The sequence below is a fragment of the Rutilus rutilus genome (assembly GCF_951802725.1).
Source record: "Rutilus rutilus genome assembly, chromosome: 8".
Lineage (NCBI taxonomy): Eukaryota > Metazoa > Chordata > Actinopteri > Cypriniformes > Leuciscidae > Rutilus > Rutilus rutilus.
This window is the reverse complement of record NC_140222.1, coordinates 13,561,968-13,626,801: the sequence shown is the minus strand read 5'-3', so window position 1 is coordinate 13,626,801 and position 64,834 is coordinate 13,561,968. Positions and strand designations below refer to the sequence as shown.

The 64,834-nt window shown below is 38.8% G+C and overlaps 1 protein-coding gene and 2 long non-coding RNA genes across 4 annotated transcripts; 2 read left to right on the top strand and 1 right to left on the bottom strand.

Moving 5' to 3' along the window:
• Positions 1–7,767: 7,767 nt before the first annotated feature.
• On the top strand, positions 7,768–21,286 carry LOC311296098 (pregnancy-specific glycoprotein 22-like). 2 transcript variants are annotated; one of them, XM_084417741.1, is made up of 8 exons: positions 7,768–7,868; positions 8,353–8,536; positions 8,734–9,069; positions 9,597–9,938; positions 12,463–12,599; positions 19,786–19,880; positions 20,355–20,427; positions 20,537–21,286. In XM_084417741.1, the coding sequence occupies exons 2-8, from the start codon at positions 8,485–8,487 to the stop codon at positions 20,552–20,554; spliced, it is 1,053 nt and encodes a 350-aa protein (XP_084273867.1). In that variant the 5' UTR covers positions 7,768–7,868; positions 8,353–8,484; the 3' UTR covers positions 20,555–21,286. The 2 variants fall into 2 exon arrangements, with proteins under 2 accessions (XP_084273867.1, XP_084273868.1); XM_084417742.1 differs by lacking the exon at positions 8,353–8,536.
• Positions 21,287–37,615: 16,329 nt separating this feature from the next.
• LOC311296080 lies at positions 37,616–40,016 on the top strand. Its single transcript, XR_014628486.1, has 5 exons — positions 37,616–37,834; positions 37,938–38,011; positions 38,115–38,191; positions 38,748–38,857; positions 39,703–40,016. It is a non-coding gene; the product is annotated as an uncharacterized lncRNA (long non-coding RNA).
• A 15,081-nt stretch (positions 40,017–55,097) lies between these two features.
• On the bottom strand, positions 55,098–59,156 carry LOC311294601. Its single transcript, XR_014628088.1, has 3 exons — positions 59,101–59,156; positions 58,935–58,996; positions 55,098–55,160 (listed from the first exon to the last, which is right to left on the bottom strand). It is a non-coding gene; the product is annotated as an uncharacterized lncRNA (long non-coding RNA).
• Between the last annotated feature and the right edge of the window lie 5,678 nt (positions 59,157–64,834).

The window sequence follows — 64,834 nt, the reverse complement described above, 5'->3', positions numbered from 1 at the left end:
CTCTGAGCTGGGCGGGACCAGCGGCGAAGGAGACTCTGGGCTGGCGTGAAGTGCAGGCTTAGCTGGACTGGCGTGAAGCTCTGGATCAGCAGAAGCGACGTGAACCGTCTCTGGATCAGCAGAAGCGACGTGAACCGTCTCTGGATCAGCAGAAGCGACGTGAACCGTCTCTGGATCAGCAGAAGCGACGTGAACAGTCTCTGGATCAGCCGAAGCGACGTGAACCGTCTCTGGATCAGCAGAAGTGACGTGAACAGTCTCTGGAGCAGCAGAAGTGACGTGAACAGTCTCTGGAGCAGCAGAAGCGACGTGAACAGTCTCTGGAGCAGCAGAAGTGCGCTCTGAGCTTGACGGAACCAGTGGCGGCGAAGATGCGGCTGAACTGGACGGGACGTGAAGATCAGGTGTTGACCTTGTGTGCCACGGGAGGAAGCTCTTCAGACATCTGGAGAGTGCCTCTCTCCAATCCAGACCGGAGAGATTGGGAAGCTCCCTTGGGTCAACCTCCCTAGCCCCCAGCCGGTAACACACTTTAATTGCCTCGTCACCCAGAGAGCAAGAGGCAGCTAGAGGAATAAATCCCCAGGTGTACTGGATCAGATCGAGGCTATCCAGGGCCAAGGCCGCGATCTGTCCAGCAAACTCCCGGGTCAGGCTGTGAAAATCAGGCATGACGTGAAGAGACTCAGGCTTTGCAGGCATGACACGAAGAGACTCATTTAATGCTGCTGGATTCATCGTTTGGTCGGTCGTTCTGTCACGCTGAGGCAAGGATGAAGCAGAGAGAGAATCCAAGTGCAAGCATACATTTAATAAAACAAACAGGTAATCCAGGCGGAACACGGAACTCAGGACAAGAACAGGTAACAGTACATTAAACAACGACCGACAACCAACAACTGAAGCACAGAGGTTTAAATACACAGACAAACAAGCTAAACAAGATAACAAGGGGGTGTGGCTAATTAGAAACACCTGGGAGAACTAATAAGCAAGAAAAACTACAAAAGACTACAAAAACATGACACAGAACAGGAAATAACAAAAGTGCACACAAGACAAGGGAAACACAGGACAGGAAACATTACAAAAGTTGTTATTCTTTAACCTCTTATTCTTTAAAGGTAAGAGTCTTCCTTAGAACTGATAGGAAAATGTAGGATATAACCTGAATGTTTAGATAACTAAAGTTATAATCACTTTAGCTTTCAACATAATCAGTAATAAAAGGAAAGATTCTCAAAGCCTCTAAAACAGGCAAAGTTATTTATTCATCATCATCATATTCTTTATTCAGGACATGCATAAAAAATGGTCCATAGCACTATACAAACACATAGTAATAATAATAAAAATAAAAAATAAAAATAAAAAACTACAACAGTCAACAGTCACAAACACAAAGAGAGTGTTCAAATATTAGCATATAGACTAAAACGCCAATGGTTCCACAATCTCGAAGTGAACCTAACTGCACTCAATGCAGGGTTCACTAGTGTTGCGATGATGCTGTTATATGACTCTGGTAGTCTACACATACATCTGTACATGAGATTCCTGAGTACAGCAGGACACGTAAATACATTAACACTTACACACATTTGGCTCGCACTGCCCCATCGTGGTAATTTAAGCAGCAGCCTCAAACCATCATTGTATGCCACATTGAGTTTCTGCATACTGCTTTTTTTATAGTGCCGCCACAAGTGGGCAGTATACATCGGAGTGCAAAAAGCTTTAAAGTAACAACATGTAGTTTTTCAACCTTCATAATATATTTCCAAGACCCTTGTGATGGTACATCGACTTACAATAGGTTGAATGACACGTCTGCCAGAGCCTGACGGGGTCTGTATCGCTTTTACTGGCACTATGTAACTTCGGGGTGCGGGTAGTAACCAGAGCTAAAAAAAAACTACAAAATTCGACTGCTTTACGGCATACGTCACTTCGCCAACCACTTCCTCAAATTCGGCCGTGACAGGCCAACCAGCGCGTTTGTTTTCGTCATGGCTGAAGCAGCAGCGAAACGTAAGAAGTCCAAGGTTTTGTCGGAGTAGAGTCGGAAGAGGAAAAGGGAGAGTGATAAACTGAAAGGCAGGACGAGGATCAATATTGGTCGAGCGTTTGCTCGCTGGCGTGAGCTTATCTTCAGACCGATGCTGACTTGGCCGTCATGCTGTTGAACTAGTAAGTAAATTGCTTGCATACTATCTTTAGTTTTTCTAATCTGTTGTCTGCCTGGCTACGTTACGGAAACTATCTGGTCCTCCATTTATCTTCATGAATCAGCTAACGTTAGTAGATGAGCGAATTATCAATCTGGTAGCTAGTAAACACTAACATGCTAGTTTTAGATGGTTAGGATGCTATCGCTAACATTCTCGTTCAGATTTGAGCATTGCAATCGACATGCAAATCGCAAATGTTTGAGTTAAAATGTTTAGTCTACTAAACATGTATAAATTATGAAAGGAGGAAGATTAATAATATTATCATTGCCCATATGAAAAAAACCTGCATGCTTCATATACAGTAACAGCCCGTTCTCATCCCAAGTCGTCATACTGACGCTTTCAAAATTTCTTCAATATCTGACGCACAAAGCACCCTTTAGCGTCCATATGAGACGCATAACCCTACCACAGACCTAAACCTACCCATAACCGAAGCGTCTCATATTGACGCTAAGTGTGCTTTGTGCGTCGGATATTGAAGAATGTTTGAAAGTGACGATTTGGGGATGAGAATGCGTTGACAGTAACCGTAAATCATTTTACGACAGCGGTAATGGACAATTCCGCTTCCAACCTGTAGGGCGACCGCAGAGGAAAAGTTACATGTTGTTGCTTTAAAAAGTGTAGTCTTCACAGATAGTGAACACATACTAAATTTGCGATTCAGCATATTAGCTTGTGCATACAACATACAATACTGTCTATGAATGTCCCTATCATCAGACAGGTCATCAGTTATATAATGTCCTAAATATTTGACCTCATCACACACTTTAAGTAAAATACCCGACAGATAAAAGGCAGGAAATGAGAGTTTATTGTCCTCCCTGCTTCTAGCAATCATTATATTACTCTTCTTAGAATTGAACGTAATATCAAAGTCTGAGCCATATTGAGAACATACCCTTAGTAGCTGTTGAAGGCCAGCACTATATGGACAAAGAATGACCAGGTCATCCGCGTACATGAGGTGGTTAATAATGGTGTCCCCAACCATACAGCCTGTTCCACATTTGTTTAACAACTTTGATAGATCATCCATATAAATATTAAAGAGAAAGGGAGATAAGATGCTTCCCTGCCTAACTCTGTTAAGTTACATGTTTAAATATACAGACAGTAGAGTGGAACAACATATTGTATAGAAAACTTAGTCGTATAACAAATAAAGCACTGTTGTGCAGAAGAGGCCGTAAAAGCCTTTCTTGTAGTATGAGATTACGCACCGGTGTGCGGGAGTGACAGAGTTAAAGCCTTTCTCCTAGATCAGCAGTTACCTTTCCTTCTTATACCCTGGTCTTATCGATGCCAGTCTTATAAATGTGAGACACTAGCAGCTCAACTGAGTGAAACTGAAACCTGATGCAATCTGATTTCTAGAAACATGTTTTTATCTTTTGAGTAGACAGATACATATCTTGGCTATTCAGTGCATGTGTGTTTAGTTTATAAGCCAAATGTTTCTTCCTGTCCTGCTGTTTATGAAACTTACAGTTGATACCCTCAAATAACAGCTTTACAGCCTAATAATGTTTCAAAAACAGTCAAATCAGAGTTACAGGTCAAACTGCACTCTTACCCATCATGCATCTTTGATAACGTACACATGTTGACAGCTAAACAAAACACTAAATAATACACCAGACCTAAACATTTTCCTGACTGGTACTGTTAGCTGTTTGCAGTAAATGACAAAAAAGCAGTACATCTGTGGTTTGTATAGTCCTCTGTGTCGTCTTTTAATAAAACATTGCATTTAAATCCAATACACAATATGAAAGTATAAAATACAAAGTTGAAATAAATATGTAGTGGGTGTAGGCCAGTATGAGCTGTGCGTGTAAACCTCACTCCCCTTCATGTTAGCGTGCCCGCCTCCCATGACGGAGACCCAGGTTTGAGTCCTGCTCGGAGCGGGTAGGGCCGTTTGCATTTAGTGCCGCGACCCGGGTGGAGGCGAGGTTTAGGGGGGTGGGTGTAACGGATGTAGGCCAATAATAGTGTGTAAACCTCACTCCCCTGATCTCAAGAGACGCTCTAGCGACAAGAGCTAGCGACTGCAGTCTTTAGCGTCCTTATTATGCAACTTTTTTGAGAAGTCATATTTCTATCCCAGACATCATGATTAGAGATGCTCATTGCAGTGAGTGTAGTTATGACATCTACCAGCAGGTGCCAATGGGATAAAAATAATTAAAGAGGACTGTATTCTGAGCTCTGTCTGGTTAAAGGCCATTAGGTCAAACCATAGACTGTAAAAAAAATGGACGTAGTGTCCGTGACGTCACCCGTAGGTTTCTGAAGAGCATTTTTGAAGCCTAAAGTGGGCGAAGCCGGCCGTCGCCATCTTGGCCTTGCGTCACTCCCGGATTACAGAAAATGGGCAGAGGCGGGGCGTGAGTGGAGCTGGAGCCTGGCTTTTGCCCTTCTAAATATTATAATAGTAATAATAGTTAAAAGACATGCTACATGTGAGACTGTATCGTGATTCTGTACTATTTTGCTAGTTGAAAATGTATAATGCAGGAACTCTTAATATTACTCTGAGAGAGTGTGTGTGACAGTGATTTAGGTGCATAACGTTACATGTCAGTCACTCTTTTTTTATAGTCTATGGTCCGTCAGCGCGGCATCGCTCGTCAAGTTCGTAGAGAGCTTATTCAGTCCATTTTAAATTCTGATTTTGGCCGCCTCTCAAATGGGTTAAACCACCCGTTCAGACCTGAATTATGTTTTAGGTTTCTGAAAAATATAAAAGTACATTTTCCCAGCTCATGAGGCTTCTATAAATGAGACCAAATAAAAAATTTTAAAAAAATGTTTTGCTTTAATTGTAATTTTTTTTGTCCATTTCAATGGACGTCACGTCAAAACAGGTGTACTTCACAAAAATGTACCAACATAAAATTAAATAATAAACATAAAAATTGTTAGTATATACTTAAAGCTTTTTCTCAAGGTCAAAAACTTTTCAACAGTATACCATTTCAACTTTAATTTTGAGGTTTTTGTTTTACAGATTGCACATTGTTTGTAATAAACTAAATATCTTAGAATCAATCAATATGGTCATGTTAGAGTCATTTTCTTTGCGAATCTTTCTTTTTTAGATCAAAAACTTGAACATTACAACATTTCAACTTTAATTGTAAGGTTTTTGCTTTATAGATCGCACATTTGTTTATTCATAACAAAATAAACCTAGGAATCAATCAACGAATTCACGTTAGAGTAATTTCCTGTGTGCATCCTTGAAACAATTTCTCTGTTAGCGATTTTCTTGTATTTCTACAGTACATTACTGGCAGCACGGTTGCCATGCATGATGCATGTATTTCGATTTCCAGTAACTGTACTGTAATTCACTTTACAGTACACAAGATCAGTACTGTAAACTACCAAATAGTACTTTACTGTATTTGTACTGTATTTCGTAATTTGATCTGCTTTTGCTGTAATTAATTATACGGTGTTGTAATATCTATATTGGGAAATTACTGATAAATGTTATTATAATTTTCAAAATAATTACTAATAATGATAATATTATATCACAATAATATAATATGTAGTTATTGGAAATATAGGCTATAGTAGGAAAAAATATGGAAATCAATGGCTATACTGTCAACTGTCTAGTTACCAACATTCTTCAAAATATCTTCTTTTGTGTTCAGCCGAATAAAGAAACTCATACAGATTTGGAACAACATGAGGATGAGTAAGTGATGACAAATATAATTTTTGGGTGTACTATACCTATAAAGGGATAGTTCACCCAAAAATTTAAATTGGCCCATGATTTACTCACCCTCAAGTCATTCTAGGTGTATATGACATCGTTCTTCTTTCAGACGAATACAATTGTAGTTATATTAAAAAATGTCCTGGCTTCCAAGCTTTATAATGGCAGTGAATGGTTGTTTCTGTTTTGAAAGTCCATAAAAGTGCATCCATCCATGATAAAAGTGCTCCATGGCTCTTGGGGGTTAATAAAGGCCTATTGAAGCGAAGCGATGCGTTCGTGTAAGAAAAAATAATTCATTTTCAAGTTACGCTTTCGATTTATGTCAAATCCTATGTTTCGTTTGGCCGGAAGCTAGTCATTTTACTTTATAAAGTTTTAAATACGGATATTTTTCTTACATCTCCATCTTCCTCATTCACTCCACATAAAGTCAACATCTGAGATACTTCCATCAGCTATATGTTCAAGCACTTCAAGAACTATATATTCTGCATATGAAAAAGTAAAAAAAAAAAAAATGTATCGGTACTGTGATATAGATTTTTATATAAGAAATTTCAATCAGCATTACTGGACTTCAATTACTGGAATGTGATTTCAGTAACAGGCTTTTGAACCCACTGTCCATTCTAATGGACAGACACATTTGAAAAAATCCTGATTTAAAATGTGAAATTCTACAATCGATTTTTAACTTTAATTAATAAGTTCAATCTTTCTATTTTACATACAAACTATGAAATACTGACAAACATAACAAAAAATGTAAATAAAACCACAGAAAATGTTGCTTGCTTCTGTGTTTGGAGTGAAGTGCTGACATGCTTCTCTTCAAAGTAGTGTTTTTTTCTATAATTACTACATGCAAAGCTTTACTACCATTTGATTGGATGACAAGCGTCCAATCTAATGGACTGCAGGCTTTAAACTAGGTGAAATGCTCCAGAAGTAAAAAAAAGGGGGGTTGACATGTGATGTCCATTGTAATGGACGCAGGGTCTGAATGGGTTAAACCATAGATACAACGTTATTGCCTATGAAGTTCAAGTAAATGCGCTAGAAAATCCGCTCATTCAAGGATGTGCATTTATTGCATGAACGGAGAAAGCTCCGACGCCTGCATGATTTCATCTGACGGTACATAAGCATATTATAATCTATCTGTTCCGTGAGAGCAGAACGAACGAGCCTTTATTGACGTTTTTAAATCTGAAAACTCCAAAAAGCAACGAAATTGTCAGACATCATTAGTGCATGTTCACAGAGGAAAACTGAAATACAGCGCTGCTTGTTCTCTCGAACGATACTCAACGACAACAACCGAATCCTTAGCCGTGGGTGAAGTAACTAATGGGTGTATTAAATTGTATGAAATAATCCCGAAAAAAGCACAAAACACGGCAGAGATGGCAAGTTCAGCAGCTCTTGCTGAGGTGAAGTGACGGCTAGTAACAACAGACAAACGGCTAGCATTGACATCAGCAAACACGGCAGAGATGGCAAGTTCAGCAGCTCTTGCTGAGGTGAAGTGACGGCTAGTAACAACAGACAAACGGCTAGCATTGACATCAGCAGCAATCCACCTGTCACTCAAGTGGCCACACCCTTAATTATGCAAAACTTTAAATATTAATCAACTAAACAGATGAGTTATAAAAAAAATCACCCCCCTCACAGTTGTCATGAAGGGCAAAATTAGCTGTATAGACCAAAGCCACATACAGACACCAGGCTGTAAACACGTTTTTTTCTGCTGTAAAATTTGGCATTTTAACATGGGGGAGATACAGATTTGACTCACTTTTGACATCAGCCTCAAGCGGACAGTCAACGAATTGCAGTTTAACTCACTTCCGTGTTGGTTTCAAGAGAGAGACGGGGAGGTACGCAATCTTAAGATAAACTTTTTTCTTATGTTTTACCCTTGTATTAATTTATTAAGCAATGGCAGATGAACATAGGCTATGTTCATCTGCCATTGCTTAATAAATTAATACAAGGGTAAAACATAATAGGCTACCACAAGGTTTTTTTGTTGTTGCTGCATGTAGGTTACTTTAGGCTACACTCGATACGTGTGCATATCCTAACTAAGGGGACATTGTATACTTTTATTTTTTTGAATAGGTACAGTTAGTTAAAAATACTATAACCTAACCCTTAATCTTGTGATATGTTTAGTAGTTCAAGGGATTATTGCAGATTTGATTTTGTTCTTTGTTTATTAAAATAAAATAATAATGTAGTGTTTAAAACTCTTTATCTGACAGTATGCCTACTCTTTTATTATTCTTTAAAATAATAAAATCCACCTTCGAATAAGCAATTTGTACTAATTAAATACAATTAACGATGTTTTACAAACAGAAAACGACACACCCCCTTCTCCTCCTCGTCATCACGCACTCCTTTATGGAAGTTCTTTCTACTTTCACTTTAAACAACTCCCCTTTATGGATCGGAATTTGCCGTCATTTTTCAGCGTGAAAAGTGGTGAAAATGAAGCTTTTCATTCATTTGTTCTCAATGATTTTGTTTTTTCTCGACCATGGTAAGACTTTGATTTGTTACAATCTCTCTTCCTGGTCAACGATAAAAAAACGATTTATGGTCAATATTCGTCATGAGATATGAAAATACTTGATTGCATAAGTGAACAAATGTATATCTATAGGGAAAGGGGGCATTGTTGAAATCACAACACTTTTATATGTTTTTGTTTGACTTATTTTACTGTTTCTTCTGCAGGTGTTGTCGGTGTTGGATCGGATAAAGTGTCAGTGTCAGTGATGGAGGGAGATTCAGTCACTATAAACACTGATGTTAAAACAAACCAACAAGAAGATATTAAATGGTATTTTAATGACATTCGCATCGCTCAAATCAGTGGAGATCTCAGTTTTATCTGTACAGATGTTCAGTGTAATGAAGATACTGAGAGATTCAGAGACAGACTGAAGCTGGATCATCAGACTGGATCTCTGACCATCACAAACACCACAAACACAGATTCTGGAGAATATAAACTACTGATCATCAGCAGCAGCAGGAACAGGGATAAGATCTTCAATGTTACTGTTCATGGTGAGTCATTAATGTTTATTATTTTAGTTTATATATAAACTAAACTGTAGTATATGTGCATAAATCACATTGTTAATATGTTTATTTATTTATTTTTTACAATGAAATTAAGAGTTATTTTATTGACCTGTCTATTAATTTGCATAGTATACAAATTATCTCTTTACAAACTTGCTGTTTAATGGCAGTTTATAGAATTATCTCACTCTACATAATTAAATAGTTTGTTTTTATATAAAACTAAATCATTTCCATTTGAAATCTATTAGTTTTAAGAGTTTTTTTTTTTTTTAAGGAAGCTGCAGTTGAGTTCAGGTGACAGTGTCTAATCACACCAATCTCTGATCTGCTGATTGTTATCTGTTTTAATGAGAATACAAATATTTAAATTGTGTTTATAAGCACAAACCAGGCATAAATGGTGCCTGTATCAATAGTTAAGAAGGGGCTTGTGCAATCGCATTCATATGTAGTTCTTTTGTAGTTTATTTGTTTCCCCCAAAAAGATCTGTTGGTCTGTGTTTCAGGTGTTTCTGTTGCTGAACGAGATGAAGTGAAGAGAAAGTCAGTAATGGAGGGAGAATCTGTTACTTTATATCCTGGTGAAATAAGAAAAACAAATTATGTTATGGCATGGCATTTTAATGACACTCCTATAGCTGAAATCACTGGAGATCCAAATAAAACCTGTACAAATGTTCATAGAGATGGGAGATTCAGAGACAGACTGAAGCTGGATCATCAGACTGGATCTCTGATCATCAGAAACATCACAAACACAGACTCTGGACTCTATAAACTACAGATCAACAACAACAACAGCAGCTTCAGCATCACTAGAGTGAAGAGATTCAATCTTACTGTCAATGGTGAGTGTATAATTCAATTATTTAATGCATTTCCTTTGAGCAATTGAAAAAACAGTTCAATTCAACAGTTCCAAAATCAACCCTATAAATGTTGGGTAGTGGACTGTTCAAAAATGAAAAAGCTTTCACTTAATAACATGTTGACTAATGTTAGCATGAAAAAATGCATAGTGATAGTTCTCGTAAGTTTAGCTTACGCTATGGGAAAACTCCTTTGTTTTTCAAAGGTTTTTTCCTTTGTGCTGCAGCAAACGCCTTTGCTGCAGCAGGCAGAGAGAGAAGCAACGCCGTGGAACAGCATCTCAGCGGGATGAGCTCGGGTCAAGGACACCGGCTGGATATTCGCCGCCTTCGCTTGCCATACCTGCTGCGCTATCCGACGCTCATATCCTTTCACTGCTCCGTGTGTGTTCGCCGCTGAGACACACACGTTCTCTCACCTAAAAGTACCAAAGAAGGATGGCGGGCTCCGCCTATACTAGATCTCAGATGCTTGAACAAAGTGCTGATGACGCGCTCGTTCAAAATGATCACAACCAGACAAATCCTCGCTCGAATTCGACCGGGGGACTGGTTTATATCAGTGGATCTCAAGGATGGCTATTTTCAGATCCAAATAGCAGGCCGTTCTTGAGATTTGCCTTTGAGGGCCAGGCTTATCAGTGCACTGTTCTCCCCTTCGGCCTGTCTTTAGCACCTCGTACATTTACGAAATGCATGGACTCAGACGAAGGGGCGTGAGAGTCCTGAACTATCTGGACGACTGGCTAATTATAGCACAGTAAAAGGAGGAATTTGTGCTACACAAAGCATTACTGCTGACCCATCTCGAACAGTTGGGTCTCAGAATCAACTGGGCCAAAAGTATTCTATCCCCCAGCCAGGAAATATCTTTTCTGGGGATAGAGTTGGACTCCAGCTCTATGGTGGCGCGCCTGACACGAGAACGCGCAGCAGCGATCCAGCGCCTAGCAGTGACATTCATTGTAGGGAAGAATCTCCCCCTCAGAGTGTTTCAGAGGATGATGGGTCTCATGGCCTCAGCCTCGACGGTGCTGCAGCTGGGTCTGCTGCACATGCGCCCTTTTCAGCTGTGGCTGAGACGGCGGGTGCCAGCGCAAGCATGGACATGAGGTCTGCTTTGTCTCATGGTGAATCAGGTGCGTAGCAGCTCTGAAACCGTGGATGTAAGCCAGCTGGTACCTGTCCGGCGTGAACCTGGGCATCGCTTCACGAATCAAAGTAATCTCGACAGATGCTTCCAACACGGGTTGGGGCGCCCTATACGAAGGGAGACCTTCAATGGGCTTGTGGTCAGACACGGAGAAGCTTCTACACATAAACTGTCTAGAGATGTAAGGGGTCGAAAACGCCCTTCAGTTCTTCCTCCCCACATTGAGGAACCACCACGTTCTGATCAGAACAGACAACACGTCGGTGGTGTTCTACATAAGAACCATGGCGGCCTCAGGTCCCGGAGTCTTCTTGCAATAGCAAAACGCCTCCTCATTTGGGGCCAGCACAATCTATGCTTGCTGAGAGCAGCGCATGTGCCGGGCGTCTTGAACGTGGGCCCAGATATGCTATCCAGGGCAAAACTCTCCCCAGGGGAGTGGTCCCTGCACCCCCTGACGGTGCGAAACATCTGGGACATTTTCGGCAGAGCAGAGGTAGACCTGTTCGTGTCGCAAACCAACGCTCACTGCCCAATGTTCTTTTAAAAAGAAAGAGATGCGTTGGCCCTAAACTGGCCCAGGCGCCCTCTCTATGCGTTTCCTCTGGTCGCCTTCTTACCACAGGTAATCATGCGAGTCAGGGAGAGAAAATGCTTGATACTCCTGGTAGCTCCGCTATGGGAGAATCAAGTCTGGTTCCCAGAACTGAAGGAACTGGGGAATATAGCTCCATGGTCGATTCCGCTGAGGAAGGACCTGTTGTCCCAGGCCCAAGGTGCAATTTGGCACCCATACCCCGAGCTGTGGGCCCTACATGTGTGGGCGATCAACTATCACTGATGTATTTACATCCTGTTTTTGGTTGAAGTCCACAGTAGTCGATTGTCGAGTTCACGCGCATAGGTTTAGTACCTATGATCACGCGCGTGAACTCGACAGTCGACTACTGTGGACCGAAAACAGGATGTAAATACAGGTATGAGCGCTGGCTGAATAAACATAATTTTTTATATATTTCTTTCACATCTACTGCAGTCAGATTCACCCGTGTTCACTCTGAAGGAATCACTCACATGGCTGTGCACTTGTAATGACATATCAAGGATGTTAAGAGGCTATAAGCAGGTTTAAAACTTGCCCCATTGAAGTCAACAGGGTGCAACTTTTAAAAAGAGGATAACACAGTGTAGGCAACACTGATTTTTGTCGTTGTTCTCTGTACTGACAGCACTCCAAATTTACAAAAAAATGAGCTCAATGTTAAAATTGACCGGAGTTCTCCTTTAAGTACTGGATGCATTATCAGTTGCTCTCTCGTAATGATGACTGTTTGTCTTCATCTGTTCCAGATTCAGGTCTGTCTATAACTGCTATAGCAGGAATATGTGCTGCTGCTGTTATCCTGGTGGCTGTAGCTGTAACTGCTGGTGTGGTGTGGTGGAAAAAGAGAAACAATTACTGCAAAAATAAGAAAGCAGAAGAGAATGTAAGTATTACATACAGCTGATTTAACAAGATATATGAGATTTACTGTGTACCAATCCTTTAAAATAACAGTTATATGAATAATTATTTTTTATATTATTAAATAATTAAAATTATTTTTTAATGTATAGGGTTGTAAAGGTTATGTTCTGTTCTGTTGTTTTATTATCATGGTTTTGGTTTCTTGTTTGCCTATCTGCTTGCCTGTGTTCTCTGTGCTTATTAGGCTATGTTCAGACTGTCAGTCTAAATCAAATTGTTGTGCATATCCGATTGAAATCAGATCAGAATTAGCTAATGTGCAGAGCAATAAAATCCCATCATGAAAAGCTAGTTTTAGTTTTAGCATAGTCCAGCGGGACGGCTACACATTTCCATGTTGTAAAATTTAAATAAGACAACATCTCTATTGCAAACCCTTCCATGTTGCGCTTGTTGTTGTTTTTGGCGTAAGGCGTATGCCTACCAACGCAATGTCATTGCCATATAAACCAATGCAGATATTCCGGAAAACGAAAGAGCTGCAAGGACACAAATCAGATCTGAACATTTGTGATACACAGTGTGGACATCAATCATTTAAGATTAGATTCTAATCGGATACACAAATAATCGGATTTGGACTGACAGTGTGAGCGTATCCTTAGTTACCAAAGCTCCTAATTGATGCACCTGTTCAGTTTTACGTTTATTACTCTCTCTGTATTTCAGCCCTCAGTTCTCTTACGAGAGGTCTCTCGTACTGCGTAAGTAGCTTACGCTAGGGGAAAACCTCTTTTCCACTAGATATTGAAGCTAAAAAATTATCCTATAATTTTGTATTATTGCAAAACGCGTTGCAGCAGCATGCAGACATGGGCGAGACAGCTCGCACGCCCATTGGCTGCTCTGCGGCAACTGCATCAGCCTACCGAGCGAGGCCTATAGTGACGTCAGACCAATGAGGGCGCTTTGCGCCCACTGCGTCATGTCCCGCCGAAACGGGCGTGGCTTAGGCCTATAAAAGGAGGCTCGGGGCAGCTGATCCCTGATTTTTCATCTCTTCAGCGAAGCTCACGCATCGTTGGATCCCGAGAGAGAAGCCGCGCCGTCTGAAGAAGCCTTTCAGCGGGACGAGCCATCACCTGAAGCTGCTGGCCACACCACCTTCTACTGCCGCTCCCGCTGCGCTATCCGGCGCCTATATCCTTTTACTCTCTGTTCTGTGTGTGTGTGTGTGTGTTCGCTGGCGCGACACACACTCTAAGAGAGCTTGCATCTTTCTCAAGATGCCTTCCTGCGGCTCGTGCAGAGCCCCACTCCGCGACGGGGACTGCCATGTTATCTGCGTTTCCTGCCTGGGTGAAGATCACGCAGCGCTCGCGCTCACCGACGGTGGCTGCCCTCACTGCGAGCTACTGCCTATGGCGACTCTGAGGACTCGTCTGGCAGTTTTCTCCGAGCCTGCACCTCCCGCTGTGCTGCCGCGCCGTAAAAAGCGCCGCGCTCAGCGGGTCCTGGAACCTTCTCCAGCCCGCCAAAGCTTGCCGGTTCGCCCGCTTGCTTCGCCGGTTTCAGTCGAGTCACTTCCTGATGCACAGCGGCCGCGGTCCGCCGCCGCTTCTATCGAGGATGCTGACTTGAAAGCCGTGTCTGGAGAAGATGAGTTCGGGCAGCGAGGATTGGGCAAGCTCTCTGGATCTCGCGCCTTCTGCTCATAAACCTAGTAAGAGAGCTAGCATCGAGATGGAACTGATGTGTGTACTCGCGCTGGCCGCGGCGAGCCTCGGCCTCGAGTGGTCTACGCCTGAGCTTCCCTCTCACAACCGGCTGGATGGTTTCTTCCTTCCTGGGGAGCGTGCTTCGCCTGAGTCCAAACCGGCACTCTTTCTTCCTGAGTTACACGAAGAAGTTGCCAAAGCTTGGAACGCTCCTTTCTCAGCTCGTATGCGCTCGTCTGTTTCTCCGACATTCGCCACTGTTGACAGTGCTAAGAGCAGGGGATACCATTCACTTCCGACGGTCGAAGAGGCGATAGCAGCCCACCTTTGCCCGCCCTCTGATGGACGGCGTGCAAAACCGGCTCTGCCCTCTAAAGCCTGCCGCATGACGTCAACACTGCTCGGTCGCGCTTTCTCCGCCGCTGGGCAGGCTGCGTCAGCACTGCACACGATGGCCACTCTGCAGATTTTCCAGGCCGATCTCCTCCGAAAACTGGACGAGATGGGACCAGATGCGATCTGTGTGGCAGACTTAAGAAGCGCTTCGGACCTCGCTCTCCGCGCTACTAAGTCCGCTGCACAGGCCATAGGACGGAACATGGCTTCTATCACCGTGGCTGAGAGACATCTATGGCTGACGCTCTCGGAGATGTCTGAGTCTGAGCGCACCGTGTTCCTCGACGCCCCGCTTTCTTCTGCTGGCCTCTTCGGAACCTCTGTCAACGACTTCGTAGAGAGATTCGCCAAGGTGCAGAAAGCGTCACAGGCTTTTAAGCACTTCCTCCCGAAGCGCTCCAGTTCCGCAGCGGGCCGTGCGAAACCACCTGCTCGGAGCTCACAGCCACAGCCTCCGCCCTCTGCCGCTTCATCGCAGCGCCGACAGGACCGCAGCTCGAGGCCTCGCTCTCGCTCGACTAGCCGCCGCCCCGCTCCCCGTGGGCCACGGCCAAGAATTGTGGTGAAGCACGCCTAGGAAAGCGTCGGTGTTCGAGTGCCACCATGGCCGGACTTTCACCGAAGCGCGTCGCTCGTTCAGTTCCAGGAAATGTGACTGTTCCAGTGTATTCTGCAGTGTACAAGCCGGAACAGCTGCCCGCTTGCCTGCACACAAAAGCCGTTTTGTGCTCAAATAAAGGGCCACCACGTCTTAGTCCGCTCGGACAACATGTCAGTGGTGTCCTACATAAATTGCCAGGGCGGTCTCAGATCCCAAAACGTATACAGGCTGGCGGAACGCCTCCTGTTATGGGCTCAGTGCAACCTGCGCTCGCTGAGAGCAGTGCACGTGCCTGGGCTACAGAATTTGGGGCCAGACAGACTGTCCAGGAACAACCTTCCGGCGAGCGAATGGTCTCTACACCCACATACAGTCGAACTGTTGTGGGAGAGATTCGGCAGAGCGAAAGTGGACCTGTTCGCGTCTCACGAAAATGCTCACTGCCCGGAATTTTTCTCCAAGAGCAAGAGCGCGCTGGCCCAAACGTGGCCGCGCTGCCCGCTCTATGCTTTTACCCCCGTCTCTCTCCTGCCTCAGGTGACAGAACGGATCAGGGAAGTGAGATGCTCAGTGCTGCTTGTAGCGCCGCTCTGGAAGAACCAACCGTGGTTCCCAGTTCTGATGCAGCTAGCGGACACTGCCCCACTGCCCCCAGGGACCTCCTCTCTCAGGCCAGGGGTTAGATTTGGCATTCTCACCCGGAGCTGTGGTCCCTTCATGTATGGGCGCTCAACGGGTACCCGCATAGTGAATAGTGCCGACTGTATATGCTATGGGCAAAATTGCGTAAGACCCGCATCTTCCCACATCAGTTCAGGCCGGATCCCGCCCTGTCTGTGTGATGTTACAATAAACACTTGCATCTATGAACGCTGCTGTATATGGATAGAGTGGTTCCCCCTCCTCTTTCCAGGACTCTCTGTGAGTTCCCCTGGTGATTATGCACTGTAGATCCTGGGCTTCGCCTTCAGGTTTATTGGTGTTAGATCCCAGCACGCACGGCGTTTTGCATTAGGTCCCCTAGCGTAAGCTACTTACGCAGTACGAGAGACCTCTCGTAAGAGAACGTACTCGGTTACTAATGTAACCTCGGTTCTCTCTAGAAGAGGGAACGAGTACTGCGTATCTTGCCGTGCATGCAACACACTCTGGTTCGCTTCGGCGATAAAAAACCAGGGATCAGCTGCCCCGAGCCTCCTTTTATAGGCCTAAGCCACGCCCGTTTCGGCGGGACATGACGCAGTGGGCGCGAAGCGCCCTCATTGGTCTGACATCACTATAGGCCTCGATCGGTAGGCTGATGCAGTTGCCGCAGAGCAGCCAATGGGCGCACAAGCTGTCTCGCCCATGTCTGCATGCTGCTGCAACGCGTTTTGCAATATTTAAAATTATAGGATAATTTTTTGGCTTCAATATCTCGTGGAAAAGAGGTTTTCCCCTAGCGTAAGCTACTTATGCAGTACTCATTCCCTCTTCTAGAGAGAATCGAGGTTACGTTAGTAACCGAGTACGTTCTTTCAGTTCAATGTCTTGTGTCGTCAATATTTTACACAAGCCTCTTTCACACAGAGATTCCGGAAAATACACTGATTATGTGTCCCTGGATGGTTTGGTTTTGGTTCATTCACACTGCCTGTGTTTTTCTTGAATCTGTGCGTGCGTTCAAACACAAAGATCCGACAAAGATCCGATAAAGACACGTGACACCAGGATGTGCCATGTTTGTACATATTTTTCATCCTTCCTTTGTTCCTTTATGAACACATCATGTTAATGTGCAACATGAACATTGATCTTCATTTAAAAACCCATCAAAGAGTCGCACGTTAACTACATCACTGCAACTACAATGTGTCATCATTACGGCATTGGACCTGTCTTTTGTTCACATAGGGCACGTCCCAGGACTGATCTCAGCAATGTTACTAGGTCCCCATCCTGGGATCAATCCCGGGACATGTTTGCGTTCACACAGAAGGCACTCTAGCAATTCTATGGCAATTTTCTGGGATCAACACTCTTTGGCTTGTTGAAAAAGTCTTTAATTAGTTCCTTGAAAATAACAATTAAAGACTAATTCTATTAATTATCCTGCATCGTGCATAAATGTTCATTGTTAATAGTTATTGGTTACACTTTAAGGTGTCATTGTTACAGTGTAATTATATATTTAAGTACTGAGTAATATTAAGCAACTACATGTACGGATTAGGGTAAGATTAGGATTTGGCTCAGGGGAAGGTTGCATGTAATTATGCATAATTTACTGTTATTACTATGGTAAGTACATGTAACATATGTAACAAGGACACTGTAAAATAAATTGTTACCTAGTTATATTTTTTGTCCTTAACCTTTAACAGTATAACACTACAGAAACAGATGTGTACAGGTGAGGCAGTGTCAAAACAATCAAAAACACAAATAACTCCCTAATAAACTAAATAACAATTAATAGAGAAACAATGCAACTTCTGCAAGTGTCTTATTATAAAACAGCAATACAACGGTTTAAGAATTTCAGATGCCTTATTGAAATCATAATACTTCACTATTTTATTACTGTACTATAGAAGATGACAGTGCAGTTTAACCCTCTGGGCTTCTTCGTAAAATAGTCACACTTAGCTTCCTCCCCCCCGAAAACGGGCAAAGCCTTAAAATTTGACCTTACTTTTTCCCAGGATAACCAATCAAATATATTTTTGTTCTATAATGTTTTCTGATTATTATTTAGAATTTTGAGAATTTTTTATGATACTTTGCATTAATTATATAATTTTTATGAGCTATTTTTTCAATTAGAATTAATATATATATATATTTATCTTATTTATTTTATTTTATTTTTCAATAAATGCAACATTTCACATCAAAATAGAGTGCAGGCCTAAAAAAAAAAATTCAAGTGAGAAGAGCGCCATCTAGTGGCTTCAAAATGTATTAATTTGTGTCATGTCCTATAACCGCCTATAGGCGGCCTATAGCTTTTTTATTTATTTATTTGATTTATTCCCATTCGGAAAGAAAAAAAATGTATTACTAAGCAACCACTGAATGGAACAACACAAATTATATATCATTTTAAAGCTTAGGATCTCAGCTTTTTAATGCATCTAATTATATTTATTAACTCCTAACGAGTGCTGAGTAATCCCTCTAAAACCGAGTGTACCGACAGCAGGTGCCACCTAGCTGGGAAAATATTCTTTACCATATTTAAAAAAAATCTTGCCTTGATTAACACAAAGTTGATGTCATTTGAAAGCTTAGAGTCTGAACTTTACAGTGAATGTATCCACTTTGAAAAACTCTAAAGTATTGCTGAGTTATTTGCTGATAAATAGAATTTCTTTTTTTTCATAATCTATAAAATAATGTACTGCAATGTGTCAAAAACATCATACAGCTCATGAAACATTCTCAGATAATTGAAAATGGCACTTCATTTTTTTACAGCATATTATTACAATTAAAATGAGCCCAAAATTAACATAATCTATTGCTTTTATGACAAGATATTCTTCATGGAGAAAAAAATTGCCCATGAGGGGGTGTCAAAGACTGTACAAAAAGGCTGTCTCTTTTCCAAATGCTGTAACTTTTGATTCCTTTGTCCAAAATTTTTCCTCCTACCTTATTTCCTTCCTGAGTTATTCCATGACAAATAAGAAAGATATGCAAAAACATAATAAAAATTATATATAGGCTATATATATTGTCTTTTATCCGCTGTTTCTTGGCAGGACAATGTCCAAATGTAATGTAATTTATATTTTCAAAAAATTTAAAAAGAGTCCTTTCAAACGATAAAAAAAAACTTTTGACTCTCCTTGCTATAGTTTTGGAGTTATTATGATTATATCATTTTTATATAGTTTGGGGCAAAATTTGCTGTTTCAGTCTTACCAGTTCATTTCTCTCTGTGTGTGTGTGTGTTTGTGTGTGTGGGTGTGTGTGGGGGGGGGGGGGGGGGGGGGGGGGGGGGGGGGGGGGGGGGGGGGGGTCTTATTTGCACTCTTGATGTTTTAGAGTGTCACCCCTTCATTGCTGTACACTTTTTTTCAGCACAGTGGCTGATCTGTAGCTTGTACCACCAAAAGTTTCTCTGAGTTTTCCTATTTTTTCGTATTTCCCATTCATTTCCTATGTCGCCCGTTTTCGGGCGGGAGGAAGCTAAGTGTGACTTTTTTTTTTTACAACCCTTTAACATATCAGAATCAACTCCTTGATTTTTTTGTGTGTTCATATAGGTAATAAAACAAAAGTCACCAAGTTTCACCCCCATCCGATGAAGCAAAAAAATTAAACAATTCGAAACGTTCAAGTTTTCGCCCGTTTTCGGGCGAAGAAGCCCAGAGGGTTAAGACAGTGTTAAATATTTAATAAAATAAAACCTCTGTATAAACAACAAGGGAAAAAACAATTCCAATTCTCTAACAATACTTCTCATTACTTTTAACCTTTTGTGAATCTGTGTTTTCTAACAGGAGGAAAAGGCTAATAACCTAGATGGGAAAGAGGACCCAGAGAAAGCCCTGTTGAGCTCCAAAGACAGAGACACTGTAGAGACAGTGGAAATGATGTAATTGTAACATTTATAATTTTGAAGCTTTCATTGAAAGTGGAAATGATAGAGAGAAGATCAGCTTAAACTCTCATCGCTCACAGAGTAATTGTGTCGGGATTTCAGTGGTCAGCGCCAATACCAGTCAGATTTCAATAACTGATTTCATATCATTATTTTTTTTTTGTGATTTAAATGATAAATTAAGGCATTTAGCATTAAACAGTATATGTAATATAATATTGTATAATATCAATATAATATTGAGCAATAAAGTAAGAAACAAAGCAACAGTTTCCAGCAGTAGATCAGCGAGTGCTTGATGTTTCTCATAGAGGTTTATTAAAGCTGTTACAGTGATCCAGACAGAAACAGTGAGACATTATCTCTGTTTCTTAACATTTGCACTATAATGCTAATCTGATTTGATATCTCATTTATTTTGTCACGTCTGTTTGCATCCTCTAATACCTTTTTTTTTTTTTTTTACAGTTGCCACTGCGAAACACACTTTGAGAAGACTTCCTCCTCATACACAACGAAAGTCTTCTTCACTACTGAGACTGTAAGTGTTTTATCTGTATTGTTGCTGTAACGGGAAAAGTCTGGTATCATTATGTTGCAAAAGATTATTTTAAACATGAACACTAACCCTAGTCATTCTCCTTCATCAGATAACACAGGTTGAATAATGAATAGCCATGGATTTTTATGAATGGATTTTTGTCCTGCAGCGGCTCTGGAAACCAAACCCTGCCTTAATAAGCTTGGAATATCACTGATTTATTTTAAAGATGGTGAAACACTTTGCTGAGTTAATTTATTCTGTTCAATGCCTGTAACTCGACACATATATGACACTGACTGTGTTAAACGTTGTTACTCTTAAACCTGAAACATACTTGATAGAGGAATGTTACAGCAAAACTAACACACAAATGTGTGTACATACTTGATAAAACAATGCTATTACATTTTTGTAAGTCTTCATACATTTAGTAAATATATTTTTATCTGCTTTGTTGAAATGTGCAAAATTAGTCAGTATTAGTTGTGAACAAACATCTGTGACATTTCATGAGATTCTGATTCATTCTTTCATTTTATTTGTTGGCATGTGAGGAGATGAAGACCTGTCGTGTTATTTGCCATCACATATCTCTTACCGTTTTATTAATGAAGTGTGTTCAGCTGTGATTGTTGAGTTTGATTGTTTCAAACTCATGGCGTTATTGTATTTTGCTAATATGTTATGTTAGAATATTGTCACTGTTTTATTGAGATGATTGAATTTAACTTTAATACTCTTGTTTGTCCAGTTTAGCCTTCAGCTTTAGCTTCAGCTCCAGTTTTCTTTACTGCAACGAATTCAAATTGAAAAATCTTTGAATGTAATGATAAATAAAAGCATATGATTCATTCATAAAGGCTGGAATCTGTGTGTCTTTAAAATATTTTTGTGTGTTATCAGAAAAAATAACATTGAATCATTAAGTAAAAATTATTTTACCACTGATAGCCTAAACTTTCACCAACAATTATTATAGTGTTTGTTACTACAGCAAAACTGATCATGTGGTATCAGAAAAAACTGAAAAAAAGAAGAAGATTCCACATATTATGATTATATAGTAGGAACAATAATTGCACTGATCTGAAGAAAATGATTAGCGTTGTCATTTGCTTTATGGTTTTTCACAATTAATGCATACATTTCTATAACAAGTAATGAACACAATTAAAAACCTAATAGTGATACTTGACTAAGCAAATATCACATTACAGGCATGATTTATTCTGTGTGAATATATAACTCAATCATTCTAGTGGTCAAATGATGTTTCATTTATGATGTTATAGCTTCATTCATAATGCTATCATTAATGTTGCGGGTGTTTAAAGGGATACTCCACTTTTTTCGGAAATATGCTCATTTTACAACTCCCCCAGAGTTAAACAGTTGAGTTTTACCGTTTTAGAATCCATTCAGCCGAACTCCGGGTCTGACGGTACCACTTTTAGCATAGCTTAGCATAGATCATTGATTCAGACGAGTCCAGTAGCATTTCTTTCAAAATGACCAAAGAGTTTCAATATTTTTCCTATTTAAAACTTGACTCTTCTGTAGTTAAACCGTGTACTAAGATCGACGGAAAATGAAAAGTTGCGATTTTCTAAGCTTATATGACTAGGAACTACTCTCATTCCAGCGTAATAATCAAGGAACTGTGCGGCTGTACCATGGGTGCAGCAGGCGTAGTGATATGACGCAGCGCCTAAAAATAGTCCCCAGCTCGGTAACTTCTTCCAACGTGACCGGGACTAAGTTTGTCTAACCTATTAGACCTATTTTCAGGCGCTGCGTCATATCACTACGCCTGCTGCACTCATGGTACGGCCGAAATGGTACAGCTGAAAAACACCCCCACAGCATGATGCTGCCACCACCATACTTCACTGTTGAGACTGTATTGGACAGGTGATGAGCAGTGCCTGGTTTTCTCCACCCATACCGCTTATAAAGGCCAAAAAGTTCTATCTTGGTCTCATCAGACCAGAGAATCTTATTTATCACCATCTTTTAGTAAACTCCATGCGGGCTTTCGTGTGTCTTGCGCTGAGGAGAGGCTTCCGTCGTCTGGCCACTCTGCCATAAAGCCCCGACTGGTGGATGGCTGCAGTGATGGTTGACTTACTACAACTTTCTACCATCTCCCGACTGCATCTCTGGAGCTCAGCCACAGTGATCTTTGGGTTCTTCTTTACCGTGTAAAATATATGCTTTCCCCATGTGTCCCTTCTGCCTGTCTGCACATCTTAAGTTCGGCTGTGGGGCGAGAGCATGGGAGCATGGGCGCCATATAGGGAGGAAAAGTTAGGACAATTCGACTGACAGGGGCCCCAACAAATAGGTAAAAACTAATTTAAAATTTTGTATTATACTATACACTATATAAACCATCATAATTGAGTATATTTCAAATAATAATAACATGAATGATGTTTTTGATTTTACTTATTTTGGCAATACAAGTTTAATATCCCCATTGACCAAAAAGTAAACATTCATATTGACTGACCACCCCCCTGTATCTGCATGAAATTGTTTGGTCCTGCGACAGCGTGCGCGGTGTTTAAACTCAGACAGTCAGTCAATGCGCCAGAAACACACAGAGACCACAATGTTGCATAGTAAAATAAAATCTGGTTTTCAACAAAGGAAAGAGAGAAAAGAGAGAGAGGAGAGAAAAGAGAGAAAGGAAAGACAAAAGAAAGGGTGTCAATCTGTAACCCAGTTTTTCCCCAAGAAAGGTGGGTAGCCTTTAGTCTGAGACTAGATCTGTGTGTGGTATTAACCTGTTGTCCATAGTGAAATAAGCTAACGTTAACTAGCTGCAGGCTAGGGTTAGCCTACATTTCATCAACATCTAATCAGTGCAGGAAAACGTTTAGCAAGATATTCATATTAAATCATTGTCCATGCCCATTTTAGCAGAATAAACAACAGACGAGACACCTGTCCCAGTGAAGAAGCTGAGCAACACTGTGTTAATGACTTAGCATCATTCTAGGCAGGGAGTCTGAGTGGGGTTCCCTGTCTCTCTTGCTCTTTTTACCATAACAAAAAAAAACAGAAATATTTGTTAATGACAGAAATATAACAAATTAGTTTCTCACATAATGACCATCATGACAAAAAAAAAAAAAAAAAAAAAAAAAAAACCTCCTGTCTGTACTGGATGCAGTTAGAAACAGTGAGTAGCTTACCTCAACCTGCATGTAAGTTACAGACTATATTAAAATAATCCAGTTTGATGTGTCCATTTATACTGAATTTTGGCCATTAAATGACATCTAGATTTTATTAATCCCATCATTCCAAACCTCAAAACCTATTGATCACGTGATCTGTTTTGTAGCACTATAATAACCCTGATGTGGAAATTCAGTTTTACACGTCAACTTTATTTTGTTGTTGGCATATATGTGCAGTTATGTTAAAAAAATCTGCTGTTTTCATTGTTTAGTACGGAGCCCCCCTAGTCCCACTTTGGCAAAAAAAAAATTATTATAACTATCTTGTGGCCTCAAGATAGTAACTCGTGGCCTCAAGATAGTAACTCGTGGCCTCAAGATACTAACTCGTGGCCTCAAGATAGTAACTCGTGGCCTCAAGATAGTAACTCGTGGCCTCAAGATACTAACTCGTGGCCTCAAGATACTAACTCGTGGCCTCAAGATAGTAACTCGTGGCCTCAAGATACTAACTCCTGGCCACGAGAAAGTGAGTTTTTTCAAGGCGAACGTTTCCATGTTAATGTTTCCATGGCGACGCGTCACGCGATACACCGCAGCCACAATAATACTGTATGACAGATGTGTCGCTTTTATTTCGCTTTTCCTTTTTTATTCAAAATATTCACAAACTTGCTTACCATGTCATCAACTAGCCTATCTGATATTCCGATTCTCACATACGTGTAAGTGAGTGTGTTGTTTAAAAACCTTTATAAATAATCTTGATCTATAATAACGTTATGGGCGCTGCAATGTTGTCCGTCGGATTTACAGCACGTGAATTCATCAGTTTCTCCCGAAATAAATGCAAGAAAGTGGCCGGTGAACTGAGAAGAATAGAGTAAACTTTATAGTTCCTTGTCTTGACTCTTGCACTATGTTTGTCTAATATGAATAACACATGTCGGGAAATTATATTTGAATAGATTGTTATTGCTGCTTCCACAGACATCACATGTGTTTTACAAACTCCAAATGTATTGTTTTACTCGTGCTTATGTATTTAAATATCTGAAACCAAAAATAAACATTATGAAGTTGAAAAACTGCTTAGTTGTGATGACAGCGCTGAACGCGTCCGACTCTGGGCTCGTTTAAAAACCTTTATAAATAATCTTGATCTATAATAACATGAGATGGGCGCTGCAATGTTGTCCTGTCAGTCGGATTTACAGCACGTGAATTCATCAGTTTCTCCCGAAATAAATGCAAAAAAGTGGCCCGTGAACTGAGAAGAATAGAGTAAACTTTATAGTTCCTTGTCTTGCACTATGTTTGTCTAATATGAATAACACATGTCGGCAAATTATATTTGAATAGATTGTTATTGCTGCTTCACAGACATCAGTGTGTTTTACAAACTCCAAATGTATTCCCTGCTGAAAAAAACAATAGAAACCATTACAGAATTGCTAATGGTTTCCACTACAAAACCATTACAAACCATCAGCCGTTAACCATTAAAACCATTACCAAGTGGAGTCCATTACGTAGTGTGTTTTGGGCCATATTCCATTAGGATTTATTGGTTTTAAGGGTTTCCATTACAAATTTGTATTGGTCATGTATTTTAATGGTTTCCATTACAGTTTTGTATTGGTTCTGATGGTTTCATTACAAATTTGTATTGGTCATGTATTTTAATGGTTTCCATTACAGTTTTGTATTGGTTCTGATTGTTTCATTACAAATTTGTATTGGTCATGTATTTTAATGGTTTCCATTACAGTTTTGTATTGGTTCTGATGGTTTCATTACAAATTTGTATTGGTCATGTATTTTAATGGTTTCCATTACAGTTTTGTATTGGTTCTGATGGTTTCATTACAAATTTGTATTGGTCATGTATTTTAATGGTTTCCATTACAGTTTTGTATTGGTTCTGATGGCTTCATTACAAATTTGTATTGATCTTGAATTGCACATATTTAATGGTTTCCATTACAGTTTTTTGTATTGGTTAAGATTTGTAGGTTTAATGCATTTAGCTGTTAATAATTAGGACATTAATTATAGTTTTTAATTAATTAATTTGAATTATTATTACAATTATACACAACTGATATAAGCTGCACACCAACTTTTCAATAGCTTACAGCTCAGGTTTTGTTTAGCAAAGGATGAAGAACATGCACCTGAAATAAAAATGATATACAGTATTAAGACCGTTTTTTTTACTCAACCCATATGGAAATAAACATCTGACACAAAACATTAATATTACATTTTTATTATTTGATTCACAGTTATTCTTTTACATTGTATGGCTTTACTGGGGCTGAATGATTAGACCTGCAAAAAGAAGGAGAATTCATTAGGACAATGTACCTCTTAAACCACATTACCAGTGCATAAGATTATCCATACACTATATTTTTAAATATATTCATCCAACATCTTTGGGCGTACTTTGAGCAGATTCAAGATCTTGCCAGCTGTGAACTTTGTCCACTAGTCATGTAATGTTCATAGCATTACAGTCATCTGTTATTTAACCTTCTCCAGGTGTAGGTTTTAAATGATAAAACATAGTTCAGGTTAGGGATGCACCGAAATTTAGTCAAGTTAGCGTTTTTGCTCTTAAAAACAGACGCCCATAATAGTATCAAACTGCAGAGCCACAGCACTATTGAATGGGAAAGAAAGCTGGGTCTCGAGCAAAAAAAGCTGCTCAACAGTTACCCAATGATATGATGAAATGTAAAAGTACAAAGATATTATAAGAAAACATTACTATTACATTAACATATCGCACTGAAGTAGGCTGCTTTAAAATTAACATTTATTTAAATTAAAAGAAATTCTTCTTTTGGCAAAATTACATTTCCTAAATAACCTAAACAGAGGCTTTACTCCCTTAGAACTTAAATTATCAATGTTTCATTGCATCACTGTTGGAAAACCTTTTTACCTTTATAAAGGGTATTTTTTCCCGAATTTTATTAAATGTAGGCCTATGCTCCATCTTTCATTTCAAAATATTCAATTATCAATACATTCAATTAGAATAAGACACTAGGCTGTTAACAATCAAAACGTTGGGAAACACAGTAAGACATTTATATTATAAACTTCTTAGATACCTTTAGAGTTGCTCTATCTTGTTCAGGTTTCATCTGATTATTCTCAGTTATCATCTGAAAAGAGGAAAGAAGAGCAAATAAAAAATATAAAAGACAAATAAATACTAATTTTAGTATTACTTATTGAAAGCCAATTTCAACAGAGGTTGCTATTTTTACCAACTTCTTCAATGATTATATTTAATTTAATATAATATATTATATTTAATCTAACAAGCACAAATAGTTTTCGATATTGGTATTAGCCACAATGAGCTGTGAATTATGGGTTATCAGTATCGATCCTAATATTCCATAATGTGTGTCCCGGTAAAACTAGTGTCCTCATAGACCAGGATTCTGTCAAACTAACACAACACACTGAGATTCTCTAGTCAAGTTAAACATCAGGAACATGTACTTATGATGTCCTCATAAAACGGTGTCCTCATAAAACAGGTGCAAGACACACACATCCTGACACACTGTGATAAACACGCATGTTATGTGATGCATTAAAGCCATGAACATATTGTTTTATCATTCATACCTATCTGTGGTAGTGATATTGCAGTATAGGCCTCTGTGAAGTCAGGCTATGTAAAGACTATGCCATGTTATTTTACAGTTGATTACTCAATTTCTGTACCTAAATTAGACTTACGTGGAATATTTTTATTTTGCATCTTTGTTACATTTTTTTACCTATGCTTGCAATTTATCATTTTCTGTGCAGAAACCCCTACAAAATCACACCAATCATTCTAGAATGATTAATTATTTCCCAAATACAGCTATTTAAGTAATTTGGTGAAATAGTTTTTCATATTGCATTATATATTGCAGAAAAAATTAAATATTGCAATATCAGTTTTTTGCAATATCGTGCAGGTCTATTTCCATGGGTAATTTTTAACCTTTAATATTACCTTTTAATAATAAAACAAGTAAAATCATCACTTTAAATAACACAATGTATCTGCTTTATTAAACAGTATCACCTAAACATGGAAACACTGAACTCACTTTATAATGATTGCTGAATTTGCCCTGGAGCTCATCTATGGGGCTGTTTACACCTGTCCACTTCATGCGTTTTCTCAGATCTGATAGCTATCCGATCGTGAAAAGACCAGGTGTAAATGCCCTCCGAAACGCATTCGAGACGGATTTGAATCCGATCGCTCAAACCACTTCAGGAGGTGGTCTGGGCCGCATTCCAGACGAAACCGGACAAGTGTAAATGCATCTGGTTGTTGAAACCACATATGTAAATTGTACTCCTCCCAAAAATGGTAAAAAATGAACGTGTGAGAGCGTGTTATAGGCTATATATAATGTTATAGCCAGATATGACGACGCTACTGGAACACGCGCGTCACCGCAGATGAAAAGCAGAGCATCTATTCATTAAGCCAACGTGCAAACTATCGCAAATCAAAGTGAAAGTAAGTCGCAGATGCTTAACACACAATCATCATCATTAAAATTAAAGAAACGAAATGATCTTACCAGGGCTGTTACTGCTCTCTCTTATTGCGGTCTTTGATTTTTAAATTTTAGCTGATGATCAAAAAAAATGCAGCTCATATCTGTTGCTTTCGTGACGTGCACTCCATTAAATCTGCATATAGCGCGGGAATTGAAGATCGGATTTAAATCCGTTTCGCAAAAACACATTTATGTGACCAGGTGTAAATGGAATCGTTTTGATAAATCAGATAGCTATCCGATCTGAGAAAACACATGAAGTGGCCAGGTGTAAATAGCCCCTTTGTCTTTCTCCTGAAGTGTAAACTGCATGTCCTCCTCCATAGGCTTGATCTTCTCCTTCACTGACTCACTTAAGGCATTATCTCATGTGTCTGCTGTCATAGAAAAAGGCCCTCAATAATCCTGACCATTGCATTTCTTTTGACATATTATTCAACAAGCTTAAACTTAAAGGTATAGTGGAGGATTTTTTTCTTCCGGATGGATCATCTATACTATTGGTCCTCCTAATTGTCAATCATTCTGGTGATATGTTTACGTAAGGCTGTCATACGTGCTCGTCCCTTAGTTTTCGCTTTCTGCGCATGTGCACTTTCAGGTGTTTATGTGTGGTGACTGGTGAGCTACGGTTAACGCCATTCATTGAAGCTCGCCGTTTCACCGGGTCGTTTGAAAATGTCTGAGGGTCGCAAGAGAAAAAGTTTGTACGAAGTGTATGAGAAGAAGAGAAAGGCCTCAGAAGAGAGAAACAAGACCAGAGTGTTTTTGGGAGATTGTTTCACACGATGGCGTGCACTGAAAACACAGGTTGGGCTTTCCACTGATGCCTCAGTCGCAAGGTTTCTACTCGACAGGTAAAGTTTGGCATGCTATTTGGAGAAAAAGTGCAAATCTTCGGAAAGATCCTCCACTATACCTTTAAGACATAAACTGTGTTTAAGTGAATATAAGTATTAGTATTGTTTCAGTACCCATGCCTACATATGGGTGTGTTCATATGGATGACAGCCTGTTGTGTTCAGTCTCTTGATTTGTGATAGTGGCAGCTATTGTGAAACTCACCTTCTTCATCTACTGAGTGTGGATGGCATCAAGGTCTTGTCCTGAAGAATACAGGGCCAAACGCTAGGGATTGTATCTCATCTGATAACAAGAGCATAGCCATAAGTTTAAGAACTCTAATGATATCTTTACCCCCTGATATTGCATTGAGGATATCAATTCAAACATTTTAAAGGCTAAGAGTATGAGCTATGAGTATACTCATACTTATAAGCTGGCCCGATATCTGTGAAAAATAACTTGCGTGCCTGAACCACATTTAGCATTTAAAAGTAAAAAGAATTATTTATCAGTAAAAAAAAATGCATACAAAATAAATACCCCTGAGTTGGACAGTATGGTGTCTGTCTCATTGGCCAACATAATTCAAACCAGACCTAGAGAAATAAAATAAAATATACCAATAACCATGATATCCTGTTATCATAATAGTTAAATTAATTATTATAACTACAACCATTATAACATTATATTTGTCGCCTATTATTTATCTGATTATTTAGCTTACATGCTTCTCAAGGACAATCTCAATGAAAAAACCTGGGGTTAATGATTTTAAAATGTGAGACTTCTTTCAAAAGCATAAATCTTACAGACCCCAAACCTTTGAACAGTAGTGCACTATGTTTGAGGTGGTTTTGCTTACTAGTCATATGGTTGCCGGGGAGATTCTCTTGGACAGGGGTGCAGCAGGCCTTCAGCATGATGATCTAGAACATAACATGCAATTTGTCACAGAGCCAACAATGTTACATAGAATTTACAATAGAACATTTACAAGCTAGAGCAGAACTTATTTTATTTATATATATATATATATATATATATATATATATATATATATAATTCTTAGATAATGTATTGTGAAATAAATGCATATGAAATTAGTATCATGAATAGAGGGTTTTTTTTCTGTTGCTCCTGAAATAACCTTTTTTTTATCACTATTTGTAAGTGACGTCACTGATTAACAGTACAGTGCATTCTTTTAGGTTAAATAAATTAGCTTACTTCCAATCACCCATTGACAAATGACCAGCAAAACAAAACTATCAAAAACTGTTATGTACACAAAGATGTGGTTAAAACCCCAAACTTTCATAAACAAGAGCTCCAGTCTATAACGTTAGTTAGCCTTAGCTTAACGTAACGTTAAGTGAAAATGGTTGAGATGCTAACGGACTTTTTTGAAGACACAACAAAGCCATTTCTATAAAGTAAATATTCAACGGAAGCTTGTCAATTACATGCAATAAAGGTGTCAGGGACGTTTGTATGTATTATTTGTGTGAATTTGTTGACTAAACTCACCTGAAAGCAGTGAAAACAACAGCGAGAGACGGGAGTTCTGCTGTTTGTCAGTTGATGATGATGACGTTTCATCGTTTCCATCTGCTCTCGCGCAGCGCGCTCGCTCCAGTGTTTGAATGCGACTTGAATGTTCACGCGCACGCGGATTAAAACACTTCAAAGTCACGCAGCATTTAAATAAACGTCTAGAATTAAAACATATAACATCATTTAAAATACCATTAATATTAAATCATGAATTTTAAACTCATTGTGTAGTTCTATGGCCCATTCATGTGCAAGAAGTAGCCTATTAAAAGTTTTTTATTTTATTTTTGAAAAATTCAATTTACATTTAATGATACCTTGCGTTACAATACTAACGAATAGCTAATAAATAGCTAATACAAGAATAACTAAATGGCAAAAAATAATAATAATAATAATAATTCTGGGTTCCAATTAACTAGTGTATTATAATCAACTTAATCTATATTAACTTATTGTTTGTGTGTATGAATTATTATTATTATTATTATTATACTAAATAATAATAATAATAATAAGATGTTCATCAGCTTGGCCAGAATGGGAGACCAGCTAAAACCAGCTGACCACCAAATTGTCCAGGCTGGGAAAGGAGCTTGATCATACACGCCTGGCTGGGAGACCAGCTAAAACCAGCTACTTCCATCTTAATCCAGCCAACCAGCTTTTTAGCTTGGTTTTAGCTGGATTTCTCGATTTTTCAGCAGGGAGGCCATGTGTTGATGTTGACGAGGAAAGCATAAAATAACTGGTTGCCAGTTACATGATTTAATGCAGTTGATAAATAAATTGTTTTGGCAAGAGGTTGTACCTCGATCCAAGTATCTTTTTAACAGAGTGTTTATAAACAGTTGTGAGAAAGTAGAATTTCAGTTCTACTGTGAAAGTTGTCACTTAAACACAGTGGTGGAATGTAACGAAGTAAAAATACTTCGTTACTTTACTTAAGTACATTTTTCACGTATCTGTACTTTACTTAAGTAGAATCAGTAGTGCATACTTTTGACTTTTACTTCGTTACTTTTTGCAGCAATTATTATACTTTCTACTCCACTACATTTCTACAACGTTTCGTTACATTTTCGTTACATTTTCTGATCAGTTTTTCCCCTTGCCAAAACAGGGATTGAAAAAAAATCTCCATGTTTTCGGTGCTGACGCGTTCATGTAACATGCAACTGTGGCGCTGCCAATAAAGCTGTCACAAAGAACCGGCAAAAGTAATGATTATGAATATGTAAAATATAACAAGGAGACATTTTAATTGATGCTGACGCGCGATCTTTGCAGTGAACGCGCCAGAGAGAAATGCACATTTCATACAGATTACATGCAGAAAACAGTCTGTTTTCTTTCGTTTTGAATTGTTCTGTTTAAAAGTACACATTTCAAGTTTTATATATATATATATATATATATATATATATACACATCTCAGGTCTGTGAGGCAAGTACAGACCTGAGTTTCGGTTCATGAGTTTCACCAGTTCACGCGCCCGCGCCTCCGTGTCCTGATCTATTTTCTGCTATATTTACTTATTTATTAAATCCATGAAACATGAATGAAATATTGATTAAAATTAAGATACAATTAATACGAAACGAAATTCACTTTAAAGAAGGGCTTTTGAGGTCTCTGTGAACGTTTTAAAGCAGTATTTTAGTGCCGCTTTCAGAGCGCTCACGTGCGTAACGGAGAACTGACACGTCCATAACATTGTTTTTTCCTCATAAATGTGAACGCAAAAATAAAATGAATATGATATGGTCTGTGATATGTTCTTCATCCGGTGGGTATTACTTTTGGTTTGCACAGTGAAATTCACAGAATTACAAAAAAATATTTTGCCACCTAAAAGTTAAAGATTTTTTTTGTGTCACGTCCGTTACGGATTTATATTTCCCTCATATTAAAATATAAAACGCATGTGTCTGTAGTAGACTAGTATTTTTCTAATGTCTGGACTTCTTTATTAAGGGAGTATGGATATATAAACAGTTTCAATTGGTATTTGAGAATTTACATTTCATGTTTTTACTGCAATTGTCACGACCATAACGCTGCGATTGCCCAATTTTAAATTTATCCAGGTCTACGTATTGTATAATGTTAACTTCAAATAAGGGGTGTGTCGCGATTCTGCCTTCTCGCACTCACACCGCGACACAGGTTCGTGGATCCGAGTGTCGCGATTTCGGTTTCATATTGCATATTGTTACAGCCCTAATTATTAGAATATAGACATTAAGAGAATAAATTGTTATGAAAGTACTTTTACTTTTAATACTTAAAGTACATTTAAAATCAGGTACTTTTTACTTTTTACTTAAGTAGGGTTTTCACTGTGGTACTTTTACTTTTACTAAAGTAAATATGTCTCTGGTTATTTGTACTTTTACTTAAGTACTGAGATTCAGTACTTCCTCCACCACTGCTTAAACATAGGATCAGTCCAGGGGCCTCATTTATAAAGCTTGCGTACGCACAAAACGGGGCTGAAAACATGCGTACGCCAGTTCCTGCGCAAAAGGTGGGATTTATAAAGAAAAACTTGACGGGAAAATTTGCGCACCTGCACGCAAACTCTGACCCATGCGTACGCACATTTTGGAGATGGAGCACTTTGGCGACACCGATGGTGAGCTGGAGTTAAATGTATTTTTGGTCACTTTTATACAGAAAATCTAAAGAAAATTAAACAGAAAGATTATACAAATACAATTTCAATCACCAAGCCTGTCACTTGAAGCAAATATCCATTCCTTCTTAAATGTCCGCGGCAGCGAGCGCTTTGGGCCGTTCAGTGAAACTGACGCAAATAACAGTTTAAATAAATAAAATACTTCTGATATAAACATTTATATTAAATATGCCATTCAAATTAACACTTAAACATGAAATCATTACTGAAGTTACAAAAATTTTTTAAATTCAATCATTAGAAATATTTGTTGTGGATGCGATTGTTTTTGAACACTTTTCCTGTGGCGTGCTTTAATGTTTTAACCACAGAGATAATTGCTTATCATGATAATACCAGATTGTCTGAGAAAATAGTTTCGTGCAAATAATGCCCAAGGCCTATCTGTTTCCATTAAAAATATAAATCAATTAAAATACAATTCGGCTAGTGGAAAAGATTGAGAAAAACTTTCTCTGAAATGTATTTGACACTATTTGATTTATGTAGGCTATTCAAAAACAAGGCAAGGATAGACAACTACTTGATTTGTATTAATGTAATGTTTCTTGTACCGTTTATATCATTTGCATATGATTATTCATCCACGTGATAACGTTTAAGTTATCACGTGGATGAATAATCATATGCAAATGATATGTAGATGAGGATCTGCATAGTAAAACTAGGCGTTGTAAGCTCCATATATGGTTATTTCGGGGTGGAGACGCATGTACGCACAATCTTCCGCTGACTGGGATTTATAAAGTGAATTCTGCGCAGGTTCTGGCGTACGAACGGTTTTATAAGTCTGAATATTTTTTTGCGTACGCCATTTTTGGCTTTTGTGCGTACGTACACTTTTAGTAAGGTTCCTACGCACAGTTTTATAAATGAGGCCCCAGGAAATCAGTGACAAACAAATTATATATTAATATCATCAAACCAAAGAAAACACTAAATTTGTTGGAGACTTAATGGTTCATAATGGTGTCCAGTAGATACCAACATGTAACCTATAAGTTGCCAAAGGTGTTCTATTGGTCCTTAATGGTATCCAATAGAAAAAACATGCCACCAATAGAAGAAAGCAAATCACCAATAGAGACCCACTAGGACCATTACAGTTTCCATTAAAACCAATACAGACAAATAGACAAAACATGCCACCAATAGAAGAAAGTAAATTACCAATAGAGGCCCACTAGGACCATTACAGTTTCCATTAAAACCAATACAGTTCTCTTTATAACCATTAAAACCATTAGCAATTCTGTAATGGTTTCTATTGTTTTTTTCAGCAGGGTTGTTTTACTCGTGCTTATGTGTATTTAAATATCTGAAACCAAAAATAAACATTATGAGGTTGAAAACACTGCTTAGTTGTGATGACAGCGCTGAACGCGTCCGACTCTGGCTCAGCGCCAGCCAATGCGCGAAAGCACAGTTTGAATCTGGCAGTGCTGAACATTCTAAATGTGGCGCCGTACTCTCAGATAGGCTAGTTGATGACATGGTAAGCAAGTTTGTGAATATTTTGAATAAAAAAGGAAAAGCGAAATAAAAGCGACACATCTAATACAGTATAGAGGGTTTTCACCTACGTCACGATTTGGTCAGTTACCCGGATGCGCGGCCATATTGGAGGTACTCGGATGTAAACAACAGCATGGATTGCACTGTTTATGTACTACTGAACACATTGTTACACTAATTTCTGATGTCTAAACCACGGGAACAACACATGGAAGCTGCGAAATCATATAGAGAAGGACTTAAAGCAGGAAAGAGCTCAACATTTTGACAAACTTAAGGTAATATGTGGTAAAGATCTGAACGAGCTAGCTTCTCCAACTAGTCCTTACTTCTATTTTGACATTGGCTACGTTCAGATTGTCAGTCCAAAAAAAAAGCACATGAAATCCGTTTCAAGCTACATCCATATGTGGTTTAATATCCTATTCAAATCACATATCAGGAAATCCACCAGTCTGAACGCTCTTTCGCGTGGTTTATGTGACTTTCTCACGCCACGTAAAATGTAAACATCAGACGTTGTTATAGGGAACATGCTGAAAGTCGCTGCCGAAACAAGGCTGTGTTGTTGCAAAGTGCCGGACAAGCAGAAAATTATTATTTTTGAAAAGTATTTTGAAACCGGCGCGGAAAAAGAGTTGTGCATACAGTAACCTACCAGCCTCCTACAGTTCTGCAGCTCGAGACGCAGTAGTCCAGCGCAGCGGCTACACATCTCCATATTGTAAAATTTAAATAAGAAAACATTTATATTGCAAATGCAAACCCCTCCATCAACGCAACATCATTGCCGTGTTGTCAAAGAGCTGCGTGGACACACAAATCGGTTCTGAACAGTTGCAATACAGTGTGGACATCATTTTAGATCATATTCCAATCGGATACAAAGATAATCGGATTGACAGTGTGTATGTACCCATAGTTAACTATTTTACGTCAAAATTTTAGCCATAGTTAACGCTTCATTTACACATGTGGCTGATGCTGTGCCTCTCTCAACCACAAACGCCATCTTTCATCAGTTTTTTGCACTCTTCTCTTTAACTTTCGGCAGTCTATAGAACTAGAAATGTTTTTTCTCGGTGCGACCGATGAGTACAGACCAAAACTTGACCATTTTTCAGAAGCAATAATCAGCCAAATTTGCGAGTCCGTTCAGTTCAATGGCACTGTTTACGTTCAGTGCCTCCAAAATGGCCGACTTCCGGATTGATGACGCGTCGTGAAAACCCTCTATTATTGTGGCTGCAGTGTATCGCGTGACGCGTCGCCATGGAAACATTAAAGGGAACGTTCGCCTTGAAAAAACTTACTTTCTCGTGGCCACGAGTTAGTATCTTGAGGCCACGAGTTACTATCTTGAGGCCACGAGTTACTATCTTGAGGCCACGAGATATACTATCTTGAGGCCACGAGTTACTATCTTGAGGCCACGAGTTAGTATCTTGAGGCCACGAGTTACTATCTTGAGGCCACGAGTTACTATCTTGAGGCCACAAGATAGTTATAATAATTTTTTTTTGCCAAAGTGGGACTAGGGGGGCTCCGTAGTTTTGAGATGATGATGTTAGTTTATTTTAATTAAAAAGTTAATATATTTATTTTTTTTTTGTTGTTTTTTTTTTATCTGTCATTCATTTTACAATAAAAATACATTGAGAATGTGTAAAGGATTGCCTTAAGGATATTTTTATGGTGGCTTTTAATCTTGCATCAAATAGTGAACTGCAGACTTGCATTTACAAATCACAGCATTAAATATTATGCTAGTATTGAACTACAAGAAGCAAGACAGTTGCAAGCCTTTGATTAGAGTTACAGTACCAGTCAAAAGTTTGGAAACATTACTATTTTTAATGTTTTTGAAAGAAGTCTCTTATGCTCATCAAGCCTGCAGTTAAAAAAAAACAAATAAATAAAAAAAAAACAGTAATATTATGAAATATTATTACAATTTAAAATAATGGTTCTCTTTTTTAATATACTTTAAAATGTAATTTATTTTTGTGATGCAAAGCTGAATTTTCATCAGCAAGTACTCCAGTCTTTGGTGTCTTATGATCCTTCAGAAATCATTCTAATATGCTGATTTATGATCAATGTTGGAAACAGTTATGCTGCTTAATATTTTTTTTTATAACCTGAGATACTTTTTTCAGGATTATTTGATGAATAAAAAGTTAAAAAGAACTGTATTTATTTAGAATAGGAATCTTTTGTAACAATATACACTACCGTTCAAAAGTTTGGGAACAATAACTATTTTTTTTTTAAGAAATTATACTTTAATTCAACAAGGATGCGTTAAATTGATAAAAGGTGCACTGTAAAAAATGATTGATGCAAAAAGTTGTACAAATGAGGAAATACATGTTGGCTCAACATAATGGTTGTGACAAAAACGAAAAATATGTTTGGCCAATGATTGCATGATTTCCATGACTGAACTACAAAATATTCATCAAGAGAAAATAAATAATTGTGTTCACAGAATGTTTAACGTTGCACAAAAAATATTATGTTGGCCGAGCAAGAGGGAACAGCGTCAATCGTCTGAGCATGCGCAAAGAAGTTCTACCACACAGCAAAATCTCTGGTGTTAAGGACTCTTAAAGAGTTAATTTTCTGGTGTTGAATTTCAAGGGATTAACACTGCTAGTGTAAACCGCACCCTCTGGCTGGTGTAAATATGTAGAGTTACTAAATTTACACTGAGAGAGTGTTATTAGTTACATCCGGGACATTTACGCGCTGGGTGCGACTAAACGACCTGAAACTTTTTTCACAGACGCCATTTTCTTTGACTCGCGAAGCAAGGCATACGAGGAGGGAAAACGCAGATATTAAGTGTTTTATCGCATTTATATATGCATTTTATTACAATATTTATGTGCTGTGAACGGCTAAACCGTTCTCAGAGAGGCATTTTTGTTGATGCGCGATGCTGAGCAGACCAGACCAGACCAGGATGAGGTTGCTTTTAAACAGAGAAACGACGAAAGTAAGTGTTTTATCTAATTTACAATATGTATTTTACAACATATTGATTTATAGATGAATTGAAATGCTCTGCGTGCTTAAACGAGCCGAAACCTTTCTCAAAGGAGACATCTTTGACTCAATACGGAGCTGACGACGAGAAGGTTTTCTTGAAACGTTAACAGGGAAAACACCGAAAGTGAGTTAAGAGTTTTTAACCTAATTTACAACATGTATTTCATGGCATTATATTGTTTTATAACAATATTTATGTGATGTGCGTGCCTAAACCTTTCTCACAGACTAACTTGCACCCTGCATCTTCTTTGACTCGTGACGCAGTGCAGACACGGAGTTTGCTTTTAAAGGTGAAAACAGAGTAAGTGTTTTAACTCATTTACAATACGTATTTTACAATGTTATTTTGTTTTATGACAATATTTGTGATGTGCAAATATCATAATGTATTCATCCTCAAACTATCTTTTACTCTCGTTTGCCAGCACACCTATCTTAACTGAAACCTAACGTTAACTGAAAAACAAATTTTCTTAGAATGTGTAACTTAAGTAATTCTTTAAGATTAAATGTTTATGAAAATGTATTTATCAGATTCAATTTTGGTTGATGTTTGGATTCTTTCATGTTTAAATGTATTGATTTTGCTATTTGTGTTTGCTAGTGAGGGTCATTTTACAGATAATATATGAGATAATGTGCATACATAAAAAAATAATCATAGCTTTGTTGCTATTTGGTATAACTAGATTTTTTGTGTTTCATACCACTCATTTTGAATTTGTCCAGTCAAATTACTTTACAAAAGTATCCCCCCCCCCCCCCCCCTCCCCTCCTTTTCCTTAAATAAAATTAGTTTTCAAACCAATTGTTTTCATGATCTGACTGCTAGATGTTTTCTTGCTTTTTAATTTTAGACTCAACTGACTGGGAAATCTCTGCCCATCACCTGCCTCCAACATCACAAAGCCACAAGAAAGGGAACAAGATTCTTCCATCAGACTATTTTTTAGTGAGATTTCTTAAGGTGCGTGTCTAAATTTATTCCTAAAGGGTTAGTTCACCTACAAATGGAAATTATGTCATTACTTACCCTCATCTCGTTCCAAACATGTAAGACTTTCTTTCATCTTCACAACACAAATGAGGATATTTTTAATGAAATCTGAGAGCTTCCTGTCCCTCCATTGACAGTCTACGCAAATACCACTTTCAAGCCCCAGAAAGGTGTAAAGGTACATCATTAAAGTACTCCATGTGACTCCAGTGGTTTAACATACATTTTATTAAACTACACAAGTGCTGTGTTTGCAGCAACAAAACATTTACCACTTAATTTATAAAATATTAATTTCCAACATGCGTTGTTAAGTGAGCGTGCATCGAAAATGAATAATTTGTAAAAAAAAAGTTGAGTTTTTAAAAAAAAAGTTTTTTTTAGTTTTTTTCGTGCAAACAAAGCACTCTCTAAAAAAATTGAGGTTAAACCACTAAGTCACATGGATTACTTATGGTTTCCTTTATGCCTTTCTGTGGCTTTGGAGGTGATAGTTGAATAGGCTGTCGATGAAGGGACAGAAATTTCTTAGATTTTATAAAAAAATATATCTTAAGTGTTCCGAAGATGAGCAAAACTCTTACTGGTTTGGAACAACATAAGGGTGAATAATTAATGACAGAATTACATTTTTGGATGAATTAAGTCTTTAATTTACTTAGAAATCAGTAAATTCAAGTCTTAATCTAACCAAAATAGTTTATTGTTTGAGTCACGAAAGTCTAAGATGATTGTACTTTTTCCACCATAAACTTGCTGTATTTATAAAACACAAATAGTATTAATTGTAATTGGTCTGGCTTTGTGTTGTCTAGGGAACCAGCAGTCCAGGATTTTGAGAAAGTTGGATCTGCACAGCCTTTCCTGCTCTGTGAAACAACTAGGCACAACTTTACTGTTAGCAACTGGACACAACTGATCCACTCATATCCTGCAACTGTTTTTCATCTGTTGAATGTTGTTGCTGTACTGTTGCAAAGTCGAAGGTATTGACTCAACTTCACTGACACAGAACTTACATTCACTGACATGTACAGGACTTGAAGTATTAGATAGACCATTTGATGAGCAGCTTTCATATAATTCTGATGACAGAAATGGCTTTGCCTTCATTTATTTTAAAAGTTATCCTATGATGTAAAGGGACTTGTTCGTTAATAAAAACTAGTTTGTTAAAACAACTGTTTGCATTTTGCCTTTATTTTTAACTTTATAATGAACAGAATTCAACTATGATCCCAGACTAAGGTTACATTTTAACTTTCTGGATTGTTTTGATGTGCATTCAATGTTGTCAATAGGTTAAATGCTTTGCTTTTATTTCTGAAAAGATTCCTTTTGTCAAAAAGCACCTCTTATAAATACAAACTCAATTTGAGTCAAATTTAACAGTCCTGAAATGTATAAATTGATTCCCAATAGTATTACAAATCAATACAGATCAATTCTACAAGAGTTGCATTTTATGTTAAACTTTACATCTTATGTAGTGTTAATATGGCAACAACTCGGTAGTGTTCAAAGAAAAACACATTTGGTGTTAAATTTTGACACTACACACTGGTATTGGGTAAATTCAACACTAACAAGCAGAATCACTGAAGGAGAAAATCACAAATTGTAAGTTACCATTATGGTGATGGGTGTTTGCTTTTGTTGGGCTCTTGACCATGTTTGACTGAGTTTCATTTTGTAAAGCAGATATTTGTTTTTCCAGTACAGCTATTGACTAAGAGTGATATGCCATGCTATTTTATTAGCATGACAGGCAAGTTCATATGGATTTCAATAAATACATAAAATGTACTTAATCAGAGCATAGTGTGTAATTTATTTGAAATAACGAAAAATAGACTTTTAGGCCAACATGAAATATTTAATTAATACAACATTTTATTTCAATTTGAGTCTGCTTGTTGGCCCAACAAGCTATGTTTAGTCAACAGAAAATGTTTAATTGACACAACATTCTATTTCAAGTTCAGTCTACATGCAGGGGTAGTCAGCACAACACAAAAAAGTTGGTTTCTGCAACTTAAATTGGGCCAACTAAAAATTTTAGGTGCAACGGGTCACTAGAAATTTTTATGTTGGAGAGGCATATTTTTTTTTACAGTGTGATGGTAACGATTTATATTGTTAGAAATGTTTTTATTTTGAATAAATGCTGTTTTTATGAATAAATGCTGTTAACGTTTTACTCATCAATGAATCCTGAAAAAAGTATTCCAAAAAAATATATTAAACAGCACAACTGTTTCCATCATTGATAATAACTGAGTATCAAACCATCATATTAGAATGATTTCTGAAGGATCATAAGCAGGGGCGGCCTTAAGCATCTGGGGGCTGTTTCAATGGGGCCCTACCCACATAAAACATAAACATAATAGAGCAGATAAAGCAAGGATTCCTGTTGGTTTGCATCAGTGGTATATTATTTTATTACGTGCACTTTCAGCTTCATGAGCAGGCAGCTCAACAAATAATCCAACCTTATTTGATTAAAACTATATACAACTATACAACGTTTTACGTTGGAATAAGCCTCGCCCTTTCACGCAGGGCAACTTCACTGCTTAATTGATTTGCGCAGTATATTTTCAGCTGTCTGGGCTGACTTAAAACAAAACAAAACAGCTCAAACATCCCCTCAACTTGAATTATTACGGAGCCCGGGAAGTCATACGGAAGCCCTGAACCGCAACGAAAAAAAGAAAAAATGTAAAAAAAAAAAATAATAATAATGTAAAAAAATAATAATAATAATAATTATGTAAAAAAAAAATGCTATCATTTCGAGATTAAAGTCGAAATGTTTCGAGATTAAAGTCTTCCGTAGAAGTTGTGCTTGCCGTTATTTCACATTGCCGCACAGGCATTCGTGCGTGCGTGTGTGTGTGTGTAAAGACATGCGCTTGTGAAGTCGAACTGCCGTCTATAATAGACACCGTTCTGGATACATTTTAAGTTCATCATTCTGTATCCAATCATTTGGCCGGATCCCGTGATTTCCTCAAATATAATAACCACTGGTGGTCGAGGAAAGATTCCCTGAAATGATTGTAAAGCGCTTTTAACCTACAGTAGACATATGAAAGCGCTATATAAATGCCTCATTCATGCATTCATTCATTCATTCATTCATTCATAAAGCTGGATATCTTGATCCAGTCTGACAGTAGCCTATATTTTATAACGTCCTATAGCCTAATGTCATGTTGGTAGACCTGTAGAATATCCCTTTGTTGAAAGCCCAGATAAAAGTAAAAAGCTATTATTTCGTGTAGATCCAGTTTACACACACACACACGCACGCACACGCATGAATGCCTGTGCGGGAATGTGAAATAACGGCAAGCACACACACACTACGGAAGACTTTAATCTCGAAACATTTCGACTTTAATCGCGAAATGATAGCATTTTTTTTTTACATAACTTTTTTTTTTTTTTCATAAATGTTTTTTTTTTTTTTTTACGTTGCGGTTCAGGGCTTCCGTACCTGTGGGAGAAAAAAAAAAAAAGGAAAAAAAATCCGTGGCGACGGTTTTGCAATTAAATACGGATTAATAAACCAGTGCACGAGTTTCTAATTCGTGCTCTCAGACTTATAAACCGTGCCTTTAGTTTTTGCCAAAAAAATGTTTGCATTGGCAATTGCTTTATTTTTATAGGCTATAACCTAACCTTTTACAGGTTTGGATAAAATAGGCCTACATTTTTTGCATAATTTTTGCTTAAAAACAAAGCGAAATTATTTTAATAAAATTATTTTATCTTATTTTAATAATAATAATAATAATTAAATTTTATAGGCTACATATTTAGAAGACACTTTTGTCCAAAACTTACAAAAAAGGAACAAAGCAATTCGTCAAATATCAGTCATAGTACAGGTTAGACAATAATACTAAAGTGCTAAGATTATTTTATTTTTATTTTTTAAGTGCTAAGATTATCACAAATAAACAAAAGATTTTGATGCACGTCATTCAATTGAGAATCACTTTAAGCATGCAGACGCAGTTAAGACAATTTGATATATTCCACTTAATACACAATAAAACAATATACAATAAGATTCGTTAACAACGTACCTACTGGTGTTCTTCTAAAATGAAGGCGAGCCACAAATCCGTGAGTACAGTTTACAAACCCGTGGGAACGGATTGCGAAAGCGTGGGCACGGTTTATGAATTTGTGGGTAACGTTACAGATCTGTAACAGATGGCAAAAAACTGAAGGCATGGTGATGATGCTGGACCAAAGAAAGAGGTAACTTTTGGTAGACTAAATAAAGCTTTTCTTTTGTTGTTTGATATCTTTCGTTTTTCAGCACCACTGGCATATGTGAGTTTCATTTCCTATTCAAATTATTTTCCTGCTCAAAAAAACGTTTTAACCTTAAGGCAAAAAAGGCAAAGTATAAACACAAACTACCGGTATTTATTTACTTCAGATCACCTATGCAGATCACCATTCGGGGGGGGCGGTAAACGTCACCATGGTAACTACGACGCGACTCGAGTTCGACCAATCAGAGACGTCAGTGTTTGCTTAGAATTATGGGTAGTGTAGTATTTCTCGAGAAGATCGCAAATAACAAGGTTGATTTTTATACCTTGTGGCTTTTATCGGAGCAGAAACTTTCGTTTCACAACCTCGTAGCTCATTATGGCTGAAAATCAATATCCTACGGAGAAAATGAATGGGATTTTGCTGATCTGTTGGGGGCCCCCCTTGGAGAGCGGGGCCTGTTTCAATTGAAACGGGTGAAACATAGGTAAGGCCGCCTCTGATCATAAGACACCAAAGACTGGAGTACTTGCTGATAAAAATTCAGCTTTGCATCACAAAAATAAATTACATTTTAAAATAATTATATCAAAAAAGAGAACCATTATTTTAAATTGTAATAATATTTCATAATATTACTGTTTTTTTGGGGTTTTTTTGGGGTTTTTTTTTTAACTGCAGGCTTGATGAGCATAAGAGACTTCTTTCAAAAACATTAAAAATAGTAATGTTTCCAAACTTTTGACTGGTACTGTATGTAAATCTTTTGATGGGACATTTAGGTCCTAGAGATGTGGTGACAACAGCTGCGCAGAGTTGGCCCAATAAATTAGATTTTTTTTGTCATGGGGCCCAAAATTCCTGGTGGCGCCCCTGCCCAGGAGGCGGGACTTTGTAGAAGTTTAGCCGATTGCTGATTCAAGATATAAACGTATTCAAGATATGACATAACATTTAGTCAATCAGCTTTCTCTAATATAATCTGACAAGTGTGCTTATTTCATCACCCATGACCAGCCACTGCTAAAATCAGGACTGATCTGTAGGCGCAATTTTAACCACATGACAAAGGCAGAATCAGAAGTCAAGTTTATCTATATAGTTCTTTTTACAACACATATTGTTTCAAAGCAGCTTTACAGTGAAAACAGGAAAAAAATGTTTCTGCTGTAAAGCAGATTTAGAAGAAAATCGCATCATAGTCCAATTTAAGTAAGTTCAGTGATAGTTCATTTTTCTAGTAAATTTTTTTTTTATTAATTTAGTTCATTTATCTATACAGCCGCTCTGGAGAAAACCGTGATGTCATCGTCCAGCTTAGTTCTCATAATGGTGTCAATGCAGGCAGATCAATATTATTGATGAATATTAAATGTTCCCAACTAAGCAAACCAAAAGCCAAAGTCGACAGTCTTCAAACTTGACTGTAAAATCGATACTCCAATGTCCGTTTGAGGAGAGAACTTTGGCAGAAAAACTAAAGGTAAAAGAGCTGAGTCCAGACCAACATGCAGGTTTTTTCACCACATTGATTTTATTAATTTTTTTTTGGTAACACTTTACAGAATAAGGTCTCATTTTTCAACATTTGATAATGTATTAACTATCATGAACTAATAATTAGCAATACCTACATTTGTTACAGAATTAATGTTTCTTAATGTTAGTTAATCAAAATCCAGTTGTTAATTGTCCATGTTACTTCACAGTGCATTAATCTTGAAATAACATTATAAATGCTGAAGAAGTATTGTTCATTCTCAGTTCATGTTAACTAAAGTAGTTTACTAATGTTAACTAATAAAACTTTATTGTAAAGTGTTACTGGTTTCATGTACATTGTTCTCTGTCTCATTTGTTTAAATCAGTCATGGAGGTATCCAAAATTTCATTGAAACTGGTAAATGAACTCATCATAGCTGTTTTTATGAATAACCAGAAGTCAAGTTCAAGCAGATGTTCTTTAACTTTGCCTGTTCTGCAACTCAAATTGTTTGATATTCCACAGCCCCACTTATACAATTATTCACCAGCCGCCACTGCGTCAAAGCTACTCATTTGTACCATAACTGGACCTAAAGGGTACTTGTTGTATGGTACTAATATGCACAGTTTAGGGGTATAGAACACACAAAGGTGTAACTATGGTTTACTGCCCCTGTGAGAAGCTAAAGGTAAAATAAATTATAGCACTTTTTTGACAGTGTAAACAAAAACATAATGTAATAATTTACAGTTAAGGCTTATTGAATGTTAAACAAAATGGCTTTCAAGTATAATGCTAAGTGGGCATATTTATCCATTTTATTCTTACAAGTAATTTTTAAAGGTCAGTTTGCAAGTTCAAAGGTATGCAAGTTCTAGGTCATGCTTTTAAATGTGAAAAATGTCGGTATCAATATCTGTGAGACTGGCCCTGTATTTACTTGGTTTCGTATTTCTCACCCCTTCAAGACAGACACATTGATTGGCACGTTTTTCGCTTGATATTCGAGAACTACTCAACTTCCATATGAATGAATTGAAAACTAATGCTCACTCTGCTCCGTGCCATCAGAAACTCACCTTTAATGAAGTGACCAGTCGCTTAAGCCATTTGAATACGACACAAAAGCACAACATGTGAAATGTGAACATTAAAGGCTCTGTGGTGAACATGGGTGAAACCAGATTGAAAAGCTTTCGTTAGTTTTGACCCGTATAACCTTGTAAACAGTGCTGTAAACCCGTATAACCTTGTAAATCATAGCTGTTTTTGTGAATAACCAAAAGTCAAAATTGTTGAGGTGGTGTAACAGGTAAACCTTCAGAAATTGAATGATCAAACACTGACTTCACTATAAAAATTTGAAATTGAATATTGATTAATACTTATTAAAGCTACAAAAGTGATTCAGTCAAGATCAGTGAGTGATTTTTACTTTGTTTTTGTTATCTGTTATCGCTTGTTGGTCAAAAATGACTGAAATTTGTTTGTTTTTTTCCAATGAAATGAATGTACTATATTTCAGTTCGATAATGCTTTTTTTATATATATTGTGTATTTTTAGGGGATTTCATGGTACTAGACCAACTGTCGTAAATCTTGAATGCTTTAGAGCACAGATTTTTTTCAAGAGAAACATCTCTTTTCAAACACGACACTAAGTGTGAAAAGGTTTAAAAAGTGAACTTGAAAAAAGTTACAGAATTTTATGTTCATTGTTGTGTAAAATTAGAAAGATTTCTGAAAAAATATTGCTTTAAGATTTTGTTTGGCTGCAGTAGCCTACCAAACGTTTTCACTAGATGGAATTCGTCTCCCATTCATTTCCCACACGGAGCACAAGTGTGACTATTTTTTTCAGGACCATTTAACCTGTTCGAATTATATTCATGATTTTTTGTGTGCTCACATAGAAGTGCCAAAACTTTTACCAAGTTTCGTATCATTCTGATGACGAAAAAAAAAAAAGTAAAATTTTTCCGCCAAAGTACCAGCTGTACGTAATACTATATATACTAAAGAATAAAAGTACTGTAATATGTCTGCATATATGTACTGTATAGAAAACATGCTGTTCACAGTTTTTTCTAATAAAAATAATGCGACAGCCATTTTCATATTCTTCATTGTTTATGTACTATGCCAATTACCAATAGTATTTCGACACCTCGGATTGCCAGTTGGTGGAAAACACATTATATGTTGCAGCCATGGAAGCCAGTGAACATACTGAGTCAGAGATCACAGATCCTGCCCGACCTAAAAAGCCTCAGTATCAATAGAGAGCCGCTTCACAAATGCGCCAGTACATTTATTATCTTTTTTTTTTCTTTCTTTTTTTTTCTTAGTGCGATTGAATGGTTTAATAGCACTTGAATGAATTATAGTATCATCATATAATGTAATGCTAGCCCAAAGGATGCCAGGACAAAATAGATGCTGCATTAACTGCGTTAAATATTTGTAACAAGTTAAACAAATAAATTGCATTCTTTAAAGTGTTGATTTTGAGAGCCTTATTTTGCATCAGCTGATCAAATGTAACTTGAATGTAATGTGAGAAAAGCTTCTGCCAAATTAAAATGTAATGTGGCTAAACACTATTTATATGGGAGATTCAAACCGCAGGATTAAAAATATGTAGAAAAACTGTTCATTTCTTCTCCAGGTGTTTTCGGTGTTGGATCAGAAGAAGTGTCAGTGATAGAGGGAGATTCAGTCACTTTATACACTGGTGTTCAAACAATCCAACAAGAAGATATTAAATGGTATTTTAATGACATTCGCATCGCTCAAATCAATGGAGATCTCAATAAGACCTGTACAGATGTTCAGTGTAATGAATATGATAGATTCAGAGACAGACTGAAGCTGGATCATCAGACGGGATCTCTGACCATCACAAACACCAGAAACACACACTCTGGAGTTTATGAACTGAAGATCATCAGCAGCAGCAGGATTAGTGGAAATATCTTCAGTGTTACTGTTCATGGTGAGTTAGTGAATGTTTACATGCAGTTTATATATGTTTAAACTGTATTGGTAATTTGCCAGATTTTTTTTCCCCAATGATATTCAGTTATTTTCTTCTTTTTTTCTCGTACAGGTTTTCCATTTACAAGTTAAGTTTTTTTTTTTTTTTGTCCATAGGAAGCTGCAGTTGAGCTCAGAGGGAGATGACAGCGTTTAATCACACAATCTCTGATCAGCTTCTGTTATTATCTGATTAAATGAGGATTTAATGTAAAATATGTCAAATGGGTTTGAGTAAAAAACAAATAGTTTCTTTTCAGATCAAAAGTTAAGAAAGGGCTTATGCAATTTCATTCGTTTTCTCATGTTGTGGCATTTGTTGTTTTCATCTAGAATTTAAGAATTTAAATGGTTTGTGTTTCAGGTGTTTCTGCTGCTGAACGAGATGAAGTGAAGAGAAAGTCAGTGAAGGAGGGAGAATCTGTTACTTTAGATCCTGGTGTAATAAAAAAACACAAATGATGTGATGACGTGGTATTTTAATGACACTCTCATCGCTGAAATCACTGGAGATCAGAGTAAGATCTGTACAGATGTTCAGTGTAAAGAGAGATTCAGAGACAGACTGAAGCTGGATCATCAGACTGGATCTCTGATCATCACAAACATCAGAAACACAGACTCTGGACTCTATAAACTACAGATCATCATCAACAGCATCACTAGAGTGAAGAGATTCGTGTTTCTGTCACTGGTGAGTGTATAATTCAGCCATTAAATGCACTTTCTTTTGAGGAAAAAAAAAAGTTCAATATTTTTAAATCAACCCAATAACGGATGGGTTGTGGACAGTTTAAAAAAGCTTTGAACTTTGACTCAATGACACTTTGACTAAAGTTATTAACTTGAAAAATGCAGTTTTCCTGTGAATATTGTTTTCTGTTGAGTGTCTTAGTGATTTTAACTGCTGGTGCCATTTATAAGTTAAATCAATATCATACAACTGATGACCAGAAATGTGTATGCATAAGGTAGAAAGGTTTAAATATGAGTCAAAGATATTGTTAAACGCTGGGTGTATTATCAGTCGAGCTGTTAACATTGTCTGTCTGTCTGTCTTCATCTGTTCCAGGTTCAGGTCTGTCTTCAGGAGCTGTAGCAGGAATAGTTGTTGCTGTTCTGCTGGTTTCTGCAGCTGTAACTGCTGGTGTGATTTACTATCGCCGCAAGACCCATGCACCAGTACAACAGCACGTAATTATTACAAATAGCTGAGTTAACAAGGAATATTAATTTAATTCTACTGTATATACAAACATAAATGTAAACTGTGAATGAATAGTAATTTTTTTGTCCTTTATTTAACACTACAGTTCACCAGTGAGGCAGTCAAAACACAAATAACGCCAAAATTAACGAAATAACAATTCATATTAAAACATGAAGTGAAACTTTTGTCACATAGCAAGTCTTGTAAGAAACCGCCAATACAACAGTTTAAGCAGTTTTGATGTGATATTGAAATCATAATACGTAATTTTGTAATACTGAAGTACAGGAGATGAAAGTTTGATGCAGTTTATAGACAGTGTTTAATATTAAGGAACTGAAAACACAAATTTGTTGTAGTTTTTGTGTTTGTGTATCTGAAACATCTATGCTCCTCATTACTTTAACCTTCTGTGAATCTGTGTGTTCTTACAGGAGGGTGATGCTGATAAACCACATGATCCGAATGACATTAGGGGGCTGATGCTGATAACCCACTACATGTTCCCAATGTCATTCAGGAGGATGATGCTGATAACCCACCACATGTTCCCAATGTCATTCAGGGGGCTGATGCTGATAACCCACCACATGATCTGAATGTCATTCAGGGGGCTGATGCTGATAACCTAGCCTGGTAATACCAGACTCTGCTACTTCGCTTTGCTTCGTAGAGAGAGTCTGGAGTTCCGTAATAGAAAAACATTTTCTTTACCGCCTGGGGGCGCTAGTCTGAAGCTTAAAATCATTGGTTACCCGTAAGCCAATCACATAACGTTTGGTTATGGCGTGTGTTATGCGCATACTCAGCCGCATCTAACTTCCACTGTAAACACATGTATGATGCGAAAACAAAACCTGAACATGTGAACATGGCTGTGAACGACTTTTGCAGATTATGTGAAGTAAATCTACGCATCCACGGTACAATCAGCGTCTACGTCACGGCTCTCAGCCCGCCCTCTGTTCGTTGATTGGCCCGGCTGTTTTCAGGCCGGAGGAAAACGGAAAGCTATTGCGCTGTCTCAGACTCAGTACAGAAGCAAAATGAAATTGCACGGAAGTACGAAGTCTGACGTAGTCAGGCTACTGATAACCCACATGATCCCAATGACATTCAGGAGGGTGATGTTGATAACCCACCACATGATCCCAATGACATTCCTTTGGAGGACATGGGAAATCCTTAAATCAGACAAATACCAGTGAAATGTCTGAATTTTGTGATTTACATTAGGTTTACATTTAGCCTTAAACACTATAAGATTGTAGGGCTGAGCGAATATGAGTAGAACTCTTTACTGCCCTACAACTTCAGAAATCCCTTTAAATGAGTACATGTGAATTAAACGTGCCACAATGACCTTCATCATCACAATTTACTAATGCCTATCTAGTGCAGGGATATGCTGATTGAGGACTGTTGGGACACTCCAGGCACAGGATGGATCTGTCGGGAGAGACGGAGTCATTTACACCTCAATGACACGTCTGTACCATTTGCTTCACAGGACATACAGTACTATAGATGCTTTCAACTACATACTGTTTATCTACTAGTGTATTCCAATATGTAACTATGCCATGTTTGGTCTCATCTGACAGCTTATAAACTGAACTGAATGGTGATGAATTTAATAGAGGTCTTAAAGTAATATTTAAGTAATAACCTCATACTATGAGAAAGGCTTTTATGGCCTCTTCTGCACAACAGTGCATTATTTGTTACAACTAAGTTTTCTATATAGTAAGTTGTTTCATTCTTCTGTCTGTATTTAAACATGTAACTTAAACAACTTTACCTGCTTTAAAGGCTTTGAGAATCTTTTCTTTTACACTGATAATGTTGAAAGCTAAAGTGATTGTAACTTTCGTTATCTAGTGTTCAAGTTAAATCATGTTTTCCTATTAGAAAGACTTTTACCTTTAAAGAATAAAGGTCATTTATTTCCGTTCTTCATTTAGGGGTAAAACGGAGTAAATACGTGAGTGATATACTGTAATTGAACATCTGACGCCGCTCACACTGCTGAGAGCAAGGGTTAGATGAATATGTAAATATGTGCTGTGCGCTTTCCTCTCAATATCAAAATAAACAACAAAATTGAGAAAACAGCAATTATTTTAATAAAGCATAAGAAAAACATCTAATCTGTCACAGTGTCTGGTTGTGTTCCCCTGGTATCCACTAGATGTCCTCCTTTCCCCACGGTGTCATTCAAGAACTACCTTTCCCACAATTCCTGTATGTGTGATTGCACAGGTGTTTGTTATCTGTTCCCAGCTGTTTCTCGTTGTCATCTAGTTTGTTCCTGTATTTAAAGCCCTGTTTGTTCCATGTCCTGTGTGTATCGTTGTTTATGTCACACCGCGTTTGGTTTACCGTGTTCCCTGCCTGAGTCGGTTTGTTGTTTTTGTACTGCCTGTCTGGATATCGAACCCTGCCTGTTTGACTACTCTTTTGGATTACCCTTAATAAACCTCAATTTGACTGCACTTGGATCCACCTTGCTTTTTCCCTTGAGCGGAACGTGACAGAACGATACACCATGTATGGATCCAGCAGTACGGGGTTTCGGATCCTTCCCCCCACCACTGACAAGGAGAGGAGGGGAAGACTCCAAAATTTAATGGCCCTACACCAGCAGGGTCAGACAGTGAGTTGTTTGTCTCAAACTTTTTGGACCTTATCGAGAGGCATGAACTATAATGATGCAACCTTGAAGGACCTTTTTAACCACTGTCTTGATGACCCGTTACCGCAATGGGAGATGAAGGGACTGGAGATCCTTGACTTTTGGGGGTTTACGAGGTATCTACACCACCGTAGTCACTGGGATACCCCAGCTTCGCCGGCATCTCCTAGCGAGATGTTACCACTGCCCAGCCGAGAGAGTGCATCACCGCTGCCCGGCCGAGAGAATGCTTCGCCGCTGCCCAGCCGAGAGAGTGCATCGCCGCTGCCCAGCTGAGAGAATGCATCGCCACTGCCCGGCCGAGAGAACACATCGCCGCTACCTATCAGGCCCGGAGCCGGATCAGTATCTGGGCGTCTTAGATTAAGATCCAGCGTGATGGACCCAGCTCTCATGTCAGCACAGAGGGCCCAGATGATCAGCCGAACGGGGTTCCACAAGCTCATAGCATCCCATCAGCCTGAGCCCTCTTCACCGCTGGTCCCGTCCAGCACAGAGCCTGTGCCGGTGGTCCCAGTGCCGGTGGTCCCAGTGCCGGTGGTCCCTGTGCCGGTGGTCCCAGTACCGGTGGTCTCGAGTCCGGTGGTCCGGAAACGGCGGAGGAGGAGGAGGACTTCCTGCCTTCCCAATGGCCTGGAGGTCGTCCCCGAACAGCCCGCTGTCTCCCTGGAGGTCGTCCCCGAACAGCCCGCTGTCTCCCTGGAGGTCGTCCCCGAACAGCCCGCTGTCTCCCTGGAGGTCGTCCCAGAGCAGCCTGCTGTCGTCCCGGAGGCCGTCCCCAAGCTGCTTGCCCTGACGGCACCACCCCAGCGCCTCGCTCTGCCAGCGCCATCCGAGGGTCTCGCCTTATCGGTTCCTCTTATACTATCTGCCCAGCCAGAGACTGTTCCTGAGCCGGAGCCGGTGTCTGTTCCTGAGCCGGAGCCGGTGTCTGTTCCTGAGCCGGTGTCTGTTCCTGAGCCGGAGCCGGTGTCTGTTCCGGAGCCGGTGTCTGTTCCTGAGCCGGAGCCGGTGTCTGTTCCTGAGCCGGAGCCGGTGTCTGTTCCTGAGCCGGAGCCGGTGTCTGTTCCTGAGCCGGAGCCGGTGTCTGTTCCTGAGCCGGAGCCGGTGGTGCCAGTTCCAGTGCCGGAGCCGGTGGTGCCAGTTCCAGTGCCGGAGCCGGTGGTGCCAGTTCCAGTGCCGGAGCCGGTGGTGCCAGTTCCAGTGCCGGAGCCGGTGGTGCCAGTTCCAGTGCCGGAGCCGGTGGTGCCAGTTCCAGTGCCTGAGCCGGTGGTGCCAGTTCCAGTGCCTGAGCCGGTGGTGCCAGTTCCAGTGCCTGAGCCGGTGGTGCCAGTTCCAGTGCCTGAGCCGGTGGTGCCAGTTCCAGTGCCTGAGCCGGTGGTGCCAGTTCCAGTGCCCGAGCCGGTGGTGCCAGTTCCAGTGCCCGAGCCCGAGGGGTCGTCTGAGCCGGTGGTGCCAGTTCCAGTGCCTGAGCCCGAGGGGTCGTCTCCGCCCTGGCCGCCCGAGGGAAAGTCTCCGCCCTGGCCGCCCGAGGGAAAGTCTCCACCCTGGCCGCCCGAGGGAAAGTCTCCGCCGTGGCCGCCCGAGGGAAAGTCTCCGCCGTGGCCGCCCGAGGGAAAGTCTCCGCCGTGGCCGCCCGAGGGAAAGTCTCCGCCCTGGCCGCCCGAGGGACTGTCTGCTCCGCCCTGGCCGCCCGAGGGACTGTCTGCTCCGCCCTGGCCGCCCGAGGGAGAGTCTGCTCCGCCTTGGCCACCCGATGGACTGTCTGCTCCGCCCTGGTCGCCCGATGAACTGTCTTCACCGCCCTGGCCGCCCGAGGGGTCTTCACCGCCCCGGCCGCCCAATGATCTGTCGTCTCCGTCCTGGCTGCCCGAGGGACTGTTCGCTTCGCCCCGGCCGCCCGATGAACTGTTTGCTTCGCCCTGTTCCCCCTCTGTACTGTCTGTGTCACCCTGGCCCCCTTTGAGTCTGTTACCCCCTGTTTCTGTGTCCCTTCATGGACCTGGCCCCCCGTCCCTCCCCCTGATCCTCCACCTTGCCACCTCCCTCCTGAACTTTTGTTTTGTTCTGTGTCCGGTCTTGGAGTGTCTGGGAGCCACTCCGTAGAGGGGGGGTTATGTCACAGTGTCTGGTTGTGTTCCCCTGGTATCCACTAGATGTCCTCCTTTCCCCACGGTGTCATTCAAGAACTACCTTTCCCACAATTCCTGTATGTGTGATTGCACAGGTGTTTGTTATCTGTTCCCAGCTGTTTCTCGTTGTCATCTAGTTTGTTCCTGTATTTAAAGCCCTGTTTGTTCCATGTCCTGTGTGTATCGTTGTTTATGTCACACCGTGTTTGGTTTACCGTGTTCCCTGCCTGAGTCTGTTTGTTGTTTTTGTACTGCCTGTCTGGATATCGAACCCTGCCTGTTTGACTACTCTTTTGGATTACCCTTAATAAACCTCAATTTGACTGCACTTGGATCCACCTTGCTTTTTCCCTTGAGCGGAACGTGACATAATCATAGAAACATGGATATGTTACAAGCTCTGCAATTCTACGCTCCACTAAAGTCTCGTCACATTTATTTATATATCACTTTATACAATAGACTGCTTAAAATCAAGCAGCTTTACCGTATTTATTAATTTTATAATTATAATTAATAATATTAACATGAAAAACAGTGTCAGTGTCTTGTTTCATCAGAAATACAACTTAATTTTCCATGGCAGTGTTCCAGTGCGCTCATATTTTCACTCGCAGACGTCTGACCTAGACAGACTGAACAGGAGATATGAACCAGACATTTTTTTTAATGTAAAAGGTGGAGCCTCAGCCCACACCTATTACATAATCACCACTGACCAATGGGAGTACAAAGGTGTTTAACAGCCGGAAGTTCGCTTTGGCAAGCTGTTTCAAACTCCCAAAACGAACTTCATTTTTTAAGCCTGATTTTGTTCGAATTGACATCACAGCAGTTCGTTCTTCAATTTCACTTGAAGTAGGCCCATATCGAGGCCTCAAATAAGCGTTAGGTGTAGATTAGGCAATCGGCACTGTGATTGACGTGACCAATTAAATCTTTCGAATCGGCTGCGGGCCGAGTTTCCTCTGTTTTTTGGGGGGTAAAAAAATCTCGCCTTTACAGACTACTGTACAGCACTGTGCAATGCATTCAATATTCAATTTTAAAAGAAGTGACAAACGTAAGCTCAAAGTGAAGGGTGGGTTCAATATTCAATAAAGTTAGTAAATTTCCATGTGATGTTAAGTTAAAAAACAAAATTTTGTTTCTGGATGCTGTTCTATTTGTGAACCAATACATTACAGTACTAATACAGAGAAACAAAATATCAGACATCACAATAACAACTTATAAAAAATAAAACAGATGTGATCAAAATGTCATAGAAAGATCAAAAGCAAAGCAGAGATTCTGTGAGAAAGCAAAGTTTGTGAGTCAGGGCCCGTATGAGCTCTAACATCAGATCCAGTAGATCCAGTTTTTGATCATCAATTTTAAGGGACATTTTCATACATGACCTCTTTCTTTGATTTCTGCAAGGAAACAAAAACACAATCAGGAACTGCTGATGCAAAGTGAACATTAATTGCAGACCAACCTTTAAAACAAGACCTTATTAAAGTGTCTGTAAAATAAGATTTGCTAAAAATAGCAAGGATAAAAAGCAATGGTGCAAAACCCAATTCCTAGTGGGCCACAGCCTTGCAGAGCTTAGTTCCAGCCCTGCAACACACATATAGGCTGTGTCTCAATCAGGCCCGGCTCCACAGGGGGGCAAGAGTTGGCATGGCCCACCTAATCAGGAGTTTGGCCCACCCTGGCTCCACGCCAAACAAGGACTGATTGTAAAGTTGGTGTGATGTTCAGTTCAGCTTCAGATTTTGAGTGAAATTGGGTTTTCGCTGCTTGATATCAAAATCCCACTTGTTATTTAGAAAGCAGTATTAAAACGTGACCACGGTCTTCATAAACATTCAAATGACCTTAAACAATTCACGTGCAAGAAGACTCGAAAGAAACTCAATTTGGTAACCGCGCGTTGTTTTCACTGCACATACTCACAAGTCTGAACTGAGATCTTTGTGTCTTATCGTGCTTAAACAAATGAGTACACACAAAATTATGTCAAAATGCCCAATTTGGCTTGTATCCAAGTAAACAATCTTAACTGATGTAAAATAAAAGGTCTTAATGAACGTAAACAGTTGAGAGAATATCTGAAATGTGTCAGATCAGTGCATTTGATCTTAAAGTGACAGTAGCTTAATACACCTGCTGCTGACCTTGACTGAATAACTTATTTAGCTTTAATAAGGATTAATATATTTAATGCATATAGTATTTTGTACCTATATACTGTTACTACATACCTGATCTGACCTTATTTGTTCTGTTGTATTTATTTGTGCTATTTTGTGTATGTATTTATTTATTTATTAAATAACTGGGGCAAGTGAAAATTTTGGAAGGGCAAGTAGGCCTCACCATAAACTCCTTAGCGTTGAGCTCTGTGTTTATATAGAGTCCCTTAAAGGGGTGGTTGATTATGATTTCACTTTTCTAACTTTAGTAAGTGTGTTATGTTGCTGTTTGAGCATAAACAACATCTGCAAAGTTACAATGCTCAAAGTTCAAAGCAAAGGGAGATATTTGCTTTTAAAGAAATAGCTTTTTTAAGGACTAGTTAGTGACATCACCAACCCTAGAATTTGCATAAACCCCACCCCTGGAACTCGATTTATAGATTATCAAGATAGAATATGCTAATCAATGACTAGAAAATAACTACACATAAGCTACATAAATTCATCAACTAACAATTCAGAAATGTCCTGTTGCTTCTACATGTTGTCACTTCTTCTTGAGTCTCTCCGTCATTGTCTGACTCCGGTTTGAACATAAAAGGCTAAAAGTTTTTGAAATTTTCAGTGCATGTCTGTGTGACTGCAAGCTGTTGAAGCTCCGCCATCTGTGTCGGGAGCAGCAGCTCATTTGCATTTAAAGGAATAGTGCTCACCCTCAAAAAGTGAAGATTTTAAAATGCTATATAAAAATATCTGTGGGGTATTTTGATCTACAGTAGAACTTCACATACACACTCTGGGGACATCAATGACTTATTTTACATCTTGTAAAAAGGGCATTATACCACCCCTTTAAGACATGCTGCTTTTGTTTTAAAATAAAGTTACAACATTTGTTACAGTGAAAAAAAAAAAAATGTTAAAACCCCGGTCCACCAGGATTGTCACTTGGCCCACCTTACATCTGAAAGCTGGAGCCAAGCTTGGTCCCAATTCAGACGCTGCATCCCTCGATGGACGCAAAGGTCAGACTGAGTTTTTAAAATGGGGATTGTTTTTGTTGTTGTCACCTAGCAACTGTAACATCTTCTGTTGATGAGTGGCAGTAACATTTGTAGAGTTTTTTTTTTTTAAGTATATTCTAAATATATTCACCATAATAAAGAGTATAACTATAAATATTATATAAGAGTATATAACTATAATTAGCTGGATCAGGTGTGTGATTAATTAAGCTGTGGCCTTACAGAGTTTTGCACCCCTGATATAGAGTCAATCTGTATTTTGTTGCAGACGTTCTAAACCTGACACTGTAACTGCATCAGGCGGATAAATGTTTGCAGCCCAATACTTTGTGGTTTTTGGTAAGAGTTTTAAAAGGTATACACTACCGTTTGTGAAAATCTTTATTTTTCAATCACTGAGTGTTTTAGCTTTTTGATGAGAAATATCATTGAAGTGTCAGAGTATACTCTTAGATAACTTACATAACAAAAATCTCATACCAATATAATGTCACGCTCACACACTGATCTAATCTGATTATAATCAGCGTGTGAACGTGAGGCACAACATGGCACATAATGAAATAAGACATAGTGTAGTAGTCTGGTCTATTTAAATAACAAGATCCTTTTGTTATTTGATTCTCGTGAAATATAGCTCAACACTTCAACATCACATTGATTATATTCTAAATGTACGAATTGGAAACTTTATAAGTGTTTTTTGTTTTGTTTTGTTATGTTAAGCGCTAGCCTGGGTGCCAGCCCGAACCCCGCCCACAACATTTTTTGGTCGGGAAGTTCGGTCTGGACTCGATCCGTTGAGGAGTAATTATGCTCGGCTCCCAAAAGGCCGGGCCAATCAAATTGCCAGGGCGGGCTTTAATCGATGATGGACAGATGATCTGCGGTTACGTAATCATCCACGTCACCAAAGAGCGCTTGATTTGAATTAGTTTACAACAAAGACGACTGCAGCTGGAGAATTGAGATTTCACGAGTTCACACTTACAAATAAGTCAGATAGAATAAATGTGTATATGAGATTTCACGAGTTCACACAAATAAGTCAGATAGAATAAATGCGTAGGTTATATGACGTGCTGTCCGAGGAGAGGGCTGTGGGCTCGGTAGCCATACTCCCCCTGTGTTCCTGGTTGTGAGAGAACAAGTCAAGAGTGAGGATTCGGGGTGGTGGAGGGATGCTGAAAAACTGTCAAGGAGTGTTAGGTAAGTTGACAGAGTGAATATGCTTCCTCATGCTGATATAGGGTAACGTTAGACATGGTTTGATGACAAGTTGATATTGGATTGATTATTTGTACGTGCTCCTCCCGAACTTTGCTTATGAAACATCATGTGTAGATTCCGCCATCGCGTCTGTTATAGAAGATATCCACAGCGCATTCATTTTAAAAGAGGAACAGAGAGCCGCGACATTTTGTTGGTTGGAAATATGAATGAAGAACATGCGTCATTTACTCCGTTGCTCTGATTGGTTGTAGGTCTATCCAATTGAGTGCAGAGTTTTTTTTTTTTTCTGGTTCGGTTGAGACACGCCCCATAATCAAATCTCTATGGAGCGGTATCAGACTCACATTCTGACTAGAATATGAGTATGACGAAGTCAGGCTAGTTAAGCGCCCTTTCAGATGATGAAATCGATGACACCAACATCATGTAGTAAGAAAGTTTAATTGTAAAAATAATCCTTAGGAAAACAATAGGGCCTTCGCCCTTTCAGGGCTTGGGCCCTAATGGACATTGAATATATAGGTCTGCAAAATGGAAATATTGTATGTTAGTGTTTACATTGAGTTGCAAACAATACATACACTTAGTGTAAATAGAATAAAAAACTCTTTTGAGCCTCCCTTACTGAAGGTAATAATGACCAAGACTGATCACCCCCGTCCATCAATGACACTCTGATGCATACAAAACTACAATCTGCAAGTTTCAATCAGACTGACTGCAACACAGTCATAAAAGATCTTACCGTTTTTGGTGTTGTTGGATCACACACTGCTGAATCAGTTCTGTCTTTCTCCTGGGTCTGGACTGTATAAATATCACAGATGTGTTAAAACTACAACGTTTATATCAAATGTGAGCTTTGAAAAAGATAAATATTTTAACATGCATTCATTTCTTGCTCTTCTAACCTGTTTTTCTACCTTTCTTGCAGATGCAGAAGATCACGACTGCAGTTACAATCATCAGAGATCCAGCAGAGACCAACACTATCAGAGACACTGAGACTGGAGGAACTGAAGGAGAGAGTGTGTCCGGTGCTGTAATGATAAAGAAAGAAGTGAATGCATCAGTCTGATCTACAACAGAAGACAGAGATCAGGTCAGTAAATACACACATATATCATCAGTGCTGTGGTACCTGCACATGTGTGACAGAGTGTGTTGATGTCCAGATGTGTGGTCTGGTTGCTGATGGGATTGTTCAGCACACAGCTGTAGGTGTTTTTATCCTGATATTCCACCTCCAGAGGTAGAGAGAGACTGATGCTGAGATCACACACACTGATGCTGGACAATACACTGATTCCTTTGTACCAGGAGAGAGTCGCATCACTCACATTCAACACTGATAAACACACCAATGAACATGATGATGATGATGATGATGATGAACATTGTGAAGAGTTACTGATAATGACAGAACAGGCAGATGAACTGAGAAAGATGAGATAAATAAACAGAAATATGAATGAATCTAAAATGTTATTTTTGGTTCATTGTGTTGATGAGCAGTGATTGTGTCTGTCATCTCAAACTATAACATAATTAAAGGTGGGGTATGTGATTCTCTTTTTTGTCCATTTTTTCAAAATCACTTGAGATCCTATTCCTAACCCACTTACTGGGCTGAGTTAGAAGCACTGAAATGAAAATTAAGCAATTTAATCATCTGTGAAACGGGCAGGACTCGAAAAACTCCAACCAATCATTTCCAAGACCACCTAGAATCATTGGACAGTAAGTTCGTCAATCAAACGGTCGTAACATACCCCCCTCCCCCCTCGCGTGCGTGACCATAGATATCTGTGCGTGACCGCGAGAGACAGAGAGAGAGAGTAATGGGTGGCGTTAGCGCCAGCGTTCAAGGAAAGAAGGTAGGACCATTTGAGTTGTGTATTTTCAAAATCTGCCGGCCGTTTTGCAAATTCCATACCCTACCTTTAAACATTTCAATATTTCAATAGCTAATAAAACAAGTAGAAAAAGAGTAATAATATCTCGACTCACCAGACAGAAACACTGAATGTTTTTGATGTCAGTTTCGCTCCATTTATCTCTAGTTGATAAACTCCAGTATGTTCAGTTGTGGTGTTTGTGATGATCAGAGATCCAGTTTGATCGTCCAGCTTCAGTCTGTCTCTGAATCTCCCATCAGGAACATCAACGTGAAGAATCCATAATTTCTACTGCTTTCAGCTATAATGTAGCCTACTTTTCAGCTCCATATTTCCACAGTATGTAGCCTTCATGTATTTTATCAACAGAAGTGTGTAAAGTGACAGAATCTCCCTCCATCACTGACACTGACTGTATTTCATTTGTTTCGGCAGCAAACACTCCTGATGAACATGAACAGGTTTTCAGATTAATGCTCATGTTGGTTTAAAAAGTCTGAGATCAGTTTGTAACCTTTAACAGCAGAGACAAACTAAATGAAAAGTCACAAATGAACAGGCAGACGTGAGAGAATCAATATAATCAATATAATTTCATCTTTTAATGTCTTTTAAAATGATCTGCTGTAGAATCAAATAAAAATTATATCATACATTAATTACAGCTTGAATGTTTAAATATGCTGAATATATTCAACACATTTTTAATTGCTGAATTTCCAAGACTTTTGTAGTTGTTTATGATTACTGGAGAAGTATTTCAAATGATTTAAAACATTTTTTTAGACATTTCTTAGGATGATTTGCATTTGCATTTGTACTCATTGAAATTAAAATACCTTAAGTGAAGTTCGCAATGTCATTTTGGGAGGGGTGAACCCATCTAATCTAACCCATCCAGTTCAGTTCAACTTTATTTACAGACTCAGGGTCCATTAGAAAACCATACAACATTACAGACACCCAACCCCTCCCTAAAAAATAAATAAATAAAAAATTACCAATTATGTTAACTGCAGGAGCATATAAGCAGCCGCTCACTTTGCTCTGGCATCAGCTGTTCTGGTGTCCCTCCACCTCCCCAACTCCACCAACATAATTTAGGCATCTTGCTACCATACTCAGAATCTAAGCATTAGTAGTCCCACTGCTTCCTTGAGCCCCTCCACTACAGACAGAAGTGACGTTTAACACTGTTCTGGACTCCTAATAACATAAAAAAAATGCCATTAGGTACTAAACATCCTACCAACATACTAGAAACATGCTAATACATACTAGCTAAAGCATGCTATTACTGCAATTAAATATGAATTTTCTGTAACTCAGGCATGCAGTGTCCAGTCTACCTCAAAATTAATATGTAAAACGCTAGAAACATCATAAAACATGCTAGAAATGCTAAAGGAAGTTGTTGTAACTCAAGCATACAATGTCCAATCTGCCCCAAACTTCACATGTTTGATAAAAGTCCTGCACTGAACACATCTACATAGCATTATTCAGATATAGACATAGCCCCACCTACTGGCAACAGAAACTGACATGGTTAACACAGTAATGCAGTACTAACCACATAATTATTGTGTACTAAGCATGCTAGAAACGTACTAAACATGCTGGCAACACTTAGCTGAGTCATGAAGCATGCTATTATCACCATAATACAAAACATTTTGTAACTGACTTTGACATACTCTTACTATATAAACCTCCTTAAATGCACATTGACCAACCATGCTTTGTCTTCCTAAAGCCACTGAGTGACGATGGCACCACGAGTGCGAGGGCCCTTTCATCGCTGCTTGCAGCTATAAGATATATTTCTTTATTTTTCTAGGAGTGACTATGCTATTGATCTTGTTCTTTATTTCTTTGTGTTTTATTCATATTTTATGCAATTTTTTTATTCACAAAAACAGATGTCTCAATACTTATACATAATAGATTTGATGTCTTTAGATCGCTGAGATTTCCTTATTGTAAAATCTCTTAAAGGGACACTTCACCCATGGGAACATTGATCTTTATTGAAAGTGGGTCATATATGTAGTCGAAATGTAAAATTAATTTTGAATTTGGTGCCTTCTTGGCCGAGGAAAGAAAGAAAGTAACTTCAGGACGCATTTGTATGAAAGACACCAACTCCCACAATGCACCACATTGCACAGCTGCGCAAGCCACTCCCACTAATCCAGAAAGCGCATATCTGCCTAAGAGAAATAACTCTTCCGTCTACAAGGCTAGCTACCACCAGAGCTTGAAATTAATTTCACACAAAATGTCTAGTTAGTTGGCGAACTCATTAGTGAATTACTCTTCATTTGTATTTCTTTCGAAGTGGTGAATTATTGCATTGTAACGTTACCTGGATGTTCAGTCAGATGCGGTGCGAAACTAGGATAGTTCACAACACAAACGTCCGTGTCCTCGTCTGATTCACAACACAAACGTCCGTGTCCTCGTCTGATTCAGAGATTTCATCCAGGAGAAGTTGTCATTGTTGAAATTCTTTACCACTATCTCTGTGTTCGTAGCGGTTCGTAGTTGCATAGTGAGATCACCGGCGCCACCAGTCCGCCCTAACCCGAGCCAGTCCGGGCTCCTCGTCCGCGGCAGGCAGGTCTTCTGCCTCGGCTGCTCTTCGCTACAATGCGGCTTGTAAAGGTAGCCACAAACACCTGATTCAAGCATCAGACTTCCGAAATCCTCTTCCTCTATATCATATTGAGTACTCTCCTCCGCTATTGTCATAACTTTACATCTGTCTCCACAGCGCCTGTTAGCTTAGCTTCCAAACAAGATGGAGGATATTGCTTTTAGTTTCAGAAAGTCAAGTCCCACCCACTGATCTGTAATAGGCCTGTAGCGTGAGCGGGTCCCGCCCCCTGGGAAAGATGAGGAACGAGTGTCTGTAGTCTCTACACTTTTCAATGAAATGTGACTTCCTGCTTATTATGACGCAAAATGATGATTTTTACGTCATAATAAGCAGGAAGTAAAACACTTAAATCCTTATTTCTCCCATCTCAGGGAAAAATGGATGAAAAATCCACATTTATTATAATATATGACTGGGTTTCTAACAATACAAAGCTTAATGCAAATGGGTGAAGTGTCCCTTTAAACTCATTGATAACAATAAGAACAACAAGTTTCTTAAGAATTATGATAATATTTTTCTCACTGGCTGAGGTGTCATTGTTATTTCTCTGTATTTTTTTTCTTTTTCTTTACTTTTCATTTTATGTCAATGTATTCAATGCATTTTCTTGCAATAAAAAAGCAACAAAAATAAATAAACAAACAAAAAAAGGATAATAAAAGATTAGTGCAGCAACATTTATGCACAAAACAAGCAACAGAATCTGACTGATTATTAGCTCGGGCAAGAAAAATATGTAGGAGTTCTGTTCAGAAAATGAATGCACTAAAAATGTACTTGTTATTAGATGGAAGGTTTTAAAACTTTAAATAGAGCAAATTAGTTTTGGGCTTTCGTTAAAAAAAGTAACTCTCAAAACTATTTGAATCTGATTATAATACATTTTGAAATAACAGGCGCTTTTGTTTAAAGCTGCACTTCAACTTAACTGCTCTCATTATAAAAAGACAAAATAACCATATAATTGTCTTACCCTGACGAAATGGCAGATGCTTCAAGTTCAGGCCCGTTTACAGTGACGGTCTGAAGGAATGGGTGAAGCCGTCGATGCTTTCATAGGCGAATTGGAGAAATCCTCAAGTTTCCTCGTAGCGGCTTGTCAATAGAGGGCGCTGGGGCGCCGCCCCCATCAAAATTCCAGAAATATACATGTATACAAAAATTATATAAAAATAAAAAATAAAATAGTTTACTCATACAATGTGCCGGCTGGTAGTAAGAGATTATCTAAATGCTTTGCTACTTTTGCTTTCACTAAAGAAAGCCAAGGAAGGAAGTCCCCCTAATTCTCTCTTGAAGACCTGTGGGGATTTCTGCATGTTGGTTATAAAAGGACAAAGACACAAACACTCCATCCTCACAAATGACGAAGCATACATTTGAAAAGAAGAAACTGCAACATTAAGCCTGTGTATCACTTTCAGGTATGGCAGGCTATTTTAAAATTGATGTTTTAATGTTTTAAAATAAGAGCTGGCCATTATTTGTTTCTACTTATTAGAAATTAGATATTTTGTACATGCCTCTGAAGTGTAATAATGTGACATAGGCCTATCTCAAAAACTCTGCAGTGAAATCGTTTCATATGAGGTAGATATCTGTTAAATAGAAAAATGCTGACTGATTTTGTCACTTATTGGGAGCAGTATGCTAGCTGGAGCCGTTTACCTCCAGTCTTTATGCTAAGCTAGGCTAGCGGTGGGTGTGTCAGATGGAGATGAAAATGGTATGTATGGACTTATCTAACTCTGGGGATACAGTGAATAAGCTAAAGTCCCAAAAAGTCGGCGTGTTCCTTTAAAGTTCTCACGCCAGAGCAGTGAGTGATTTTTCTCTTTGTGTTTTTTTGTTTTATTAGCAGTAGAGGGATAGTTCCCCCAAAAATGAAAATTGTCATTATTTACTCTCTCAATTTTTTTTACACCCAAAAAAGTTTCTTTCTTCTGTTGAAAATAAAAGTTATTTTGAAGAATGTGGGTAACCACTAGTGCTGGTCTACTGTGACTTCCATAGTTTATTTTTTCCTATATGGACATCAATGGGAACCAGCAACTGTTTGGTTAGCCACATTCTTCAAAATGT

Coding starts and splice junctions, on each gene's coding strand:
- LOC311296098 (XM_084417741.1), top strand. CDS start 8,485: ATGAAGCTTTTCATTCATTTGTTCTCAATGATTTTGTTTTTTCTCGAC. Junction 12,600..19,785: donor ATAAGAAAGCAGAAGAGAAT/GTAAGTATTACA, acceptor GTTTTCTAACAG/GAGGAAAAGGCTAATAACCT. Junction 19,881..20,354: donor GTAGAGACAGTGGAAATGAT/GTAATTGTAACA, acceptor TTTTTTTTACAG/TTGCCACTGCGAAACACACT.